Source organism: Nansenia antarctica (genome assembly GCF_963989245.1).
Source record: "Nansenia antarctica genome assembly, chromosome: 17".
Taxonomy (NCBI): domain Eukaryota; kingdom Metazoa; phylum Chordata; class Actinopteri; order Argentiniformes; family Microstomatidae; genus Nansenia; species Nansenia antarctica.
The window spans coordinates 21221496-21293096 of record NC_137687.1 but is presented as its reverse complement, the minus strand read 5'-3'; the positions used below and the strand labels follow the sequence as shown (position 1 = coordinate 21293096).

General features: G+C 44.6%; 5 protein-coding genes across 6 annotated transcripts; 2 read left to right on the top strand and 3 right to left on the bottom strand.

The window, feature by feature from the left end:
- Positions 1-23126: 23126 nt before the first annotated feature.
- Positions 23127-38130, bottom strand: LOC308172492 (equilibrative nucleoside transporter 1-like; the record flags this gene model as incomplete). The annotated part of the gene is made up of 14 exons (XM_080547392.1): positions 23127-23238; positions 26744-26943; positions 27179-27264; positions 28029-28137; positions 28296-28354; positions 28549-28609; positions 29076-29173; positions 29801-29935; positions 30136-30275; positions 30637-30815; positions 31137-31218; positions 35804-35902; positions 36061-36202; positions 38118-38130. The coding sequence occupies 14 exons, from the start codon at positions 38128-38130 to the stop codon at positions 23127-23129; spliced, it is 1515 nt and encodes a 504-aa protein (XP_080403518.1).
- Positions 38131-38984: 854 nt separating this feature from the next.
- On the top strand, positions 38985-40513 carry LOC308172491 (E3 ubiquitin-protein ligase CCNB1IP1-like; the record flags this gene model as incomplete). Its single annotated transcript, XM_080547391.1, has 4 exons — positions 38985-39281; positions 39416-39562; positions 39856-40021; positions 40344-40513. The coding sequence occupies 4 exons, from the start codon at positions 38985-38987 to the stop codon at positions 40511-40513; spliced, it is 780 nt and encodes a 259-aa protein (XP_080403517.1).
- A 504-nt stretch (positions 40514-41017) lies between these two features.
- On the bottom strand, positions 41018-47463 carry ttc5 (tetratricopeptide repeat domain 5; the record flags this gene model as incomplete). Its single annotated transcript, XM_080547585.1, has 10 exons — positions 41018-41137; positions 41376-41520; positions 41851-42065; positions 42555-42701; positions 42827-42883; positions 43074-43165; positions 43266-43416; positions 43619-43830; positions 44036-44168; positions 47401-47463. 10 exons carry the CDS (start codon positions 47461-47463, stop codon positions 41018-41020), a joined length of 1335 nt encoding a protein of 444 aa, XP_080403711.1.
- A 366-nt stretch (positions 47464-47829) lies between these two features.
- On the top strand, positions 47830-53260 carry mettl3 (methyltransferase like 3). Its single transcript, XM_080547497.1, has 11 exons — positions 47830-48042; positions 48401-48594; positions 48762-49217; positions 49439-49614; positions 50804-51017; positions 51213-51400; positions 51699-51737; positions 51845-51953; positions 52434-52499; positions 52903-53015; positions 53115-53260. The coding sequence occupies exons 1-11, from the start codon at positions 47940-47942 to the stop codon at positions 53224-53226; spliced, it is 1770 nt and encodes a 589-aa protein (XP_080403623.1). The 5' UTR covers positions 47830-47939; the 3' UTR covers positions 53227-53260.
- Positions 53261-53506: 246 nt separating this feature from the next.
- On the bottom strand, positions 53507-69858 carry LOC308172321 (uncharacterized protein C17orf114). Of its 2 annotated transcripts, none has more exons than XM_080547227.1 (3): positions 69616-69858; positions 56185-56286; positions 53507-55774 (listed from the first exon to the last, which is right to left on the bottom strand). In XM_080547227.1, the coding sequence occupies exons 2-3, from the start codon at positions 56270-56272 to the stop codon at positions 55605-55607; spliced, it is 258 nt and encodes an 85-aa protein (XP_080403353.1). In that variant the 5' UTR covers positions 56273-56286; positions 69616-69858; the 3' UTR covers positions 53507-55604. The 2 variants fall into 2 exon arrangements, with proteins under 2 accessions (XP_080403353.1, XP_080403354.1); XM_080547228.1 differs by having other exon boundaries at positions 53507-55771.
- Positions 69859-71601: the final 1743 nt, after the last annotated feature.

Sequence of the window (71601 nt, the reverse complement as noted above, 5' to 3'; positions counted from 1 at the left end):
GTGATACATAAGATATGTATATGTACAGACAGTTATGAAAATGATAAACTGTACAGTATGACTTTTACAATCCCTTCAGATTTGTTGGAGCTGAGGTTTTTTTTTCACCCAAGTTCCATGCAATAGTGATAAGATATTATGATATGTGTAGCCTATGTACAGTTATGAATGATACACTGCACAGTATGTACCTATCAAGCTGTGTGGTATTACATAGGTACCACAGCAAAGTAGTTCATCAACAAATATTATATAACAAACGGATATTTATAATATTGTATATAATGTCTTTTTTGATGATTATGCCTGTACAGCGCTGTCAATTTTCAAATAATGCTATAGGCTATATATATATATATCTACCCTCCCTCCACCCCCACCCAGAGAGCTTTGGACTGTCTGGATATGAACACTTGATCTCTGCACTTTATATTTATATTAATTATGACTCTTGCACTTTGATGTTGGTTTGCACTGTCTTGTCCTGTCTTGCACCTATCCTGCTGTAAACCGTGCTCCATTGTTCCAAACCAAATTCCTAACATGTTTACATGTCATGGCAATAAAAGTCTTCTGATTCTGATTCTGATTCTGATATGAATGTTCAGTTGTGATATGAAGTAGCCAACAATTCTCATGTCGACCATGATAATAATAGGCTACAACAGGGTTGTACATAGATATACGCAGATTCATATTTGGATAGTTGATTTTGGCACCATTGTATAGTAGCCAATTGCAGAGAGTATACATTATTTTGTTTGTTTACTGCACATTATAAATGAAATGAAAATAGCTGTTGTGAAAAGTGAAAATGAAGTGTGTTCATGTTGCAGTGAAATCTATTTACATAGATATATCAGATGTGATATTTCTACTACAAACGAACACAGAGAGACAGATAATTCAAGTAACATTTTTATTTACTTGCAATGTTCACTTCAATTCTTCCAAGTAAAAAGTATGGTAATTAATATGAACACCAATATATATTTAAAAAAAGTAGAAAGTGAATAGGAGGTCGCCGGAGCGCTCAGCGTGGGCGCTGTCAGGTAGACAGGGCAGGAGAGGCATCAGGCCTGGCCATGGGACAGATGTGAATGATGGGAATGATGTGCTGGGCGTGCGAGGGAGCGTGCTTATTCTGGCAGATTGTGAAATATTAAAACCAATAACATTCTGAATGATTTATCATTCTGTACTCTTTCTCTCCTTTCTTTCATGTATTTTCTTTTCTTTTTCTCAATTAGTAGTCTCCTAATCTCGCTACAGTTTGAGCGAGACTGTAACTGTCATTGTTTGAATGAATGAATGAATGGTCTTTATTTGTCATTGATATAGTACAGGTACCAAACAACGAAATTTGGGAGGGGGGGCTCCCCTGGTGCTAGGAAACTAGGTGCTAGGAACTGGTGCTATAACTGTGTTCATGTTATAATGTTTAGTGAACGAACAATTGTTAGGTGTTTGCCACAAATCGGAATTATCTTGCCGTGAAATGTGTACATCAAATAACATGATGTCGGCGATCTACTAGAACTGCGGGACGACTGCAATGTAGGCTACCATATATATCTGCCATATCATACCGTTTTATATTGAAAAATATGATGGTAAATAAATACATGTGGGACCGATGTATGATATGGCAGAGGTGTGGTGTGTATCAGTCTGTCTCGTTCCAGCGAGTCAACTCGTGTTGACTCAATAAGACATGCGCTTGATGGGGGGAGTGTTGATGGCTGTCGATCGTTTCCGATCAATGAACAAAGACATCGGGTTCCCCCCGCTCCACCACGTTTCAACGGTGTGTTTCTGTAACCATTTTCTCCTCCTTGTTGCATAAAACAAATTTAGACCACTATATAAATATAGACCACTATGTATAAATAATAATCCACAGATCTCTTTTGACATCACAACAATGTCAACACAATCACAACAGAATCTTATTTTATCCAACCAGGTTTTATATTTTGATTATGACATCATGTCTTTCAACATTGTCACACTTTTCATTACACACATTAGCGGCATCAAAAATGATGTGCTGGGCGTGCGAGGGAGCGTGCTTATTCTGGCAGATTGTGAAATATTAAAACCAATAACATTCTGAATGATTTATCATTCTGTACTCTTTCTCTCCTTTCTTTCATGTATTTTCTTTTCTTTTTCTCAATTAGTAGTCTCCTAATCTCGCTACAGTTTGAGCGAGACTGTAACTGTCATTGTTTGAATGAATGAATGAATGGTCTTTATTTGTCATTGATATAGTACAGGTACCAAACAACGAAATTTGGGAGGGGGGGCTCCCCTGGTGCTAGGAAACTAGGTGCTAGGAACTGGTGCTATAACTGTGTTCATGTTATAATGTTTAGTGAACGAACAATTGTTAGGTGTTTGCCACAAATCGGAATTATCTTGCCGTGAAATGTGTACATCAAATAACATGATGTCGGCGATCTACTAGAACTGCGGGACGACTGCAATGTAGGCTACCATATATATCTGCCATATCATACCGTTTTATATTGAAAAATATGATGGTAAATAAATACATGTGGGACCGATGTATGATATGGCAGAGGTGTGGTGTGTATCAGTCTGTCTCGTTCCAGCGAGTCAACTCGTGTTGACTCAATAAGACATGCGCTTGATGGGGGGAGTGTTGATGGCTGTCGATCGTTTCCGATCAATGAACAAAGACATCGGGTTCCCCCCGCTCCACCACGTTTCAACGGTGTGTTTCTGTAACCATTTTCTCCTCCTTGTTGCATAAAACAAATTTAGACCACTATATAAATATAGACCACTATGTATAAATAATAATCCACAGATCTCTTTTGACATCACAACAATGTCAACACAATCACAACAGAATCTTATTTTATCCAACCAGGTTTTATATTTTGATTATGACATCATGTCTTTCAACATTGTCACACTTTTCATTACACACATTAGCGGCATCAAAAATGATGTGCTGGGCGTGCGAGGGAGCGTGCTTATTCTGGCAGATTGTGAAATATTAAAACCAATAACATTCTGAATGATTTATCATTCTGTACTCTTTCTCTCCTTTCTTTCATGTATTTTCTTTTCTTTTTCTCAATTAGTAGTCTCCTAATCTCGCTACAGTTTGAGCGAGACTGTAACTGTCATTGTTTGAATGAATGAATGAATGGTCTTTATTTGTCATTGATATAGTACAGGTACCAAACAACGAAATTTGGGAGGGGGGGCTCCCCTGGTGCTAGGAAACTAGGTGCTAGGAACTGGTGCTATAACTGTGTTCATGTTATAATGTTTAGTGAACGAACAATTGTTAGGTGTTTGCCACAAATCGGAATTATCTTGCCGTGAAATGTGTACATCAAATAACATGATGTCGGCGATCTACTAGAACTGCGGGACGACTGCAATGTAGGCTACCATATATATCTGCCATATCATACCGTTTTATATTGAAAAATATGATGGTAAATAAATACATGTGGGACCGATGTATGATATGGCAGAGGTGTGGTGTGTATCAGTCTGTCTCGTTCCAGCGAGTCGTGTTGACTCAATAAGACATGCGCTTGATGGGGGGAGTGTTGATGGCTGTCGATCGTTTCCGATCAATGAACAAAGACATCGGGTTCCCCCGCAGTCACAGTGCTACATGAAAATATCTAGCCACACACCACATAGCATACCTCCGCCCTATATGTATTTATCATCATATTTCTCAATATAAAACGGAGGTACGATATATGGCAGATATATGTATGGTATATTATGGCAGTTTCTGGCGCCTGTCCCGTTCTGTTGTTCAAAGAATATAATATAAAACGCATCACTGCACTGCTGTCTGTCCTGTGTTGTTTTGTTTGCATTGCATTTTAGCACAGTGCGCCGATTAGATAGAAGATGTTCTACAGAGGGTGATGTAACCCCTCCCTCCCCTCCCTTCCCCCACCCCTCCCCTGCTGTTGTGTCTCGATACCTGGTCAACACAGCTTGTACGAATATTATATAACGAACGGATATTTATAATAGACCTACAGTATATAATGTATTATTGTTTTTTCTGAGCAGTCCCACTCAGAATTTTTCATTTTATTCGACAGATCTAGTGAAGTCGCGTTGTGCATTGAATGACACTATTTATAGCGCTGTAAATTTTCAAATAATGCAATAGGATATATATATGAATTTACAGAAACATATCATCATGAATGGAAACACGCAAGAGCGTGTATTTGACAAATAAAGTGTGCGTGTGTTGTGGTCCATCCAGGCAGGAGAGAGAGTTGGGGGCAGCCAAGCGGGTTTCAAAGACGGCTCTCCCGCTTACTAAGCTTACAGCAGTCGCAGGCTTGTGCATCTATGTGAAGCTCATAATTATAATAACACAATATTGCAATATGTATTACTATTATTTGTTGCAACCATCATTCATTAGTAGCCTAATGAAAACTCCTGCAGTCCGGATCAATCTCCTCTCCACTTTACCGTGCATGCACGCGCTCCTGTGAGATCATTCAAGTTTAAAGTATTTGTCATTATACCAAATACAATTATATAATGTAATCAAAATAAAAAGAATGAACATATTCAGCCATTCCATATAATAACATATATTATAGCAGTTGCAGGGGCAGACAGGCTGACGTTACCGGCGAATTTCACGACAAATAAACAGACTTTATCACTGTGAAGCTCATAATTATGATAACACAATATTGCAATATTTATTACTATTCTTTTTTAATAATGATAATCAATCATCATTCATTAGTAGCCTAATGAAAACTCCTGCAGTCCGGATCAATCTCCTCTCCACTTTACCGTGCATGCACGCGCTCCTGTGAGATCATTCAAGTTTCAAGTATTTGTCATTATACCAAATACAATTATATAATGTAATCAAAATAAAAAGAATGAACATATTCAGCCATTCCATATAATAACATATATTATAGCAGTTGCAGGGGCAGACAGGCTGACGTTACCGGCGAATTTCACGACAAATAAACAGACTTTATCACTGTGAAGCTCATAATTATGATAACACAATATTGCAATATTTATTACTATTCTTTTTTAATAATGATAATCAATCATCATTCATTAGTAGCCTAATGAAAACTCCTGCAGTCCGGATCAATCTCCTCTCCACTTTACCGTGCATGCACGCGCTCCTGTGAGATCATTCAAGTTTCAAGTATTTGTCATTATACCAAATACAATTATATAATGTAATCAAAATAAAAAGAATGAACATATTCAGCCATTCCATATAATAACATATAATATAGCAGTTGCAGGGGCAGACAGGCTGACGTTACCAGCGAATTTCACAACAAATAAACAGACTATCACTGTGAAGCTCATAATTATGATAACACAATATTGCAATATTTATTACTTTTCTTTTTTAATAATGATAATCAACTTTCATTCATTAGTAAAGCTCCCGCAGTCACAATCAATCTCCTCTCCATATATATAATTTCCCCACTTCTCTGCTTCTCTGCGCATAGGAACTTTATATGCATTTTTAGAGGTAGCCTAGTGATCTTGTCATTTTCTCTTCTTGTGTGACATCGCCATCCAGCGATCTTTGTGCGTCAGTTCACACTCTCCCATTGTGAAGAGTGGTCGTGTGATTCGACACCTCGTCGCGCTAAAAGTAGGTAAAAAAACGTCGCTGTCCTAGTGTTAAGCTCCTGCTTACTTTGATTAACTGTTCCCTGAAGGTATGGTCACCAACTTCATCTACCATGGCGGGGGGTGTTGGTATCCCACAGATCTGCTGGAACAGCCTCTCGGAGAAGAAATGTGGGCCAACTCCTCCATGGACGACACACAGCTATAATTTTCCCAACCCATGTGTATAGTTTGGTCTGCAAAGCTAAAATGAAAGACAAAGTGGTAAACTGTTGCTGTAATCACCTTTTCAAAACACATACAAGGTGTTTCAGTCAATTTAAAAAACAAGAAGCAATGAAGAATCAAGGTAAAAACCTAACCAAGAGTAAACTGTTCTGCCAGTTAAATGAAGACAGTCATAAGAATGTGGGCTTACTTACCTTGAGTATCAAGAGACAACTGCCGGTCTTTCTCATGGCCCTCAAAGATGTTTGACTGATGAATGGCCCTCATCAACAGCCTTAGGTACTCTCTTGTCGGGCCGCCTTCATCAACTGCCCCTTCGCCCTCGTCATCCACATCCACAAACACAACGTCCAATTTTGCATGAGGGTCGAAGGACCTACGTTTGAACGCACGCAGGCTACACAGTAAAACATCATCCCTGCATACATTTATTTGGTTGCTTCGACAAAAGCTTCCATCAACTGTGCTGACCAGTTTTGTCAGTATGGTCTGTAGATCAATCCTGCAACCAAAGAAATTAATGTGTTTTATTCATATGCCAAATGTACCATGTTTTATATGTTTTAATTTATGGCTCACCTGAATAAATACAACAGGACATAAAGCATCACACTGACTGCATATACTAACTTTGGGTTAGTATGAGTCCTTTATGTGGTAGATAAAGAACAATCTACACAGTCATACAGAAATAATATAACGGCAAGTTTAATGAGGAAACATACTCATCCACAGGTCCTCCAAGGTGATGTAGTGATTGACTGTGTGAAACTAGCTCCTCTTGTTCATCAAGAATCATGATGGGCTGATGGGCAGACAAAGGAGTGAGTGGTGGTTCATCATCAGAAATCTGGATTTCTGGTGGGTCTGAGAAACAGTGTGAGCAGTGGCTGGGTAGACGGCACAGACAGTGGTGGCTGGATGGACAGTGGTGGCTGGGTAGACGGCACAGACAGTGGTGGCTGGATGGACAGTGGTGGCTGGGTAGACGGCACAGACAGTGGTGGCTGGATGGACAGTGGTGGCTGGGTAGACGGCACAGACAGTGGTGGCTGGATGGACAGTGGTGGCTGGGTAGACGGCACAGACAGTGGTGGCTGGATGGACAGTGGTGGCTGGGTAGACGGCACAGACAGTGGTGGCTGGATGGACAGTGGTGGCTGGGTAAAATCCACAGACAGTGGTGGCTGGATGGACGGTGCAGACAGTGGTGGCTGAGTGGAGGCCACAGACAGCGGTGGCTGACCAGGAGATGCATGATGTAGGGCATAAGCTCCATCATTTTGCTGACCTGAGAGAATTTCCTTATTTGAAGATAAACATGCACAATAGATGAGCTTGCATGAACCAAACACTAATTCTGTTTTCATTTGAGAGGAAATAAAACATGCCACACACATGTACATTTACCTGTACATCCTGATTTGAAAACCAAAGTACAAACAGAGTTGAGGATGCTATTATGCCATGATCTATTATTGACCTGGAGGAACTGCTGTCAATTGATCTTGATGATATGGCTTCTTGCACCACAAAGAATTCACTGGCCATTTCATCTTGTCCAACAAAGTCAAACAAAACCTAAAAGCATGAGACATAACGTATTTTATCAGTCAAGTTTTACAACCCACTGAACCACTGAAAGACCCTTGATATTTTGTCAAGCTGAACACCTCACCTGAATTGGCTCGGACAAGTTGAATTTCCTGATGTTGACATTTCCGTTTGGATATTTACATGTTAACAACACCCCATCTGAGGGTTCTTCATATGCAGCCATTCGCTGACGTCTTGCCTCAATAGCCTGAAATGTGAATTAGCTCATTTTGAACAAAAGAATACTTTTGTACATCTGCACATCTGTTTGAAAAGGCAGGTGCATAGGAAAGGGATATAGCTCCAAGTAGCAAAGAGAAGGGATCCCGCACACTGTCAAACTTGCATACGATTTATTGTAACGTTTCGGTGCTAGACCTTCAAGTTTGACAGTGTGCGGGATCCCTTCTGCTTATAGTTCAACAAACTACCGTATTTTCCGCACTATAAGGCGCACCGGATTATAAGGCGCACCTTCAACGAATGGCCTATTTTAGAAATGTTTTCGTATACAAGGCGCACCGGATTATAAGGCGCACCGGATTATAAGGCGCACTGTCGTTTTTTTTTTTTGACTGGGGTTGCGTTATGCATCCACTAGATGGAGCTGTGCTAAAGGGAATGTCAACACAACAGTCAAATAAAGTCACACTTTATTAAGCGTTCTTAAACGTTGTTCAACGTTCAAACGTTGTTCAAACGTTAATGTGCATATTAACAATATTAACAATATTAACAATAACATATTAACAATATTAACAATATCTCCCAAACAATATAACAAGTTCACTCTTCTCCCAAACGTGGAGGGGAACGTTTCTTTGTCTTTGTAGACCTCAAGCTTCACATTCCAAAGGCATGGGTGTTCTACAATGACATGGAGACATAACAATATTAACAATAACATATTAACAATATTAACAATATCTCCCAAACAATATAACAAGTTCACTCTTCTCCCAAACGTGGAGGGGAACGTTTCTTTGTCTTTGTAGACCTCAAGCTTCACATTCCAAAGGCATGGGTGTTCTACAATGACATGGAGACAGAGGGATGAGATGTTCATTAATTCAATTCAGTCAAACATTCAAACTTTATTTCAGTAAACACGTAGTAAAAGAAACAGTCTGATACCACTAAATCAAACGTTAGTGCATAACTCAACATTGTTCAGTTATGTATAACACGTAAAGCTCACTTTTTCAGTTCATTCGTCTTCCACGAATCCCTTGAATTCTTCTTCTTCAGTGTCCGAATTGAACAGTTGGGCGAGTACGGGATCCAATATGCCCTGCTCCCTCTCGTCATTATCTGAGTCAGTGTCGCTGCTGTTGAATGAATGAATGAATGAATGAATGGTCAACGAAATTTGGGAGGCGGGGCTCCCCTGGTGCTAGGAAAGAAAAAAAAACAAGAAGGGAAAGGAGCTGGTTTACATAAATAAAGGCTATGTACACTATCCACTATACTATACTATACCTGTTGCCTGGCAGTTCAGTGATTATTCCTGCCTTCGTGAAAGCTCGGACCACAGTTGAGACTGATATATCAGCCCAGGCATCCACGATCCATTGGCAGATAGTGGCATAAGTCGCCCGGCGCTGTCTCCCCGTCTTGGTGAACGTGTGTTCGCCTTTTTTGATTGATTGAAAACTTTATTAGAAGATTTGCAGAAGTAGGTACATGAAAATACATATTACATATACTGATTCTCAATTCATCGTTACCTTCTGTCATCCACTGCTCCCACGCAGCTCGCAGTCTAGCTTTGAACGCCCTGTTTACACCAATATCTAGCGGCTGGAGTTCTTTAGTTAATCCACCCGGAATGACGGCAAGCTCCGAATTAGTTTGCTTCACTTGTTTTTTGACAGCATCGGTGATATGGGCGCGCATGGAGTCGTAGATCAATAGAGACGGAGCTGTGTGGAAAAAGCCACCCGGTCTCTTGACGTAAATTTCTCTCAGCCACTCGCTCATCTTTTCCTCATCCATCCATCCCTTCGGGTTAACTTTGATGACGACGCCGGCTGGAAAGTTTTCTTTTGGCAAGGTCTTCCTCTTGAAAATAACCATGGGTGGAAGTTTCTGGCCATTAGCCTGGCAGGCGAGAACTACAGTAAAGGATGACTTCTCATTCCCTGTGGTGCGTATAGACACCGTACTGGTTCCCGTTTTCTCCACAGTGCGGTTCACAGGAATATCAAAGGTGAGTGGAACCTGATGAGAGATGAGATGAGATGAGATAACGTTTATTGCCATTTATGCATACACATTAAGCATACACATATAGGAATTTGATTTGGCGTTACAGTAATAGCATTTCTAAATGCAATGCAAACAAAACAACACAGGTCCATATCAACCTCGTCCATGTTGGTGATGTGCTCTGGCAGGATCTTCTTTTCAGTGATCTTCTTTTCGCAGTATGCGCGGAAAGTGACCAGCTTTTCTTTATAATCGTTTGGCAGTTGCTGCGAGACGCTAGTTCTTGCGCGGATGGAGAGTTTACGTCTTTTCATAAATCGAAAGCACCAAGAAGGACCCCCTAGAAAATCCTCGATGTTCATGTCCCGTGCTAGCGCTGTTGCCTTCATTCGAACTGTGACTGTAGAGACGCTTCTACTTGCTGCTCTCTGTTCAATAACCCACTGTTCGAGTTGGTCCTCTAACTGTGGCCATCTCGCTTTGTTCCCTCGGAAACTTTGCTTAGTCTTCTTTACTTGGCGCAGGTCATCTTCTTGCTTCCTCCACCTCCGTACCATTGATTCATTAATGTTGAATTCCCTCGCTACTGCTCTATTCCCATTTTCTACTGCGTGACTGACAGCCTTGAGCTTGAACTCTGCGTCGTAAGCGTGTCTCTTGACAGGAGCCATTTTGTCGTCTTCTTTATTGGTGTGGGACTGTGAGTAAGCACCGGTGTTTACTGATTACCGTAATGCTGCAAGCGGTGCGGCTTTGCAGTTTACCAGTCGTACTGAAACATTTTATTATTATAAAAAAAAAAATATTGGTCATGTAATTTTTACATTTTGATCCATATATAAGGCGCACCGGATTATAAGGCGCACTGTCGTTTTTTTTGGGGGGGGGGACTTTTAAGTGCGCCTTATAGTGCGGAAAATACGGTAATATATTACAAACACAAACCTTTTGACGTCTCTCCTCACAGGCCTGATAGAACAGTTTCTTCATCTCCTGTTAAAAGACATGCATACACAATAAAAACTTGGGGAATACTGTATTACCATTTCCTGATCCTCCAACAATACTTTATTATATGCCTCGTCTTGCTCGGCACGTAGTGCTCGCCATTCTTGAAGATCCTAAAATAAATAGCGACGGTTCAGTAATCTTTATCCAATTCTCCAAGATGGTAAACAGGAACAGGGGCACATGCAAAACAACACCAAACAATGAACTGACAAAGAAGACAGGGCAGGGGCAGAATATAAAGGGGTGGACAGACTTATGAACTAATAAGGTACAGTTGGTGTTATGATGTGTTTTCGGAAACTGTGGACTGACCAGAACCCTACTGTCATTTGAGATGTGGCGCCAAGCCAGAATTAGACCACTGGCTAGAGAGGCCAGGGGCTGCCCACCATAGCAACTTGGGAAGACTAGGTTTCTTGAGTTCTCTATGTTAAGGAGCAAGTCAACATGTTTGTCAGGAGAATAATGATTTGCAATGTATAGCTGATACCTGTGTCAGCAGGAAGCCACAATATAAGGAGCTATGTGCTGGAGTGGAACACTCACAATTGTCAAATGAGTAACTGCGGGTCGCTGATCAGCTGGATATTCATATTCATTCTGGGGGAAACATTATCATCTATAACAGTTGGTCAATCACAAGAGAGGACAGGTGCAAACAATCACACAGACACAAAGACAAATCACAGGAGGGTCACACCATGAAGGGTTAGCAGAACACAGGCAACATGAGGCATAAACAGAAGACACAGATGTACATAATCATACAAAGGGGCAGGAAGTGAACACACAAGGGACCGGGGCAGAGTCACTGGGGCACAGAATCCTTGGAGAACCGGGGAGTGCGACACTAATAAAGTCTTTCAAAATAATCTCTCTTGCCCTGCCAATAAGGATTTGTAATACCGATACTCTAATCTCGGTGGTAAAGTATTGTCTGCTCTTTCCCAACAGCCTAAACTTAATTTTCCACTTATCACTACTAAGTGCACAATGGACATAACTAAAATGCTTAGATATGCAACCATTTAATATGTTTTACCTGAACCTGGGACATGGCAGAGGGTGGAGCTGTGGAGAGTGGCGGGACACTCTGGGACATTGCAGAGGCTGGTGATGTCACCTGAGGGTAGACAGGGAGCATTTTTTATTTAACTTATTAGACATTACAGAGAACACTTACTTATATGACTATAGGTATTATATAAATCCCTGTGATCCCTGTGTATATAATTCCATACCTGCAATACAGTGGCTCGTGGCACGATGTAAAGTCTGCTTTTGCCAACTACTGCTTTTAGCTCTCTCACAGAACTAGCTTGTAATTTCTGGATCTTGCGTCCTTTGCCTGTCCGTGCCAATTGAAAGCCTACCAAATTTAAACTTCTGTCAGGGTAGCTTTGATAAACTAAGTTGTTTAATTCTGACAACGTCCAATTCAAGCAAATCTTGGACTTCGTGTGTCCGGCCTCCGTGGACTCATGCACAGGTTTTCCTAAAAATGGAAATGTTAACATCAGTATCATAATATAGAAGGTTTAAAACTTCTTGGATGAGATGAGATGTAGACCCCCCCCCCAAATATTTTTTTTGCAGATCTGTATGATTCACGTAGGTCACCTATTTTGAGGTAAAAACAGCGAATTTCACCTAAAGGTGACAAGTTTGCACCACTGATCAGGGGTGCTCATTGTTCAATCTTTTTTTAACCAAGATCTTTTCAAGTAGCCAGCCTGCTGAAATCTACAAGTCCAGTTTCAACATCGCAAATGCACACACGTACAACACAGACACACACCGTTTCCATCCTCCATAGTAAACTCACAACACACTTTCTTTTCACACTTTGTCACATAGGCACTTGACATCACATCACAAACCCTCCCTCTCTATCTCTCTCAAACACTTTTGGTCCAGAACCAATGGCACGGACAGCGACATTAGGCCTATCTCAGCGATTGATTAAGCAGCTCTCTCTCCAAACACAACGGCACAGGCCATTCAAAGGTATAAGCAGAGGAAGTCTTAAATAAGAAGCCATAACCAGCAGCACAGCAGTACTCAAACCATATAAACAAGCACAGATCGCCACCAGCCTCGCGAATCATATAAATCATATAAACCGCTCACACCAGGCTTGCTGGAACCCCCTTTCTGGGTGTGAAGATCGGTGAGCGGTGGCTTCGGGCGGCATTTAGCCAGTAGTTCTGTTTTTGTTATTGTCATTGTTTTGTTATGTATATAGCCAATAACATCTCTAATTCACAATAAAGAATGGAGGCAGAGGCGGCGAAACACTTTGATATATATCCGTAGCTTTACTGACCTCCGCAGGTATACAGGCATAGTATCACTTCCGCATTCCTGCCCGGGCAACACTCGTTACCTATATCGCTTTTCATCACTCCAACTACGGTGGTTCACATAGCTCAAAAATAACACTTCAATACATAACATATTTCCTCCCCCCTTAAATGATAATGTCCACATTAGCATCATAAACATTAAATGTCAACTAGGGAGAGATGGTAGACAGGGTTAGCACCAGGCGCTCAAGAGGTTTCCTGTCTCTTGGGGGATAGCACCTCAGCACAGGAGAAGGGCTGGGTTCCAGCTCGATCACAGGGCATTCGATCACCGAGGGGTCTGGAGGTGCTGGCTCTACTGCAGGCGGCGAAGGAGTGGCCGCTGCAGGTACCGGCATGCTCAGGTGTGGTGTCCGCTCGTCCGTGAACGCGAATCCTGATGCCCCGGATGTGGGGCTGGTCACTCCTAGCTCTCTAGGCAACAACTGGTCCACGTGCCTACGCCATGTCTGATTGTCTTTGGTGTGAACATGATAGGAAACAGGTCCAGTCTTCCGGAGGACCGTGGCAGGGGTCCATTTCTCCTTAGTAGTGTAGTTGCGTGCGAGGACAGAGTCTCCAACATCAAACTGTCTGTCTTTAGACCGCTTAGCTCGCTGATTTACTTGTTCCTGCTGTTTCTCGTGGACTGATGTTTCCGTTGAGGTAGGTCGCAGCAGATCAAGACGTGTCCGAAGCTGCCTCTTCATTAGAAGGTAAGCTGGCGAGGTCCCAGTCGTTGCATGAGGGGTATTACGATACTTGAGTAGAAAAGTATCAAGGCGTTGCTTCAAGGGAGCCTCACTCTTGGATGCTTTGAGGGCATGTTTTACAGTTTGCACCATTCTCTCAGCCAATCCGTTGCTGGATGGATGGTATGGACTTGAAAGAATTAATTCCATTGTTCTGTAGGAAGTCCTCCATCTCTGTTGATACAAACGATGGCCCATTATCAGTGACGATCTGCTCAGGGAGTCCAAATCGACCAAACATCTCCCTCAATATCTGAATGGTCTTCCCCGAGGTGATGGTGGACATGACAGCCACCTCAGGCCACTTTGAGTGTGCGTCCACGGCCACCAGCAGCATAGCTCCATCAACTGGTCCTGCAAAATCCAGATGGGCATGATCTGGCTTTAGATTCAATGTCATAGTCTAGCCCAGGCCACCAGAAGTAACTGCGTGCAAGCTCTTTCATCCTGACGATGCCACAATGGCCTGAGTGTAGCTCTCTCAGGACTGGTTCTCTCAGCTTTGTTGGGATTATGACCCGCATGCCCCAGAGCAAGCATCCAGCCGTCACCGTCAACTCCTTCCCCCGCGAAAGGTAAGGCTGAAGATCCGGTGGTGCGTCAGGAACCTGTGACAGATCCCCTCTCATAACGCGGTCAAACACCCTGGAGAGGATGGGGTCCCCCTTTGTTTCCTTCCTGACCCGGTGAGCAGTCACCGGGGCACTCTCCACCATGTCAAAGTAGAAAATGGTTTGCTCCTTGCTCTTAGGGTGATCAGGAAGTGGAAGGCGTGACAAAGCATCCGCGTTGGCGTGTGCCCCTGACCTCCGGTACTTAATTTCATAGTTGTGAGCACTGAGGAGCAGTGCCCAGCGCTGCATGCGGCTTGCTGCCAGGGTCGGTATCCCTGCATACGGACCCAAGATGGATGTCAAAGGACGATGGTCGGTCAGCAGGGTGAACCTCCTTCCGAACAGGTAAGTGTGGAACTTTTTAATTCCAAAGATAATGCTTAATGCTTCTTTCTCTATCTGTGGATAGTTCCTTTCTGCTGTGCTCAGCGTACGTGACGCAAACGCGATGGGTTTGTCTTCTCCAGTCGGTGTGATATGGGACACCACGGCGCACACTCCATATGGCGACGCGTCACATGCGAGTTGGAGAGGCAAGGACGGGTCGAAGTGTGTTAACACCCTCTTGTCAGTCAATGCTGCTTTGGCTATGTTAAACGCTGCGTCACATTCTTTTGACCATGACCATGTTTTGCCCTCCCTCAGTAGTTCGTGCAACGGCTTTAGCCGCGTAGCCAGCTGTGGAATAAACTTGCCATAATAGTTTAGAAGCCCAAGGAAAGATCTCAACTGGCTCACATTCTCGGGAGCAGGAGCCTCTGAAATGGCGGTCACTTTAGAGGGCGCTGTGTGGAGCCCGTCTGCATCGATGACATGGCCTAGGTATTCCACTGCTGCCTTGAAGAAGTCGCATTTTTCCTGGCGAACACGTAAGCCATATTCTTCAAGTCTTCCCAGAGTTTTATCCAGGTTCAGCAGATGTTCTTCATCATCCTTTCCAGTCACCAAGATATCATCCAGATAGCATTGCACACCAGAGAGACCACTCAGGACCTGATCCATGGCCCTCTGGAACACTGCCGGGGCGGAGGTGATGCCAAACGGCAGACGGTGATATCTATAGAGACCCTTGTGGGTGGTGATGGTGAGGAGCTCCTGTGACTCTTTTTCAACATGCATCTGTAGGTAGGCCTGGTTCAGATCGATTTTACTGAATTTCTTACCACCAGCCAACCCAGCAAACAGGTCCTCTATCACTGGAAGAGGGTATTGTTCAACAGTCAGCACCGGGTTAACAGTTACCTTGAAGTCACCACACAGGCGAACTGATCCATCTCTCTTGATTACCGGGACCACGGGGGTGGCCCAGTCGCTGTATGGTACTGGCTCAATGACCCCAATCTTCACCAGCCTCTGTATATCAGCGTCGACCTTTGGCCTGAGTGCATAGGGAACAGTCCTGGCTTTCATAAAGCGTGGTTTGGAATCAGGTTTGACCTGCAGCTTGTATGTGATGCCTTTCATGCTCCCCAGCTCGTCTTTAAACACAGCTGCATGTCGCTTTAACACTGCTGATAGGCCGGTGGTATCTTCTGATACTGCATTCACCTTTCTCCAGTTCAGACGCATCACCTCCAGCCATGGTCTGCCCATCAGCGCTGGATAGTCCCCTCTGACCACATAGATCGGAAGCCTGACTTTTTGTCCATTTAATTCGACTAGGACCTCAGCCTTCCCAACCATGGGGACGGTTTCACCTGTGTATGTTTTTAGAATGAGCTTTGCCTGAGTCAATGGCATATGGTTCAGTTTTTTCTTGAACAGTGTCTCTGACATTAGTGATACAGCGGCTCCAGTATCGACTTCCATCGTAATGGGATGTCCTTCCAATAACGGGGTGACACTATAGGCTGCCGAGCCTCCTTTTACAGTTAACACCTTTATTGGTAACTCCTCTTCTGAGTCTGTTCCACTGCTGCTTGTCTGTCGTCGTTGTCTGACTTTTTCCTATCTTTAAAGGTGTCCTTTGTTGACTTCTCTCTCTTAGCTCTACAAACCCGCTCAATGTGTCCCCTCTTGTCACAGTGACGGCATAGGAGCTCCCTCGCCCAGCATTCTGATGACAGGTGATCACGTTTCCCACAACGATAACATTCCAGGGTACCCCCTCTCTGTCTATCATATGTGGCTGCTACACCATGCACTCTTGAGGCAGCCCCTAGCTGCAGTGCTTCCCTGGCAGCTAGCTCCATTGATATTGCAATATCCACAGCTGTCTTAAATGTGAGGTGCTCCTCTGTGAGCAGGCGCTTCTGTATTGCCTCACTCACAATCCACACACAAGTCTGTCACGCAGAGTGTCACACAGTGATGTGCCAAACTGACAATGTTCAGTCAATTTCCTCAGTACTGCTACATATTGAGTAATGGATTCACCTTCCTCTTGATTCCTCTTGTGGAACCTGAACCGCTCTGCAATCACCAAAGGCTTTGGGCAAAAATGTCCATTTAACGTTGTCACAATGTCCTTGTAAGAATAGGCACCTGGCTTGTTTGGTTGGAGTAAGTCCCTTAGCAAGCCAAACGTTTTAGCTCCTATTATGCTAAGGAAGGTTGCCACCACCTTGTTATCTTTAATGTCATTAGCAATAACAAAAAACTCAAACCGTTCAGTCTAAGCATTCCAAGTCTCTAAAGTGTCATCAAACTGTCCAAATGCTCCAGTCATCGGCATTTTCCCACTTTAAGCAAGTCCGTTTCACTTACTTGTTTACTCTCCTCCAATATGCGCAGTGTGAGTTTCTCTTTTCCCGAACTTCACAGCACGCACACTGCCCTGATCATGACTCCCGCCGGTGATAATTTGTAATCCAGGGGGAAACAAAACCGCCGCACAAGTTCGTCGATCCTCGTCGCCAATTGTTTTGTTATGTATATAGCCAATAACATCTCTAATTCACAATAAAGAATGGAGGCAGAGGCGGCGAAACACTTTGATATATATCCGTAGCTTTACTGACCTCCGCAGGTATACAGGCATAGCATCACTTCCGCATTCCTGCCCGGGCAACACTCGTTACCTATATCGCTTTTCATCACTCCAACTACGGTGGTTCACATAGCTCAAAAATAACACTTCAATACATAACAGTTACACTCACAGGAACAGGGTTGTCCTTCGCCGTGGCCTCCCAGTTGTCCTGCTCCAGCTTGCCCTGAGTCTGCCTCTGGTTGTAGCTCCAGGGGGCGATCGTGTCCCTGGGGGCAGCCGGGATGGGGGCGGCCGTGCCCACAGAGGAGACCTGCAGGACAGAACAGAGGAGGTGTGGCGTGATTCATGGCTGCATGGTGACACAACACTGGTATAACTGCAGGGACGTGTGTGCTAATAGTGAGGGTTACACTTACAGTAACAGGGCTGTCCTCCTTCAGCTGCTTAGCAGCCTGTAACAGGTCAGATGTCTGCATAAGGTCGGCCATCCCCCTATGCCTACTTCTCGTCGATTTTCCACTGATATTGTATATATTATCATCCATGTCTACAATATGAAAAACAAGGAAGAGAATGTGAAATTACGTATCATATATTTATATATTATTATTATATAATTACTATGAGTTCACGGATGACTGTGAGGCTGTTTCAGCCGCACAAGTGACTGGTGTTGACATCACATTGTGATTGAAGCATCAGTTATCATGACGACAGGTGCAACGTGCCAAAAAGTGTATCCTATTAATACAGGCGGGCCGTCAAGCCCATAGACTTTCACAGGGGTCAAGCCCATAGACGTTCACAGGGGTCAAGCCCATAGACTTTCACAGGGGTCAAGCCCAGACTTTCACAGGGGTCAAGCCCATAGACTTTCATGGGTCAAGGCAAATTTCTAATGCACAAATCTCTAACTCAAGAGTCTCCGGTAATTTACACACAAGACCCACATTGATCTCTACTCAGTGTACACACACACACACACACACACACACACACACATGCTGTATACAATACATAAATACAAACACACACACGCTGTATACAATACACACACACACACACACTATATAAAATACATAAATACACACACACACACACACACACTGTATACAATACATAAATGGGTCAATGACGGATAAGGTTTTCAGAAGTGCAAAAAGTTAAATGATGCATAACACATTTTCCATTAATATTATATTTTGCACCCAAAGATGTGTAAATAGGACTAGCATAGATTGTTATAATTCGGTACAACCAAATCTTTTTTTTAAGATGTCACGCCTAGGCCATCAGGATAAACCGTCGACTTGGTACTTGGGACATGCTAGCAGCCGGGAAATGGCGACATACATAAACCTTTTTCCCCACATGTAGGCTTACCATAACATATATATAATATATTAATTGTTAATTTTAGAAAATATTACATTCGGACACACAATTTACCTCACCTCACGTCATTGACCCAAATACACACAAACACACACATGCTACATGCTACATCTCCAACGGTAACGAGCTTCAGTTCGGCCACGAGCGCTTACCTCGTCGTAGCTCTGAAGTCATACTAGTGGCCAGACTGAAGCCACGCGCTGCTTTTAGAGCTGCGCTGTGTGACGTCAAGTGTCATCTCGACGGTTAAAGATGAAGACGTCATCCGTCTGCTTGACTGCCTCTTGTCCAATCAAATTACTTGGTTCCATTATGACGTTGAACCCAGTGTGCGCTTAGGCGAATTTACGAACGCACGGAGTAACCTACTGTTTCATATTTCCTGGATAACTTTATTATGTCTCTTATTATGTCAATACACCAGATCAACCCCTCTGTCATTACGCTTAGTCCAAAAACATTCATGATGAAGTTGATTTCAAGTAGGCCTACATACCTGTCAACGCTCCCGTTTATAGTATCCGACAGATATAGAAACACATTGGCCACTGATGTATGTATAACGAGATGATGCATCTCCAGGGGTTATCCTAATAAAGACATTTACAACACGTCTGACTGTCTATCGCAGGGGTCGGCAGTTTAAAGCACACAGAACGACACAGAAGCAATTAAAAAGGTTTATTTTGAAAGTCACTATTTCACTATTCTCGTTTGCCGTAGGCTACTGCTTTAGGGAGACATTACTTGTAAACATACCTTCGTTTTGGGACGTGTTCAAAAGCAAAGGACCGTTTGATCATCTACTTATGTGTAGTTATGTTGTAATCGAACGGTTTCCATGTATTAACCCTACAAGAAAACTATAGTTTTTTTTTGCAGCATCAATATTCTTGCAGCATCCTTAGTTATCGTTTAGTTTCTAACCCTTTGAGTGGCAATATCTGTAAGTTAAATTATTATCCATCATTGTTATAATGTTTATCTTTTGTGTTTCGGCATATTTACTACAGTTCGCACAGTTTGGTGGCATGTACGATAGCACATTGTAATGATATTATAGCATTCACGCTATTCTTTTTGATACAGGATGCACTGATTAGCATTCGGGCTCTAAATGTTTAATACGCACTGATTAGCATAAATGCGATGTTCTATGTAATACCTATCTGATTAGTTGATTGATTGATTGATTGATTGAAAACTTTATTAGAAGATTTGCAGAAGTAGGTACATGAAAGTACATATTACATACAAGGTCAACTAACAGGATAAAAACCCAAGAAAGCCACTGGCTTATTTCAATTGGGGTCCTTGATTCTCAATTCATCGTTTATGTTACGGCCCGGGGTTACTGTGATACATGTTGGTGCTGGAGGCGGGCTGTATACATTTACAATATAAAATCCTCATGTTTAAGCAGTTTACGTTTGAGTCACTAGAGGGCGCTAGTACACCAGATTATCAGTCTTCCCTGTATGGAAGAGAGCGGGCCGTTGTTGGCCCCTAGCCGTGGAAAATGCGCAGATCCTAATTCAAATAAAGTCTTTATGGTTGGGCTGATATTGGTAGTGTTATCCCCAATCTATCTAACAGCCCACTCTTCTGGTTTTGTAATGAGATCACTAAAAGACATTGATTGAGTTCAATATGAATGGAGAATAGTCAAATCAAATCAAATCAAGTTTTATTTGTATTCGGTTGTTAAGTCGTGATGTGTTTCCGGGTCCAAAGTTGGCTGAGGCGCTGTCTTCGAAATGCCTCAGTAATAATAATAATAAATTATATTTATATAGCGCTTTTCCGAGGCTCAAAGACGCTGACAAATATGGGAAAAAACGGGAAAGTGCTGCTGTGTCCCTTGTTGTATGAATAGATCCCAGTCTAAAAAACGATTGTACTGTCATTCTATCGCTGTAGTACACTGGTACTCTGGTGCTTTAGTACACTGGTACTCTGGTGCTTTAGTACACTGGTACTCTGGTGCTTTAGTACACTGGTACTCTGGTGCAGGGAATTTCTGGTTTGGACCCGGAAATGGCAAAACGTCACGTTTGACGTCAGACTTAACAACCGAATAGAGCGAAAACTGCCATTTTGGCAGAATAGAAAGTGGGAGAGCTGGTAACAACACAGCTAACGTTACGACCATGCCAGATTTTTTGCTGTGCGCCGGGATGCCATAAATAATATCAGAGGAAAGGAGGAAGCTAATTAAGCAATATCACACGAGAGGGAGTGTGTTATACTGAATATCAGCACGACCTCGAGTGTGATATTGCTTTTATACAACAGTTCTACAGCGCGATGTATTAGTTAACAGTAATAATTGACAACAGATTATGATTTGTTTGTTTATTTAATCATAAAAATAAACAAAAAATAGTTCCAGCAACTGAACTTCAAATGGACTGTTGCCTAGTAACCTGAACACAAACATGTAGTCTAATTAACGGTTGTTTAGTAGAACATCTGTGCGGCGGAGTGATACATATAGTTAAAGGTCCCAGTGCTGTTATACTGTATATCAGCACTCATGGAATGCCTCTTGTCCAATCAAATTACTTGGTCGGAACTAACTGTTGTATAAAGCATTTTATAGAATCCCCAAAGACCCTGAAAGACGGAGTAAACGGATAACGGACATAAAACGGCACAAAGCAAAAAGAAGAACAACAAGAGATGATGGGACTCCACAACGGATGGATTCCGCCTGTGCAGTGACCATTTTATATCAGGTTAGCAAACATTACACAATGCTTTTTGTGTAGCTTAACGTTAAATGTTTTTGACAACTGTAATTTAAGTCATTACTAGTAACAAGTGGCTAACCTTGACGAGCTTAACCTTTCCAGTATGATGTGCATGTTGTGTGGCTAATGCATGAGTCGTTAAACTGTGAGAAGCCCTGTGTTCATCTAAATGATGTGGGACATTTGTTGTCTTTAGGGGGAAAGAGTGGAAACCCTCTGTCACCAGACTACATCCCATCCATCTTCCACCACGTACCCTCCCCAGAGAAGAGAAGATTGAAGATGAGATTAGAAATGTTCAAGAGGAGACAGAAGAGCAAGCTCCAAAGACTGGACAGGGTATCCGCGGTGTCTTGAAAAGTTTTAAAAGTTGCTAAATCAATTTTGGGAAAATCAAGACCCTTAATAAGTATTAAAAAGTCTTATCACGATGTTATGAGGTCTTGAATTGTGTAGGTATTTTTCTGAATTAGACTCTGTCCAAAGAGTTTGAGTCCTAAAAACTTTTAGTAAAAGTTTGTGAATTTATTCGTTTTATTAAAAAAACAAAGATGAACCGGAAATGGTGTTGTATGATAGTGGTCTAGTCTATTGCAAACTAAAACTGGTAAGTTAAAGGTGTCACTGATGTAAACGGTTACAGCTCGAAGTGGCGGTGAGGTCTAGAAAAATATTGACAAGGTCTTTAAAAAGTCTTAGAAAGGTATTGAAATTAACCTCAAGATTCCTGTATATACCCTGTATATACCCTGTTATAATACGACCAGCACTCTCAAATAGAAAAATAAATTATGACTTCAAAGCATAAATCTGCATAGTCCTAATATCCTATGCCTTCTTCAGTTATTACCTAGTCGACAAACAAACTAAAAACAATCCAACTAAAAACTACTTCTGAAATCCCCCTAAACGGATCATTTATGATTAAAGGGGTTATGATGAGGAGACAGCAGGAAAAGCCAAGGGTATTATGATTCCATTCTATCTCCTTTTACATTTACATTTCACATTTTTGGCATTTATCAGACGCCTTATTCCAAAGCGACTTACAATCAACACATTTGACTAAGCAAGTGAATCATCAATCCACCAGTCGTAGCAGGAAGAGTAATCCAGCTCAGGCCAGGGGCCATTGGCAGTCTCAGTGATAGAAGGAAAACGTTTATTTTGTATTTTTAATATACTGTATATATATAGACACATTCATGTTTATTCATGAGTTCTCCACAATGACTTTGGTAGTTATATTGTGTGTGTGTGTGTGTGTGTGTGTGTGTGTCTACAGTATCTCTCCTACTGTCTCCTTGGTGTTTTAACATGTTGACATCGGTGAAACATAAACAGTTATTGTGGTGTGTGTGTGTGTGTGTATGTGTGAGAGAACCTCTGTGTGTGTGTGTGTGTGTGTGTGTGTGTGTGTGTGTGTGTGTGTGTGTGTGTGTGTGTGCATTTTGGTATTAGTGTGTGTGTGTGTGTGTGTGTGTGACAACATGTAGTCATACTCAATATGAGATAATGTTTTCAGATTGAATACAGATGGGGGTACACACACACACACAAAGTGCTAACATTGTTTAATACATTTAACAGCATATGTTCAGTCTAGACATGCAGACTGATGGAATGGGGGGGTGGGTTTAGACCACGGCCCGGAACAGGAAGGAGAGGGCGGCTCCAAACGCCATACCCAGACCCAGGAAGAACGTCATCATGGCGCCGGCCGTCTCTGCTTCATGCGGAGCTACCTTCCTGTAGAGACAGAAGAAGAAGAGGGTTAGCTACCTTCCTGTAGAGACAGAAGAAGAAGAAGAAGAAGAAGAAGAGGGTTGGCTAGGCTACGCTCAGCTGGGATGGAGGTTGGAGGGTGTAGTGTAGTGAGGTGGTTGTGGGTAGTGTAGTGAGGTGGTTATGGGTAGTGTAGTGTGTAGTGAGGTGGTTATGGGTAGTGTAGTGTGTAGTGAGGTGGTTATGGGTAGTGTAGTGTGTAGTGAGGTGGTTATGGGTAGTGTAGTGTGTAGTGAGGTGGTTATGGGTAGTGTAGTGAGGTGGTTATGGGTAGTGTAGTGAGGTAGTTATGGGTAGTGTAGTGTGCAGTGAGGTGGTTATGGGTAGTGTGCAGTGAGGTGGTTATGGGTAGTGTAGTGTGTAGTGAGGTGGTTGTGGGTAGTGTAGTGTGTAGTGAGGTGGTTGTGTAGTGTGTAGTGAGGTGGTTATGGGTAGTGTAGTGAGGTGGTTATGGGTAGTGTAGTGAGGTGGTTATGGGTAGTGTAGTGAGGTGGTTATGGGTAGTGTAGTGTGTAGTGAGGTGGTTATGGGTAGTGTAGTGTGTAGTGAGGTGGCTATGGGTCGTGTAGTGAGGTGGCTATGGGTAGTGTAGTGAGGTGGTTATGGGTAGTGTAGTGTGCAGTGAGGTGGTTATGGGTAGTGTAGTGTGTAGTGAGGTGGTTGTGGGTAGTGTAGTGTGTAGTGAGGTGGTTGTGGGTAGTGTAGTGTGTAGTGAGGTGGTTGTGGGTAGTGTAGTGTGTAGTGAGGTGGTTGTGGGTAGTGTAGTGTGTAGTGAGGTGGTTGTGGGTAGTGTAGTGTGTAGTGAGGTGGTTGTGGGTAGTGTAGTGTGTAGTGAGGTGGTTGTGGGTAGTGTAGTGTAGTGTGTAGTGAGGTGGTTATGGGTAGTGTAGTGAGGTGGTTGTGGGTAGTGTAGTGTGCAGTGAGGTGGTTGTGGGTAGTGTAGTGTGCAGTGAGGTGGTTGTGGGTAGTGTAGTGTGTAGCGAGGTGGTTATGGGTAGTGTAGTGTGCAGTGAGGTGGTTGTGGGTAGTGTAGTGTGCAGTGAGGTGGTTATAGGTAGTGTAGTGTGTAGCGAGGTGGTTATGGGTAGTGTAGTGTAGTGTGTAGTGAGGTGGTTATGGGTAGTGTAGTGTAGTGTGTAGTGAGGTGGTTATGGGTAGTGTAGTGTGTAGGTTATGGGTAGTGTAGTGTGGTGGTTATGGGTAGTGTAGTGTGTAGTGAGGTGGTTATGGGTACTGTAGTGTGTAGTGAGGTGGTTATGGGTAGTGTAGTGTGGTGGTTATGGGTAGTGTAGTGTGTAGTGAGGTGGTTATGGGTAGTGTAGTGTGTAGTGGGGTGGTTATGGGTAGTGTAGTGTGTAGTGAGGTGGTTATAGGTAGTGTAGTGTAGTGAGGTGGTTATGTGTAGTGTAGTGAGGTGAGGTGGTTATGGGTAGTGTAGTGTAGTGTGTAGTGAGGTGGCTGTGGGTAGTGTAGTGTGTAGTGTGGTGGTTATGGGTAGTGTAGTGAGGTGGTTATGGGTAGTGTAGTGTGTAGTGAGGTGGTTGTGGGTAGTGTAGTGAGGTGGTTGTGGGTAGTGTAGTGTGGTGGTTATGGGTAGTGTAGTGTGTAGTGAGGTGGTTATGTGTAGTGTAGTGTGTAGTGAGGTGGTTATGGGTAGTGTAGTGTGAAGTGGGGTGGTTGTGGGTAGTGTAGTGTGCAGTGAGGTGGTTATAGGTAGTGTAGTGTGTAGCGAGGTGGTTATGGGTAGTGTAGTGTAGTGTGTAGTGAGGTGGTTATGGGTAGTGTAGTGTGTAGTGAGGTGGTTATGGGTAGTGTAGTGTGTAGTGGGGTGGTTATGGGTAGTGTAGTGTGTAGTGAGGTGGTTATGGGTAGTGTAGTGTAGTGAGGTGGTTATGGGTAGTGTAGTGTAGTGAGGTGAGGTGGTTATGGGTAGTGTAGTGTGTAGTGAGGTGGCTGGGTAGTGTAGTGTGTAGTGAGGTGGTTGTGGGTAGTGTAGTGTGTAGTGTGGTGGTTATGGGTAGTGTAGTGAGGTGGTTATGGGTAGTGTAGTGTGTAGTGAGGTGGTTGTGGGTAGTGTAGTGTGTAGTGAGGTGGTTATGGGTAGTGTAGTGTGTAGTGAGGTGGTTATGGGTAGTGTAGTGTGTAGTGAAGTGGTTATGGGTAGTGTAGTGAGGTGGTTATGGGTAGTGTAGTGTGCAGTGAGGTGGTTATGGGTAGTGTAGTGTGTAGTGAGGTGGTTGTGGGTAGTGTAGTGTGTAGTGAGGTGGTTATGGATAGTGTAGTGTGTAGTGAGGTGGTTATGGGTAGTGTAGTGTGTAGTGGGGTGGTTAGTGTAGTGAGGTGGTTGTGGGTAGTGTAGTGTAGGGTGTAGTGAGGTGGTTATGGGTAGTGTAGTGTGTAGCGAGGTGGTTATGGGTAGTGTAGTGTGTAGCGAGGTGGTTATGGGTAGTGTAGTGTGTAGTGAGGTGGTTATGGGTAGTGTAGTGAGGTGGTTGTGGGTAGTGTAGTGTGTAGTGAGGTGGTTATGGGTAGTGTAGTGTGTAGTGAGGTGGTTATGGGTAGTGTAGTGTGTAGTGAGGTGGTTATGGGTAGTGTAGTGTGTAGTGAGGTGGTTATGGGTAGTGTAGTGTGTAGTGAGGTGGTTATGGGTAGTGTAGTGTGTAGTGAGGTGGTTATGGGTAGTGTAGTGAGGTGGTTATGGGTAGTGTAGTGTGTAGTGAGGTGGTTATGGGTAGTGTAGTGCGTAGCGAGGTGGTTATGGGTAGTGTAGTGAGGTGGTTATGGGTATTGTAGTGTGTAGTGAGGTGGTTATGGGTAGTGTAGTGTGTAGTGAGGTGGTTATGGGTAGTGTAGTGTGCAGTGAGGCGGTTATGGGTAGTGTAGTGAGGTGGTTGTGGGTAGTGTAGTGTGTAGTGAGGTGGTTGTGGGTAGTGTAGTGTGTAGTGAGGTGGTTATGGGTAGTGTAGTGTGTAGTGAGGTGGTTATGGGTAGTGTAGGGTGAAGTGAGGTGGTTATGGGTAGTGTAGTGTGTAGTGAGGTGGTTATGGGTAGTGTAGTGTGTAGTGAGGTGGTTATGGGTAGTGTAGTGTGGTGGTTATGGGTAGTGTAGTGTGTAGTGAGGTGGTTATGGGTAGTGTAGTGTGTAGTGAGGTGGTTATGGGTAGTGTAGTGTGTAGTGAGGTGGTTATGGGTACTGTAGTGTGTAGTGAGGTGGTTATGGGTAGTGTAGTGTGGTGGTTATGGGTAGTGTGTAGTGAGGTGGTTATGGGTAGTGTAGTGTGTAGTGAGGTGGTTGTGGGTAGTGCAGTGAGGTGGTTGTGGGTAGTGTAGTGTGTAGTGAGGTGGTTATGGGTAGTGTAGTGTGCAGTGAGGTGGTTGTGGGTAGTGTAGTGAGGTGGTTGTGGGTAGTGTAGTGTGCAGTGAGGTGGTTGTGGGTAGTGTAGTGAGGTGGTTTTGGGTAGTGTAGTACTTGGGGCCGTAGCACATGCACAGGGAGGCCAGGTAGCCGTTGCTGAGGGCGAAGGGGACCATGAAGCTGATGAACCAGCCGTCGTGCAGGAAGTAGACCGGCAGGAAGCGACGCGGCTGGGCGTTGCACAGCATGAAGAGAGGGATGAAGATCACCCTGGCAACCAGCAGCCCTGGCAACAGCATGCTGTCCTGCCCTGGCTGGGAGACACACACACACACACACACACATCAGCCTGGTTATTGATTAACGATCGATGACATCACACACTCTCAGGTCAACACTCCATACAATCTTGCTAAATGGGCACTGTGGTGTGTGTGTGTGCGCGCGTGAGTGTGTTGTGTGCGTGTGTGTGTTGTGTGCACGTGTGTGTTGTGTGTGTGCGTGTGTGCGTGCATGTGTGTGTTGTGTGTGTGTGTGTGTGTGACCTACCCACATACACACAGCGGTGAAGCTCCTGCCCGCCCAGTCACACAGGTTGAACAGCAGGAAACACGAGACAGGGATGAAGTATTCCTCTGAGACACACACACACACACAATTAATTAATTAATTATTTCCTGTAGAGAGGTGGAGGTCTTAGGCAAGGCAAGTTTATTTGTACAGCACATTTCATACAAATGGGGCAATTCAGAGCTGCACTTTTTTAACCACCTGCCAGCTGTACAAAGACATCAGTGACACGTACTTCCACTGACCACCAACACACAACAAGACTTGAAACACTCGACCAATGTCATAAAACTGCCACATCTGCTGGGTGAAGTACAACAATATGCCACCATAAGACTGTAAATAAGTTTAATCATTTATTTATTCTAGCATAATTGTATGTACATTACATGAGATAGATAACACATTTAATAAGATAATAGTTCATGGATAAAAAGACATTGATAGAAGTGTTAGTGTTTAATCATAACTGTTGCAGAACATGAAGGTTTTTAGTTTAGATTTAAGTATTTTTAGGGTTTTGGGCCTGTTTGATTTCTTCAGGGAGTTTGTTCCAGGAGCATGCGGCAGCGTGACTGAAAGCTGCTGCACCGTGTTTTGTTTTCACTCTTGGAATGATTAGCTGATTAGTCTCAGCTGACCTTAGGGGCCTTGCTGGAATATAGGGTGGGAGGAGATCTGATATGTATTTAGGTGGAAGACCATTTTGTGATTTGTATGTAATTAGGAGTACTTTGAATTCAATTCTCTGAGAGAATGGTAGCCGGTGTAGGGATCTCAGGATTTGTGTAATACACACACACACACACACACACACACATGGCCATACCCCAGGTTCCTCCGTTTGCGATGGTGGACTTGACGTCAACAGTCACGGAAGGGAAGACTGCTATGGTTACGGTGAAGGCGAAGCACACACACGCTGCCATCAGCCAGATCTACACACACAGACACACACACACACACACACAGAAGAGGAGGGGGGGACATGTCAAGTATGTCTATCATCGGGTAGATGGTGAGTGCAAGTTAGTTGGTGCAGTGTAGTGGGTGTGTCTGAGCGTGTGTGTGTGTGTGTGTGTGTGTGGTCTCCTACCTTCTTGAAGATGGTTGTAATGGAGATGTGAGGTTTGTTGTCGTCTGCGGCCTCCACTGCTGGGTACACACACACACAGACACACACACACACACACATACACAGACACACACACATACACACACAATCAGATTGTTCTTTCCAACAGGCTTATTAGACAGTCCGTGTGTGTGTGTGTGTGTGTGTGTGTGTGTGTGTGTGTGTCTGTGTCCCTGTGTGTGTGTGTGTGTGGGTGTGGGTGTGTGAGTCTGACCTTGCTGGGTTCCCTGGTCTCCGACTTTGTTGCCTTTGCTGCTGTAATACTGGTAGAACTCCTGCAGGGGGAGACAGAGTCACACAGTAGCAGTAGTGTTGTAGTCATAGAGTAGTAGCAGTTGTAGTAGTAGTAGTATAACATTGTTGTAGTAGTAGTATTATAGTAGTAGTAGTAGTAGTAGTAGTTAAGTAGTAGTAGTAGCGTGGTATTATAGTAGTTTAGTAGTGTAGTAGTGTAGTATAGTAGTAGTATAGTAGAGGGGCGTGTCTAAAGGACAGAGGGCGTGGCTAAGGGACAGAGGGCGTGGCTAAGGGACAGAGGGCGTGGCTAAGGGACAGAGGGCGTGGCGGCGTGGCTAAGGGACAGAGGGCGTGGCTAAGGGACAGAGGGCGTGGCTAACGGACAGAGGACGTGGCTAAGGGACAGAGGGCGTGGCTAAGGGACAGAGGGCGTGGCTAAGGGACAGAGGGCGTGGCTAAGGGACAGAGGGTGTGTCTAAGGGACAGAGGGCGTGGCCTTGGTACCAGTTTAGGGAGGATCACGTAGGTCCCAATGGCGAATAGGATGACGACACAGGCAGTGATGAAGTACCCAAACGCTGCGTCCTCCATGGCCGAACCACCTGGGGGAGGAGGGGAGGGAGGGGAGGGGGAGGGGAGAGGGACGGGAGAGGGAGGGGAGGGGGAGGGGAGAGGGAGGGGAGGGGGAGGGGAGGGGTAGGGGAGAGGGAGGGGAGGGGAGGGAGGGGGAGAGGGAGGGGACCAGAGGAGGGCAGGAGAGGGAGGGGAGGAGAGGAGAGGGAGGGATTAATCACAGTTTCAAATCCTGCTTTATTAGGGCAGATTCATATCTTATCTTTTAAGACTTTGGGTGCGTTCGTGGGTTCGTTTTACATGGGATGAATTAACGTTCATTTCATGGCAACATTAGTTAACGAGTATCTACTGTCAACAACACTACAGTTAGTAACAGAAAGCTAGCTAAGGTCAACGATAATGATGGTAATGTTATCGTTGGTGTCCGCCATGTTTACAGTTAGTTCGTAAAGACTTGACTGTTCGTAAACTCTATGAACTCAGAGCATTCTCAGAGTGAATTTACGAACGCACCCTTAGTTTTGGCTTCAGCATGTCACTATAACAGTATAACAGACGCTACCCCCCCCCCCCCCACACACACACACACACACACCCCTCCCTCCACCCCCTCCCCATACACCCCTCCCTCCACCCCAACCCCCAGGACTTACTAGCGATGGCGCAGATCAATGAGAAGGCAGCGAAGGTGCCAGCGAGGCCCTGGCCGCTCATGATGGGCGTGGTGTAGGACCCAGGAAGCAACGCCGCCATGCCAAACAGACTGCCCTGCAGCAGCGCCCCGAACGCTGGGTCAACAACATCAACAACAACAACAACAACATCAACATCAACAACAACAACAACAACAACAACATCAACAACATGGGGAGAGGGGGAGGGAGTGAGACAGAGTGAGAGGGAGAGAGGGAGTGAGAGAGAGAGTGAGGGAGAGAGGGAGAGGGGGAGAGGGAGAAGGGGAGGGAGAGAGAGAGAGAGCAGGTCTTACAGTTGATGATGATGATCTTAACCATGGTGATGATGAAGAAGGGGAGGGGCTTCATGGGGACCTTCACCAGGACGGCCGTGACGAGGAACACCCCCATGATCACCACCAGGCTGCCCGCCACACGCACCTTCTGAGGAACGCTGCCGGACACACACACACACACACACGCACACACACACACACGCACGCACGCACACACGCACGCACACACACGCACGCACGCACACACACGCACACACACACACACACAGATCATAAATTGGACCCTAAACTAGCATAGATGTCTTAGTCAGGCCTTAGCTAACCTAGCTTACGGTCTGTGGTTGTGTTGGGGTCAGGGTGTGGTTGTGTTAGGGTCAGGGTGTGGTTGTGTTAGGGTCAGGGGTCAGGGTGTGGTTGTGTTAGGGTCAGGGTCAAGGTGTGGTTGTGTTAGGGTCAGGGTGTGGTTGTGTTAGGGTGTGGTTGTGTTAGGGTCAGGGTGTGGTTGTGTTGTGGTCTTACAGGTGGTGTATGAAGGAGTTGAGGCAGGTGAACAGCAGAAGGGAGGTCATGGCGCAGAGCGTCATCACGTTGTTGAACTTGGCCTCCAGCATGCTGCGCTGGTCCGCCTCTCCCTCCGTCTGATTGGCTCTCGGTTGGACCACGCCCACCGAGGGCTCCTTCAGACGGCCAGTGAAGTACTGCAGCAGAGACAGGATGTGACCTCAGACAGGATGTGACCTCAGACAGGATGTGACTTCACATAGTGTATATGATACAAACTACCTAACCTAAACCCTAACCCCCATGATAGTAGTATAGTAGTGTGTGTATATATAGTTAGTTAGTTACCATGGTGATATAGTAGTGTATATATAGTTAATTCGTTACCATGGTGATATAGTAGTGTGTATATATAGTTAGTTAGTTAGTTAGTTACCATGGTGATATAGTAGTGTATATATATAGTTAATTCGTTACCATGGTGATAAAGTAGTGTATATATATAGTTAATTCGTTACCACGGTGGCGGTCATAAAGAAATTCCATGGCAGGAGGGTTCCAAGGCCCAGCGTGAAGAAGATCAGCCACACAGCATTATACCTGACACACACACACACACACACACACACACACACAAGATTAAGATTATAGACCACATTGGTTGACATTTAGTCACTAATTGGGATGATCCTGGACACAGAAAACTCAGTCGGTAAAAAACACATAAATGACACGTTAATAACACATCAATAACAGCTAATAACACTAACTTGTCTTTAGGTGCGTGGACTAGTCTTTTCATGCTCCTTAGTGATGATGAGCTCAACACCAAACCTACAATACACAACATGACAGACAGACAGACAGACAGACAGACAGACAGACAGACAGACAGACAGACAGACAGACAGACAGACAGACAGACAGAGAGAGACAGACAGACAGACAGACACAGAGAGACAGACAGACAGAGAGAGACAGAGATGGAGACAGAGAGAGAGACAGAGATGGAGACAGACAGAGACAGAGAGAGACAGAGAGAGAGACAGAGATGGAGACAGACAGAGACAGAGAGACAGAGAGAGACAGACAGACAGACAGACAGACACACAGACAGTCAGAGAGAGACAGAGAGAGACAGAGAGAGAGACAGAGAGACAGAGAGAGACAGACAGACAGAGAGAGACAGACAGACAGACAGACAGTCAGAGAGAGACAGACAGAGAGACAGACAGACAGACAGTCAGAGAGAGACAGACAGAGAGACAGACAGACAGACAGTCAGAGAGAGACAGACAGAGAGACAGACAGACAGACAGACAGTCAGAGACAGACAGACAGAGAGACAGACAGAGAGACAGACAGACAGACAGTCAGAGACAGACAGACAGAGAGACAGACAGAGAGACAGACAGACAGACAGACAGTCAGAGAGAGACATAGGCAGAAAGCATCCGGAGGAGTCAATGTTGCAGACTTCAGCCAGTTATTGCATGAAAAGTATTGTTGAACGAATGCTAAACAAGAGTAGCCTACTTCATGTGGACATTATATGTTTTTTCCAATACTTTTACTCTATAGCCCTGAAATAGGGGGAGTATGTAAAAAACATTGCACTTTCTAAATGGTGAACCCAAGAAAAAGAAAACATTGAATTAAAGCTGAGAATCTCTACTTTAACCTCACAGTAATTGTTTGATTTCAAATCCAAACTGTTGGAGAATAGAGCTAAAATAATAATAATAATAATAATAACTTTATTTGTATAGCTTTTAATAATAATAATAATAATAATAATAATAATAATAATAATAATAATAATAATAATAATAATACATTAGACGTATATAGCGCTTTTCTAGACACTCAAAGACGCTTTACAAACTGAAAAGATCGAGTAGTAAAATAAAAAGAAACACAAACCATTATAAAAGAAAGTATAGGGGTCTAATTCATTTTTGTATTACTAAATCTAAATGTCTTTGTAGGACAATCTACTCTGCTGCAAACCAAGAGTTCAGGCGGAGAAGCAACGGCAGCGCGTGCTCTCTCGACCGGCATTTTTTTGAAAAGTGATCATATAATATCAATCATATCTATACATCATATCTATCATATAATATCTATCATATCATATCTATCATATCATATATATACATCATATCTATCATATCATATATATCATATCATATCTATCATATCACATCATATCATATCTATCATATCATATCTATACATCATATCATATCATATCTATCATATCATATCTATACATCATATCTATCATATCATATCTATCATATCATATCTATACATCATATCTATCATATCTATCATATCTATCATATCTATACAATATCATATTGTCATTCTTAGATTAGCTACTAAATCTCGACCGGCATTTTTTGAAAAGTGAAAAACGTTTTCATGCAAACGTTGCAGCTCAAAGTGCTCCAATCATTATATAATCATAATTTAATTATTTTGTCATTTAAAGGCAATGAATAATAAATACTTATGGAGGAAGCGGTACATAGATGATAGAATTAGCAAAACTCCAAATATGAACTACATCAAATGGGAAAGTCATCTGCCAAAAACAATTTCTGGATATTAAATAAATAAATCAGCAGCAAGATGCTCTCGTAAAAGCCTCTCATACAGTAAATGTCTTAAACACGCATTTCCACACGTCAGTCACAGTAACTATATTGATAGTAAATAGTTAGGGTTAATAGTTAATATAAATGGGGCAACTTTTATCAAGTTACCAATAATATAGCAAGCTAGCTAGAATTTATGGAAGGGGAGTAACTTTAGAAATTGGCGTTACATTAGTTAGTTAGCGAGCTAGCTAGCTAAGCTATGTTATCAAGTTGTTGATGAGCTAGCAAGCTAACCAATGCTAACGTTAGCTAGCAAACTACACGTGGGGGCGCTATAGGGTTAATAGTTTGGGTTACATTTAGCTATTAAATTGTGTCTAAACGTGTCCGGTATAGATCCGTTAGTCAATTTGAGATGACAAGAGAAATGAAAAGAGAAATGGAGGAAGAGCAGAGGAATAACTCACCTGTTGACCCGAGAGAATGAGAATAATCACCGTTATCTGTTTGAAAATAAACATTCGACTGATGCTCACGAGACTCATCTGATACACTGCAATACTCATTTATAAACACGTGGGGGCGCCATTGCCACGGCCATATTGCCTCTGTTCAATATGAATGAATGGTCTTTATTGTCATTGCTATAGTACAGGTACCAAACAACGAAATTTAGGACAATATTCGACTAAATTAAAAAAATGAAAAGTGTTGACATGCACTCCTCAATATGTACATCATTTGTAAATCCCACACAGTTGGTTTTCTAGCTAGCCAGCTAGATGTCTCAGTGCACTTTGGATAAAGCGATGTTTAGCTTGAATTACATACAAATCACAAAATGGTCTTGGACCAAAATTCATATCAGATCTCCTCCCACCCTATATTCCCGCAAGGTCCCTAAGGTCAGCTGAGACTAATCAGCTAATAATTCCAAGAGTAAAAACAGTCACACTGCTGCATGCTCCTGGAACAAACTCCCTGAAGAAATCAAACAGGCCCAAACCCTTAAAATATTTAAATCTAAGCTAAAAAACCTTCATGTTTTGCACCAGTTATGATTATACACAAACACTTCTATCAATGTATTTTTTCCATTAACTGTTGTCTTTTTAAATGTGTTATCTATTTTCTTCTTATATTTGCTTTTATTCATTGTAATTTTTATTTTATTATGCTGCTCTTGCTGTATTTTTAAATAATGTATGTAAAGCACTTTGAATTGCCCCTGCTGTATGAAATGTGCTATACAAATAAACTTGCCTTGCCTTGAATTTAGGTCAGCCATTGATGCCTGCCATTGGTCAGTTCCTGGGGGGTATTCCATCCTTGTCCGCTAAAGGAAAATCCAAATAAATCTGTGGCTGTGTTCGGAATGGCATACTAGAATACTATTCATACATATGACGTATACGCATGACGTAGTTTTTGAGTACGCAGTGCGTTCACACTTAATAGTATGTGGAATTTGAGTATGCGAGAAATCTATTATGGATACGAGATTATCCCGAATCTCAGAGTATGCGATGAGACCAGACTATTGGACTACTCAATGCATTGCATTTTCAGTCTCGTCAAACTGCGTCATACAAACTCATCATGCACCTGTTGTTTACATGGTCCGAGAGCCTGGAGACCGAAAGCTTGCAATAAATATAGTTTTTTGCACAGATTTGAGTGTGCAGATGCTGCTTTTTTGCCATCTATTTGATACTCTTCAGCTGCAGCACCCCGGCTAAGTCTGATCACGGATGAGCAGTGGTATCTTCACTTATTTGGGAAATGTACATGGTGAAATGCATTCCTAGACTTGAGATGCATAAAATCCTTTAAGTTTATTTGTGTCTTACACACACATCATCCTTGGACAACTGTTTAGAGGAACCCATGGTTTTTAACACCAGACACATATAGTTCAACCCAGGAATTATATTCACCTGACTCATTGAAGCCCTAATGAGTAAATCACCTTGGTCTGGGTCTCAAAAGGTAACAAAGAATAATACTAAAGGGTTCCCAAGCTTTTGCCCTTTTCCTTTTTTAATAATTTTAAAACTCTGAAAAATTAAAAGAAAGAGAAACCGTTGCTTTAAAGTTTTCAGAAAGGTGTCATGTTTAACTTTGTAGCATTTAGTGTTCAGGTTTGCTTTCAATCACTTGGAGATTAATTGTAACACATTCAAACCAGGGGTGACCAAATGTTTTCACCCCACTGTACATACAAGGCCAAGACAGACAATATGTACAATTCAACATAATTTGATAACAATTTATTTTAGAAAATAAAATGTACAATCTCTAAGAAAATAAATATGTATTAGACATTTTTACAAATTAAAATACCTACACTCTCACAGCACCCAACTCAAACACATTCATACAACACACACACACACACACACACACACACACACACACACACAGGAAGTCTCCTAAAGAGAAATGTTTGACACTACTTCAGTCTTGGTTCCCATGGTGATCGTAACTAGGGCTTGTTGTCCATGACAACGTTGCCGTCTCTGTCCTTGACCCTGACCCGTCCGGTGGGGTAGCGGGTTTCCTGGCGCCCGTCGGCTTACACCGTCTTCACGGTCCCGTCGGGGTACTCCCGTCTCTTGTACCGGGCCGTGTGGACCTCCTTCTGACCAGTGTTGAACTGGATCTCCTTATTGCCGTCCCTGGAGGAGAGGGAGGGGGGACGGGACATCAATATACCACACATTCCTTAAGAGCTATTACCTGAGCATGTTACAGTCTACAGCTGAGATCAGTAGGTAAAGACACAGTGACACCCCCCCCCCAGCAGCAGCCCTGACCCCCAGCAAGCAGCCCTGACCCCTGACCCCCGGGGACGTACGTGTTCATGAGGATGATGGTGCCGTCCGTCAGCACGCTCTCCTCCCTCCCGTCGGGGTACAGGGTCTTGACCGTCTGGTCAGGGAAGGTGATCTCCTTACGGCCGTCAGGGAAGTGCTTCTCTGCAGAGGAAACCACAGCCAGACAGCCGGGACTCGTTACACAACACAGAGGAAACCACAGCCAGGACTCGTTACACAACACAGAGGAAACCACAGCCAGGACTCGTTACACAACACAGAGGAAACCACAGCCAGGACTCGTCACACAACACAGAGGAAACCACAGCCAGGACTCGTCACACAACACAGAGGAAACCACAGCCAGGACTCGTCACACAACACAGAGGAAACCACAGCCAGGACTCGTCACACAACACAGAGGAAACCACAGCCAGGACTCGTCACACAACACAGAGGAAACCACAGCCAGGACTCGTCACACAACACAGAGGAAACCACAGCCGGGACTCGTTACACAACACAGAGGAAACCACAGCCAGGACTCGTCACACAACACAGAGGAAACCACAGCCAGGACTCGTTACACAACACAGAGGAAACCACAGCCGGGACTCGTTACACAACACAGAGGAAACCACAGCCAGGACTCGTTACACAACACAGAGGAAACCACAGCCAGGACTCGTCACACAACACAGAGGAAACCACAGCCAGACAGCCAGGACTCGTCACACAACACAGAGGGAACCACAGCCAGGACTCGTCACACAACACAGAGGAAACCACAGCCAGGAGGAGAAGGCAGGGTGGGTGTAGGATGGAGAGAGAGAGAAGGCAGGGTGGGTGTAGGATGGAGAGAGAGAAGGCAGGGTGGGTGTAGGATGGAGAGAGGAGAAGGCAGGGTGGGTGTAGGATGGAGAGAGGAGAAGGCAGGGTAGGTGTAGGATGGAGAGAGGAGAAGGCAGGGTGGGTGTAGGATGGAGAGAGGAGAAGGCAGGGTGGGTGTAGGATGGAGAGAGGAGAAGGCAGGGTAGGTGTAGGATGGAGAGAGGAGAAGGCAGGGTGGGTGTAGGATGGAGAGAGGAGAAGGCAGGGTAGGTGTAGGATGGAGAGAGAGAGAGAGAGTAGGCAGGGTGGGTGTAGGATGGAGAGAGAGAGAGAGAAGGCAGGGTGGGTGTAGGATGGAGAGAGAGAGGAGAAGCCTCTCTATGTGTTACCTATGTCCAGTGTACTAGAACCACTCTAACAGGAGTGTTTGTCTGTGAATAACACCGGCTATGCCCGGGGTAGAAACACAAGACTATAGCTGGATAAGGTCTACAGGTCTACAGGGTCATTTTAAGCCGTCGACCAGCCCTCTACGACCACGGGAAGTCATGTTAAAAGTGAAGATACTTCTGTTAAACTAAGCTAAGCTAAACATCGCTAATCGCTAACTCCCTCCTGGGACTTAAAGTGACAAGTAATAATGTTGTGAAAAAACCCGTCAGATCAGATAGATATAAGGGTTATTTTGATAAACCGGATACATTTTGTGAATATATATGGTTACTTTCTCGCCTGAAAACATATTAAAACTTCATAAAATGACATATTAACACTTGTAGAGCCAAATTAAAGCTTTTCGCTAATGGCGGCCAAAACGGAGGTTTCAAAAACACTAGACTGACGTGTCACAGTCGCCAGCTGGTCGTGACGTGTGCCAGCTGGTCGTGACGCGTGCCAGCTGGTCGTGACGCGCTGATGGCCCGGTAGGATTTGGCAGTGCACACGATTTGGCATGACAGAGCCCCCAAGCCCAAGTGTCGACGAACTCCCACCTTCACTCCTCGCAGGTATGGATATTTAAAGTTCTATAGCTCGCTAGCTTAGCCCCACTGCGGCCTCTGCCGACGGGAGCTGGTAAGTAAGTAAGTCGCTGATTGTTTCTGTGCTTTTTATTGTGTCGTCGTCGTGTAACTGATGGACATGTCCTGAGATGACGACAACCTGACGTTAGCTTACTAGACAGGGCAAGTAAGGACAACTCGGCAGGGTGATCAGACTTGCTAAGTAGCTCCAAACTGAGACAAACCCAAGGCTGACATGTCTTGACTGAACTGTGCAGAACATGGATGTGATTAATCAAGGAAATAAGGCTTTGCGCCTCTGCTGTCAGTGATATCAAGCGTATCACGGCCATGTATTGATATAGCTAATAATTTACTATTTAATTGGTAGAAACAGACAACAGGCATGCTCGGGAGTTCCTACTTCGAGGCGGACTAGCAAGAACGCAGGTCCGGACGTGAGCGTACTCGGTATTGAGAAAGCGCCATAGTATAACTATGATAGATAGATAGATAGATAGATAGTATAACTATGTATTCTATAGTATAACTATGTATTCTCGCATACTCAAATCTACGTCATATCTAGTATGAGTATGCTAGTATGCTAGTATGCTATTCCGCACACAGCCCATGATTAATTGCATCCGTGTTTAATTGATGCAGAAATTACATTTAGACATTGCTTTACTCTACAATTAATGTGGAATAATTGTAAGGAGTTGACCCTGGCCTAAAACTGTCAGCTAATTTGTGTTCCGTGTCAAATTAAGCCCAATTTATACTTCTGCGTCGAAATCCGCTTGTAGGACGCTTGTAGTGACGTTTAGCCATTTCCGAGTCCAAACCAGAAATTCCCCGCACCAGAGTACCAGTGTACTACAGCGGTAGAATGACAGTTTAATCGTTTTTTAGACTCGGATCTATTCATACAACAAGGGACACAGCAGCACTTTCCCGTTTTCTCCATATTGTCAGGGTATTTGAGCCTCGGAAAAGCGCTATATAAATATAATTAATTATTATTATTTCGGCATTTCGAAGACAGCGCCTCAGCCAACGTTGGACCTGGAAACACGATTTACGGTTGCATTTGTCTTGTCTCCTCAGCCATGTCTCTGTGCAACGACACACTGCTCTGCAACTTCCCCAAGTGTCGGTCCAAACTGTGTGGATTTGCCTGGGTCACAGCTTGCTCCCACGCCTTCTGTGACCAGCATGGCACCGGAGAGTTCAGCAGATCCCCGGCGATCTGCCCTGCCTGCTCCTCTGCGCTCTCGGGAAACATGGACATCCTGCGCAGAGAGTTGGAGCCGTCTGAAGAGTACAAAGCCATGCTGCTGGCTGGACTCAGGCCTGACACAGTGCTGGACATAGGTGCCCGCGCAGTAGCCTTCTGGAACTATCAGGTCTGTGTTGATAGAAAAGAACCATCCAGGATTGGATGGATCTTCATATCAGATCTGATATCATATCATAAGCCAAAACGTTTTCAAACAGTCATCACCATTTTCCTGTGTGTGTGTGTGTGTGTGTGTTACAGGTGCACCAGGAGCGGATGTATCAGGAGTACAGTCTGTCCCGGGCCACGGGAAAAGTCAAGCAGATGGAGAAGGTGTTGACCCAGCAGAACCAGAGCAGAGAGCTAGAACTCAACGCCATGAGGGGGGAGGTAGCCTCTCTGAAGAAGGTTAAACGCAATGTCGCATGATAGCAAAGCCAATGTTCTTCAATCCTGATTGTGGTTACACATGGTGTGCAGACCTCCCTATTTATTGCAGCATGCTTGATAATTAGTTAAATCAGGGGTGTACTGGGCTGGAACCAAAGCCTGCATACCCTCAGTCCCTACCATAGACTTATTGGCTCCAACCAATATATTGTTCTTGTTCTTCTAATGAACCTAAGTTCCCTCACTTCTTGGTCCCCCTCTCTTTGACCTTCTCTTTTCTAACCGGCCCCTCCCTCCCTCCTGAACCTCAGGTGATGGAAGAGTACAAGAGGAAGTACAGCGAGGTGTCTGAGCGTCTGATGGATAAGAGCAGGCAGTACCAGAAGCTGCAGGGGCTCTATGACTCACAGAGACTGCGCCACCTGGCGGTGGGAGAGAGAGAGGCAATGCGCCAGGGACCGTCAGATTTCAGCACAGGTTAGAGAAAGGGAGACATGTAGACAGTACCGTATCGGGGCTTATCATCTTGAGATCTTTGGGAGTTGATGTCGCTGTTGGTTGATGGTCAATGGGAGATCAGTGTTAAATATTGGAGTAATGCATGGTCAGACAGACCTTGTGTTAGCATCAGTCTGCTGAGATTGTTTGGAGAGGAAGTAAAGATTTATAGTGTATGGGGAAATGGGGTACTATCGACACCAGACAGATTCAACACCCCATGTGATGGGTTGATTGTCTAGGTAAGGAAAATAATGTTCCATCAACAACAATAAGATTCGACCTTCCACCTGTTCCGCAGGAATGGGACTAGCCAGGCAGCCTTCTCCCAGGGGGAGCCCCCCGTTTCTGGCCATGGGGTGTGAGGGAGAGAGCAGGCTCTTCTCCTCACTGGAAGATGGAGCCAAGACATTCTTCCAGTTCAGCCCCCCTGCTAGAGACAGGGGCCGCTCCCGCACTGAGAAGCACTGAGTAGATAGGCAATGTTGTGTTAGCACATCAAGGTTTATTGTAGACACTTATGTGATTCTTTATTCGTCAAAACTCTTTGTGAGTTTGTTGTGTTACTTGATGTTAACTGGATGAAATGCTCTTGAGTATGTTTGACGTCTTAACTTTTTTATTTTTACAATAAAATGCAAATGTCAACATTTGTGCGTGTAACATATTCAGAAGGAGACGAAGAGCACACTACGGTATTTGTTTTAGTGTATTGAACTCATAAGTCTGACATCATTGCTAGAGCAAATTTCACAGTCATTCATTTACAAAATCCCCAGCCTCTGGCACACTGTAACATAATACAAAATAAATATATACAAAACAGTGTTTTCCTAAAAAGACTATCACATAACAAGTATCTACTATTTACAAAAAACAACAACACAGGCACACAGTCTCATCATGCTCCTTCTTGGTCTCAATCCCAAGTCCCCTCTCCCTTCCCATGACTCCCCCTCCCACCCATACCCCCCCTCATTCACTCTGAGGCTTGTAGCTGACTGAAGCGGCAGTCTGACTCTGCACATTCTGTCTCTTCCCGTTGACGATGAGCAGCAGAGGGGACTCCACTCGTATACTGCGGAAATCAAAGGACTGTAGATGGCCGGGGGTTTGGGAAGGGAGGGGGGGGGAGAAAAGATCAGAAAAGTCAGGAACACAAGAGGGTGTCAATATTTGTAATAAATAATGTTCTTTTTTCATAACTATGTTTAAGGGAGTGTTGTCTTTGAATATACTGTATGTGTACAACATCACGATGGGCATAGACATTTTGTCATGCAGGTATACATATGTGTTTTGTTTGGGGTTTGTGTGTGTTCTAGACATTGACCTTGTCGTTGTGGGTCACACTGTGACGCTTGACCTGGGGCTCAGGGATGACCACGGAGTCTCCGATCAGCACCCCCCAACTGTCTGCTGTGTTGTACACCATGACCACACAGCACGTCTCCTCACTGTCCACCATGCCAAACGTACTGGGAGAGAGATGCACAGGATCACTCACTGTCCAGTCCACCATGGACAAACATAGACCAAAATGGGTGAGTTTCCCCAACAACAGCTTTATCACAAAGATCATCTTAGGTCCATATCTACTTAAAGAAGATGAAGGAAAGATGATCTTAGAGTTAAGAAGGTTGCAGGAAACTCAACCCCCCATTTCATCCATTCCAAACATAATGGAAAAGCACTGTTAACTTATGAGCATCTCCTTATCTGAAACATCAACTGTCCATCGACTCGTAATACTGTAACAACAAATACGTTATACACAAATGAATAAGGAGACTAAAGAGGAAACTCACAAGGCCATGCGCCCCTCTGAGGCCAGGCTGAACACCACCTTTCCCAGGCCGGCTACCCCGGCGTTGTGGCCGTGAGTGAGGGCAGACAGAGTCCGGGGCTCCAGGCTTCCAACGCGGCCTGTAGGGGAGCGGAACTGTGGAGAGGAGCACGGCCCCAGGGCTGAGGTGCTGAGGTTGGAGAGCATCGTCCGTAAGCGCCGTGCTTTCACCTTCCCCTGAGGGGGGAGAGCCAGGGGGAAATGATTGAGAAGAGGAAAAGAACAATGCCCTACTGCCATCTGCTGGTCATCTCAAACATTTCCAGAACACACTTTCCACAGTGTATTTAGTGGATGTAGTTGGGTCAAGGTAGACTCTGGGATAGGACGTCATGCCAGGAATTCACAGTGACTTTTATCAAAGATGTTTGGAGTAAGTAAAGAGGTGAACACTCGTCTTCTCTCTTTTCTTGACTGTCTGTTTTGAAATTCTCTCTTTCTTTTCCTGTTGTCATATTCCAGAATGTAGCTTTAACCTAATAAACTTCCTCCACTTAAAAAGGCACAGACTTTATTTTTAGCTATTTTATTCTATTTATATCCTGCACAGATCAAACACACTTCAATTCGACGTACATTGTTGTGCTCAGTCAAGTTATTTCTATGGTCTGTTAGGTATTAAATGTTGTGTTGTGTTGTGTGTGTGTGTGTGTGTGTCTGGAGCACCTTGTTCTCAGTAAGAGCTGTGAGTTTCTCTAGGTAGTCCAGCAGCTGCTTCTCCCTCTCTGGAGGCTCCCCCCACCCAGGGTCGAGGGCCCCGGCACGACTGTACCCACCCAGCGCCGACCCAAACATCTCCTCATACTGGAACAGCTGTGGTGATGGAGACACAGACATGGAGGGACAACCCATCGTGAGTTTTAGTTTAGTGTATTTAAATGTATGTGCTTTCATAAGTTAATTGTTGCAGTAATAATAATATGGAAACAATGTGTTACCGTCGCTCTGTTGAAGTGCAGGTCGGGGTTGGAGGAGGCTGTTCTGTCTATTTTCTCCTGAGGTAGAGGAGAAGAAGAGAATTATAGAATAAAGCGATATCTAACTGTGCGCATCTGTGTGTGTGTGTTTCAGGGGAGGCTGGTGGAGACAGAAATAGTAGGATTTACATGTTTTATACCAGCCCCCATTCCATGCAACCTGTGTGTGTGTGTGTGTGTGTGCTTGCACGTCTGTATGTGTACTCACAGCCTGTGAATAGGCACTCAGAGCCTGTTGAGACATCTGTGGATTCTGCCCACAGGTGAAAAACAGGGAGATGTAGGCGTTCCCCAGGATATCTGCCAAAATGTTCGAAAAGTTCAAAATGTTTAAATCGTCTCTGACTCTCAAACTCTCGACTAATCTCTTTCTATCTCATATCCATGTCCTCATACTCACACCAGGAGGTGCCGTCTGTGACGTCCAGCTGCACAGCCTGCCGGGCCATGTCCACACTCTCCATCACCCTCTTGCCTTGCTCGTCGCTGCCCCCTCCTGGAAGCTGCCTCAGGATCATGGAGAGGCTGCGCAGGGACACCTTATTCTTACTCTGGGAGAGGGAGAACAGAGAAAACAGGATTGCCAGGCCGTTGGAGAGAGGGAGATGAAAGTAGTGAGGAGACAAGAAAAGGACAGCTTGCAATGAGAGTGTGTGTGTGTGTGTGTGTCCAATTTCTGCAGGATGTGCATGCAGTCTTTCATCTCAGCAAAGTATCTCCCAAAGTAAAACCAGACATCTCTCTGTGTCTGACCTGCTGCAGAGCCCCAGTGAAACAGGATTTAGCAGCAGTCAGGTCTCCTTTCTTCCAGTACTGCTCCCCCAGCGTGTTCCAGCCCTCCACCAGGCCCGGCTCCAGCTTCACAGCGCGGGACAGGCACTCCTCGGCACTGGCGCTGAACGTCGAAGCCACACTTAGGCAGCGGCCCCGTAGGAGTAGGAACTCAACACTGTGCTTGTAAGACTCTTGAGACGGGCGGGGAGAGACACAATAAGACTTTGTTGTTGTTTTTTTGTGATCAATTTTTTATTTTTATTTTATGTAAAGACTTTGTTATGAATGTTGTTATTTGTACGGAACTCGATAGGTTCCTGAGTAAGAAATGGTCAGATGATACGTGAATTAATCATCAGATCAGTTTTCCTTTTCTACAGTAGCCTCATATCTCACCTTCTTTCTCCTTCAGCATCTTTAATGTTTTTTCCATCTCCGCCGCGACATCATTCTGTTTCTTCCCTGCATCTTCCACACTGTGGTTCTCAAAATAATTATCCCTAAAATTGTATAGCTCGTCCACATGTTCCTAAACCCGAGAGAGAAAAAAGAATCGAGATTAACGACACGTGAGATTCAGGTGTCCTAAGGTACAACAAAGACATACTTCTGAAGTGTTGAGCTGATTAGAAATGCATAGCAAATACACTAACAGTGGGTTTACATGTGCACACGTGCTCATTGGCAGAATGACACAGCAAGTAGGATGCATGGCTAACGATCTCGCTAGGAGGCTAGCAAGCCTGCAGGAAAGAAAGATGGAGAGCTTGTCAGATGGTGACTTTCCATGCCTGACTCGTAGGAAACTGACGAGCCGTATAACGTGAAGACCATTCGCATGGATGGGGCTCAGCAGACAGAATCATGACATTATCAAACACGTCTGAACGTCGATCACAATTCACCCAATTTCGCAACACATTTTGGACAATGAATCGGCCAGTTGGTGCCCATTGTTATAGTAACGACTCTGCACATTACAGTTGTTATAGTAACGACTCTGCACATTACAGTTGTTATAGTAACGACTCTGCACATTACAGTTGTTATAGTAACGACTCTGCACGTTACAGTTGTTATAGTAACGACTGCACGTTACAGTTGTTATAGTAACGACTCTGCACGTTACAGTTGTTATAGTAACGACTCTGCACGTTACAGTTGTTATAGTAACGACTCTGCACATTACAGTTGTTATAGTAACGACTCTGCACATTACAGTTGTTATAGTAACGCCTCTGCACATTACAGTTGTTATAGTAACAGTTGTTATAGTAACGCCTCTGCACGTTACAGTTGTTATAGTAACGACTCTGCAAGTTACAGTTGTTATAGTAACGACTCTGCACATTACAGTTGTTATAGTAACGACTCTGCACGTTACAGTTGTTATAGTAACGACTCTGCACGTTACAGTTGTTATAGTAACAGTTGTTATAGTAACAGTTGTTATAGTCACAGTTGTTATAGTAACGCCTCTGCACGTTACAGTTGTTATAGTAACGACTCTGCACGTTACAGTTGTTATAGTAATGACTCTGCACATTACAGTTGTTATAGTAACGCCTCTGCACGTTACAGTTGTTATAGTAACGCCTCTGCACATTACAGTTGTTATAGTAACAGTTGTTATAGTAACGACTCTGCACATTACAGTTGTTATAGTAACGCCTCTGCACATTACAGTTGTTATAGTAACGACTCTGCACATTACAGTTGTTATAGTAACGACTCTGCACGTTACAGTTGTTATAGTAACGACTCTGCACATTACAGTTGTTATAGTAACGCCTCTGCACATTACAGTTGTTATAGTAACGACTCTGCACGTTACAGTTGTTATAGTAACGACTCTGCACGTTACAGTTGTTATAGTAACGACTCTGCACATTACAGTTGTTATAGTAACGCCTCTGCACATTGCAGTTGTTATAGTAACGCCTCTGCACATTACAGTTGTTATAGTAACGACTTTGCACGTTACAGTTGTTATAGTAACGACTCTGCACATTACAGTTGTTATAGTAACGACTCTGCACATTACAGTTGTTATAGTAACGACTCTGCACATTACAGTTGTTATAGTAACGACTCTGCACATTACAGTTGTTATAACAGTTGTTATAGTAACGCCTCTGCACGTTACAGTTGTTATAGTAACGACTCTGCACATTACAGTTGTTATAGTAACGCCTCTGCACATTACAGTTGTTATAGTAACAGTTGTTATAGTAACGCCTCTGCACGTTACAGTTGTTATAGTAACGACTCTGCACTAGGGATGCACCGAACATTCGGCCACCGAATGTATTCGGCCGAATATCGCAAAATAAAGCACATTCGGTATTCGGCCGAATGTGTGAAAACACCGAATGTTTACCACCGAATAGTGGGCGTGTTTTGATGATACTTGCCAGGTCATTCTTAGGGAAGAACTGACGATGAGTGAAGGGAAGTCCAGGGTAGATGTAGACAGAGGGTTGATTGGGAGTGGAGACAGAGGGTTGATTGGGAGTGGAGACAGGTGTGCAGGTTTGGCTGAAGATCTAATTAGCGGGGACAAGCCTCAGCTGCGGCGAGTTGTGGGGGCGGGGGAGGGTGTGTGAAGGCCCAGCCCAGTCATTGAACCATACGGACATCAATACTTAAGCCACAACATACAGAATTATCAAAATCCTGTAGCATCTCTTTAAAGAGAGTTCACCCAATTAGTTAACTTGCAATCTTCCAAAGTATTTTGTAATAATATTATCATGGCACATCATTCTTGTTAACACAAGTCATGAATAAAGCTTCGGCCTACATTGATGAAAGATTTTCTTTCAGCAGCTATTCAGGGAAAACAAAAACATTTAATTTGACTGATTTATTTTATTTATTGTGCTTTGTTGGTATAGACTGATGTCTGCTGGAATGTTCAATAAAAGTTATTTTTTTTCAATCTCAATTTCTTTCTTTGAGAAGCATGAATAAAAAGCAAAATGTATTTAGTTTATGCAATGATCAAATTAAAAACTGCCGATACACATTCGGTATTCGGTATTCGGCCAAGTGTTTCCTTAAATTCGGCGTGCATCCCTACTCTGCACATTACAGTTGTTATAGTAACGCCTCTGCACATTACAGTTGTTATAGTAACGACTCTGCACATTACAGTTGTTATAGTAACGACTCTGCACATTACAGTTGTTATAGTAACGACTCTGCACGTTACAGTTGTTATAGTAACGACTCTGCACGTTACAGTTGTTATAGTAACGACTCTGCACATTACAGTTGTTATAGTAACGACTCTGCACGTTACAGCTGTTATAGTAACGCCTCTGCACGTTACAGTTGTTATAGTAACGACTCTGCACATTACAGTTGCTATAGTAACGACTCTGCACGTTACAGTTGTTATAGTAACGACTCTGCACATTACAGTTGTTATAGTAACGACTCTGCACGTTACAGTTGTTATAGTAACGCCTCTGCACATTACAGTTGTTATAGTAACAGTTGTTATAGTAACGACTCTGCATATTACAGTTGTTATAGTAACGACTCTGCACATTACAGTTGTTATAGTAACAGTTGTTATAGTAACAGTTGTTAAAGTAACGACTCTGCACGTTACTGAGCAGCTGGCTAACGAGGATGTAACGTGCTATGTAACCAGCCAATGGTTCGTTCATTAACACGGTGGGATGAACACACCACACATCCATATGAGACACGCAGTGACTGAACAGTTTTAATATAATAATATTATATATCACCTTTAACATCTGTAAATCATCTCTGTCAGCCGCAGCCTCGCCATCCTTCTCCACTTCCGCCATCTTTTCTATTGGATTTTAGAACATCGCGAGAAGAAGAAGAGGAAGACTCGTGACCTGAGCGACACCTGCTGGCTGGGAGAGGAACTGACATCCGGAAGTGTTCTCGTTTTTTACGGGTTTTTACTTATTATAATAACTTTAATTGAATACTATTTATATTTCATTTAATGTAACTGCTTGTCGTTTTTTATATATATAAAATAATTTATTACGGCTGTAAAAAAATTTTTTGATTAAGGCTGTAAAACATCTGAATAAAGATTTAGAATGAACAAGGCTTTTCACGGAAGCTGTTTGGAACCGGAAATGTGTCCTCGTCCAAAACACATCCGACCTGCTTCGCGCTTTCTTCTGCAGAGAGTGGCTGTTTCTTTTTGATGTCTATAAGATACATGTGTCTGTTTTAGTGCATCCGGCGTTATTGCTGGTAGATCCTGCACAGGTTTGCTTTTGTATTCGCGCCTGCTGCTCCAGCCATGTCGGACACGTGGAGCAACATCCAGAACAACAAGAAGCAGCTGGACTCGCTGAGAGAGAGACTGCAGAGGCGCCGCAAGGACCCCGGGCAGCTGGCCGCAGGTGATGGGAGGGAGGGTGGAGTGGTGGGAGGGTGGTGGGGTGGTGAGGTGGTGGGAGGGTGAGGTGGTGGGAGGGTGGGGTGGTGGGAGGGTGGGGTGGTGGGAGGGTGGGAGGGTGGTGGGGTGGGGGGATGAACCAGCAGACCAGCAAGGACAAGGCGTTTACAAAACGTCTTTATTGCTGGTATCTCATAGACATGAGATGATACAGTCTCATTCACAACGTGAGACTGATGGTGAATCATTAAGTTGTAGAAGACATGATCGTTATAAGCCACAAGACGAGCTTATTTTTGCTTCCCCTCACACTGCTGCTAATGCCTCTGTTTGACCTCCACCCTGGGTGTCCCTCTTCACAGAGGTGGGCGGTGGCAGCACTGATGGAGGCGCGGCGCGGAGTGACAGTCCTGGACCGGCCCTCCAGAGCCCCCCTCAGGAGGAGACGGAGCATCCCCCGGACCCTGAACTAGAGAAGAGACTGCTGGGCTATCTCTCTGACCTGAGTCTCTCTCTGCCCAAAGACTCTCTGAACATCACCAACGATCTTGACACCGTGAGTGCCTGTTGCAGTGTCTGGGGGGAAGTTTGTGTAATGTATGAATTTGCATGAGACAGAGAGTAAAAGAGAATTGCCATGTCACAGCCAGCCACATTCCTCTCCCTAACCTTCTTCAATCTCATTATCTCTCCTCTCTTCTGTTCTCTATGTGTCCTGCACAGTCTGACACGCCCGTCACTCATGGCTGTATCCAGAGTCTGCTGCTCAAGTTCTCTGCCCAGGAGCTGATAGAAGTCCGGCAGCCCTCCCTCGCCTCATCCCCCTCTTCTTCCACACTTGTCATCTCAGTGGACCACACAAAACTTTGGGCCATGATTGGGGGCGGAGCCCCGAGGCCCGGTGTCAAGAGGAAAGCAGAGGACCAAGCCCATCATAAAAGGCCGCCTGGCTCGTCCCCCTCTCTTCAGAGCCCTCCCTCCCCACCTCAAACGTCCTCCATTTCCTTGGCACCAGCTTCTTCCTCTCAGCTGGCGGGCCCCTCTGATTGGAAGGCTGGAGGAGGAGGGGGTGGGGCTGATAAAAAGGGCAGAACCAGTAAGGGTCAGACATCTCACTTGGACATGGAAATAGAGAGCCTCCTGAACCAGCAGTCCACCAAGGAACAGCAATGCAAGAAGGTACACAGAGGGGATGGGGATAGAGATTAGAAATGGACAGTTTATAGAAAATGCTATTATGGTGCATTGCCTCCCTACTCTCTCTTCTCCCATAGTGGGACAGACGAGGAGAGGACGGTGAGAAGTACCGTCAAAACCGTGTTGCCAATGTGATTCTTTCTGAGTGGTAATCAGGAAACCTACAGTATGTATATGTCTGTGTGTAATCCTGCCTGCCACAGGTGAGCAGAGAGATCCTGGAGCTGCTGAACACCAGCACAGCGAAAGAGCAGTCCATTGTTGAGAAGTTCCGTTCACGTGGTCGTGCTCAGGTCCAGGAGTTCTGTGACCATGGGACCAAGGAGGAGTGTATGCGTTCTGGAGACACGCCCAAGCCCTGCACCAAGCTGCACTTCCGGTCAGTGTTGCCTCACCGTACACGCCAAGATGTTTCCTCTCTCTAGTGCAATATGTTCCTGTCATCTAGGACCTAGGAATGTAGTTCTTAAACCACAGAGGTTTGTGAAGTGTTTACACAGTACACACAGCCATAGAAATTAGATGGATAGAAGAGACACAGCTCTAAATTCCACGTGACGTTTATCTCCACACACCCCACGCCCCATTTGTGACTAAACGTACTGCTTTTTGACGTATTTGGATGTCGTAGAAGTGCACTCAGTCTTAGCTTCAAAGGTAGCAGATGGCATTGAAGACATTCGTATGAGTAAAATCAGCGTGCAATAGCCTCTGCTTATTTAGTTTTTAGATATGGGTAAACTGGAAAGAATTACCGTATTTCCCAATTTCAGTCAGCCTTCCACAAGATGGCCACCGGAAAAACATGTGAAAGAATAGTGTGTTGATGGCAGTCATGAGCTGGTAGAATGTTCTACATTTGTGCTAGCTATTTAATGCCCGGTCACCTGTGACATTCTCTATACATTTGAACTGAGTGGAGGCACTTGTCTGGTCGTTAACTCATCGTTAGGTGGTATGGTGTTTGTCATCAGTAATTACAGAATGGCACCACTGTCTCTACGTGGATGCAGCAGTAGCACTACTCGGTCACGACTTTCAGGACTACAGAGTCACTACCTATCTTCCGCCGTAGACTGAAGACCCATCTCTTCAGGCTACACCTTAACTGTCCCTCCTAAGCCCTCTCCTCTACTCCACTGTACAGTTTCTCTACTTTAAATAAATAATGAAAGAAAAACTTTGGTGTGAATGCAAGTGTTTTTTCTTCGTATAGCCGTCTGCTACCTTTGAAGATAAGTTATCACCCCCGCCCCCCCATGCCTACCAATCTAGACTTCCACACCATCCAAATCTAAAAAGTCACAAGTAATCACAAATGGAGCTAGGTCCTTCCTCTATGTGCCTGTGCAATGTGTGTATGTATGTGTGTGTATGTATGTGTGTGTGTGTGTGTGTGTGTGTGTATATATGTATATACAGTATGTATATATATATATATATAGCCTATATAGCCTATATAGCCTAATTTGTTTCTGTGGAATCACAGTGAATAGTTTCTTTTGAGAATGGCTGTCTGCTTATATTATAAGCATGTTGCTTGAACCCAGTGTTCTTCTGTCTCTCAGGCGCATCATCAACAAGCACACAGACGAGAGTCTGGGCGACTGCTCCTTCCTCAACACCTGCTTCCACATGGACACCTGCAAGTACGTCCACTACGAGATCGACAGCCCCCCGGAGACAGAGGGAGGCCTGCTCGGGCCACTCGCAGGGGCCGCAGAAATGGGTCTTCACCAGGGAGACGCAGACAACAACGAAGGCAAGCTGTTCCCGTCACAGGTGAGAGAGGGGAGGAGGACGGAGAGAAGGAGTGAAGTGAGAGGGTTAACGAGATGGCATCAGTGACTTTTTTCCGTTATGTCAACTCCTCCTTGTGTTGGTTACCTCAGAAGGGGGTCTGAGGCTGGTCTGATCTGGTCTGATCTGGTCTAATCTGGTCTGATCTGGTCTGATCTGGTTCTGTCCCCCTCCCAGTGGATCAACTGTGACATCCGCTTCCTGGACGTGTCCATCCTGGGGAAGTTTGCCGTGGTGATGGCCGACCCTCCCTGGGACATCCACATGGAGCTTCCGTATGGGACTCTGACGGACGACGAGATGAGGAAGCTCCACATACCCCTCCTCCAGGACGACGGCTTCCTCTTCCTCTGGGTAACTGGCAGGTAAACCACCTGCGGCCAGTCATGCAGAAGCCAGCTGTGTGTGTCGCTAAAGCTGGTGTAATATGTCCGTTCTAGCTATACTCCTCTCCTGAGTTGGTTCTGACAGACTGGATCCTTGTTATAGACCAGAAATCTACAGATGTCAACACAGGGGTTCTATTTCCATTTTGTCAAACATGTCAGTTGATGTTCAATCTCAGTATCTCTCTCTCTCTCTCTCTCTCTCTCTCTCTCTCTCTCTCTCTCTCTCTCTCTCTCTCTCTCTCTCTCTCTCTCTCTCTCTCTCTCTCTCTCTCAGGGCCATGGAGTTGGGTAGAGAATGTCTCAATCTTTGGGGGTAAATTTCTCTCTACATCAAATAGCAGTTGTGTATACTTTTTTCCACCTCTCAATCCGACATTGGTTATTTCTTCTCTGCCTTGCTCTCTCTTTTTTCTCCTTTAGCTATGAGCGTGTTGACGAAATCATTTGGGTGAAGACAAACCAGTTACAGAGGATCATTCGTACAGGGAGGACTGGACACTGGCTTAACCATGGAAAGGAGCATTGCTTGGTCTGTCTGCCTGTCTGCCTCACCCTGTATTGTGCATTGTGTGGCTTCATGCCTCTTATATTTTGCAATAGACCTATCGCTAAGCCACGCCCCCTTTGAAAACTCGGTCAAACAAACAACGCTCGCTCAAATTCTTCACTGACAGTGACTGACTGACCGTGACTGAATGACATTCAATGACTTACTATGGCGGGAGTTCAAATTTCTGATTTACAAGTAAGTACATCAGTATGTTTCTTTTTTTTTAAATGACAAGAATATAGTCTAGAAGCTTTTCACCATCAGATATTAGCGAGTTGTTTGTCCGAGTTTTCGGCCTATAGTGACTTTTGCTGTGATATGATTGGACAGTTTCTATTTTGGGGCGTGGCTTAGTGATAGGTCTATTGGCTGATGCATCTCATTTGACTGTGTTGATCTTGCATTCATTTATGTGTATAGCTTTTATGTAAACCGTTGTATTGATGTGTTTCTTCTCAGGTGGGTGTGAAGGGGAATCCCCAGGGATTCAACAGAGGGTTGGACTGTGACGTCATCGTGGCTGAGGTGAGGGTTCAAAGGGTTCTTCTTCTTCGGCGTATGGGTAGTTGTTCTCCTCTCCACTCCACCAGGCTCGGGGCCGAGGGGCTACCCTTTTACCACCCCGAGACCTGGTTGAGGGGCTCACCCGGGCTATATTTCTGGACACCCCTCCAGAAGCCACGTCATCGTCTCGTCATCTAATACCGACAGACCATGCATCCCGTTTGGTGGGTGGTACACTGGGCAATCCAGGATAACATGGTCTGCGGTTTGGTCCTCTGCGCCACACTCGCACGACGCATTTGGGGCCAAGCCCCATCTGTGCATTGATGAGCGGAAACGCCCGTTCAAAGCGTTCATTTCCAGATTTATAGACTTATTTGATCTGATTTCATCCGTCTTTACCTCTCATCTCCCTCTCTCTTAGGTCCGCTCAACCAGCCACAAGCCAGATGAGATCTATGGGATGATCGAGAGACTCTCCCCTGGCACCAGGAAGATCGAGCTCTTTGGTAGACCCCACAATGTCCAGCCCAACTGGTAAGTGTGTGGATGAGTTGTGTTGTGCTTCGCTCACTCACTGTCATCCACTTTTTCCGCATTGTAAGCCTTCTCCCTCCCTCTCTCCCTCTGTCACAGGGTAACTCTTGGTAATCAGTTGGATGGCATTCACCTCTTGGACCCTGATGTTGTCGCTCGTTTCAAGAAACACTACCCTGATGGGGTCATCTCCAAACCCAAGAACATGTAGACCCCAAGTCGCTCCTCTGTCCACGTTGCCTAATCCTAACCCCAAAATGGAGTTATCTCCTCTACATGCCATGAAGGCCGTTAGGGAGGCCAGGAGAATGGACAAACTCAAACACTGGTCAACAATGAACTGCCTTCTGTTTTCTTTTTGTCTTTTTTGTAACAAACACAATATTTTGTAATAAAATGGTTGAGCAAATACTTGTGTTTTATGTGGTATGTTGCAAACTTTAAAAAGAAGAAATAACGAAACCGTGGATTCAAGAAAGAATACACTCCTGTTTATTATTATTATTGCTCAATTCCTTGCGTTGTTCTGTCTTTCAGTGTAAACTCAATGTGTTGAGATGAGCTAGCTCTGATAAGAAACCGCACAATGAACCTACACAAAACATTAGGATGTTCATTTGTTGTGTTATTGTTGCATTGTTAGTACATTGTATCCATATCTTTGACAACAAGAATAGAAAGCACCCAAAGTGAGGAATGGGGTTTGGGGTTCTTTGATTTCAGTTAAAGAAGTTATTGTGGATCATCATACTTTACTCTTTATTATACACTTCCAACAAAAGCCCAAGATGTAGAACTTACGCTTTCTAACTCATACAATTCTATTTTCTTCCCTCACTTCCTAATGTTTACATCTAGTTCAGTTTGTACAAAAATATATCAAATGCAATTAGAAGAGATATTATGTATATATATAGTTGCATTGCTCCTTTACTAAAGGCAGAAACAGGATACAAGTGGAGTGGGATATGGATTCAGCTGAGCATCAAATCTACTGTAATGTCTGATACCTACATAATGTCTTCTCATACCTACACATCTCTACAGGCTTTATGTGCTCAACTCATTGATGTTCTTCCATCCGATACTAACAAAGAGAAGTTATGTTAAGTTAACAAAGATAAAAGCGGCTTGTTATCTTGATGCCTTGCAGAATAAGTTACCTCTGACATACGTAGAAAGATGCATTAAGATGATGAAGCTGCTGAGTGTCTGGATGTGATGAGTGGGTAGGTGCAGTACAGACAGGAGGGTAGGGATGTGATGAGTGGGTAGGTGCAGTACAGACAGGAGGGTAGGGATGTGATGAGTGGGTAGGTGCAGTACAGACAGGAGGGTAGGGATGTGATGAGTGGGTAGGTGCAGTACAGACAGGAGGGTAGGGATGTGATGAGTGGGTAGGTGCAGTACAGACAGGAGGGTAGGGATGTGATGAGTGGGTAGGTGCAGTACAGACAGGAGGGTAGGGATGTGATGAGTGGGTAGGTGCAGTACAGACAGGAGGGTAGGGATGTGATGAGTGGGTAGGTGCAGTACAGACAGGAGGGTAGGGATGTGATGAGTGGGTAGGTGCAGTACAGACAGGAGGGTAGGGATGTGATGAGTGGGTAGGTGCAGTACAGTCAGGAGGGTAGGGATGTGATGAGTGGGTAGGTGCAGTACAGACAGGAGGGTAGGGATGTGATGAGTGGGTAGGTGCAGTACAGACAGGAGGGTAGGGATGTGATGAGTGGGTAGGTGCAGTACAGACAGGAGGGTAGGGATGTGATGAGTGGGTAGGTGCAGTACAGACAGGAGGGTAGGGATGTGATGAGTGGGTAGGTGCAGTACAGACAGGAGGGTAGGGATGTGATGAGTGGGTAGGTGCAGTACAGACAGTACAGACATAGTCAGGAGGGTAGGGCATTAAAAGAAGACCAGTAACCAATTTCCTAAGACACAAAACACATTGCTGTCTTTATCAACAGCCAGTGGACAATTAAACTAGACCTAACCTTTTCACGCTGACTTTAAGCTGAAAAATAAAAACAGCACTGAGGTTACCGTCAGGGTAAAGAAGCATTTTTCCAACATTTTCCTCTTGCTGTCACCAGTATCTAAGGACTCGCAGTTTTACCAACCCAGTAACCTTCAGTTTTACTCTCATCAAACCGGTAAATATCAACCAGAAATGTTTTATTCAAAAAAGTTATTTTATCACCAAATAAAGGAAAGTAGAAAACATACAACTAAAAGAGGGGGGGGGGGAAAGCCCATCTCCAAAGAAAATACAAATAATGCACTTGTTGGTAATGATGCTGTAAACATTTCTCCATTAGTAGACTCTTGCCACAACTCCACTAGCCTCTATGTTAGCATTGAATCAGTCTGCCGGGATGGGCAGTTGGACCAGCCTTGGGAAGACACATTTACACTGAGTTAAAGGATGAAACCTCAGTCTTTTCCCTAGATTCAACCTCTCCTCCTTCCCAGTCTGGGGATCAGAACCCTTCTGGGCTGATGAGACGTGGAGGAGCAGGAGGGCTGGTTGTAGAATGGAGATGATGATGATGATGATGATGATGATGACGAGGAAGAGGTGCTAGAGCCTTAGTAGGTGGCGTCCACTGCGTTGATGTTGCTGTCCAGCTGGTGTCTGAAGGAGAGGCGGGCCTTGGTGGAGAAGTAGATCTGAGAACCGCTGAGGCTCGCGGCTCCGTCACCGTCACTGCCGTAGGACACCGTGGACGACAGACGCGGCTTCATCTCTTCTCTGGCTACTGAAGGAGCGGAGGGATGGAGGGATGGGAAGGAGAGGGGGAAGGGTGTTGGGGACAAATGAAGGTGGGAAAGGGATATAGGCCGGCAAGCAGAGAGAATGAGTCATTGAGCCAACAGACAAAGTTTCATAATGTACTTTTTTTGTTTTGTTTTGATGCTCTTGCACTTAATGATACATGCAAACGAGGTGGATAGAGTGAGTATGTGACAGAAAATGTATTATTGTGTTCGACAACCTGAGTGAAGCTCAAGGAAGACATTTGAGGTCATGTCCCTCCCTTGTTTAACGCATCTTGTCTTATTCAATATGTTTGATAATCTTGTGCAACATGTCAATGGTCATGACAACACACAGCCCTAGGCACAGTGAGTTTGACATAATGTAACTTGAAGCCTGCAGTGTTCTTACCTGTCACTGGGGGGCACTCTCTACCTTGCTTACACCGCTCTTTACAGCGCCTGTACCAGGGAAAGCACTGGAGTACCTTCACACCCATGGTTGGATGAAACCCTGAGGATAGAGAGAGAGAGAGAGAGAGAGAGAGAGAGAGAGAGAGAGAGAGAGAGAGAGAGAGAGAGAGAGAGAGAGAGAGAGAGAGAGAGAGAGAGAGAGAGAAGAGAGAGGGTGGGATGAATGGAGGAGTGAGGAAAGAGAGCAAAAGAAAAACGTACAAAAATATAATTTGTAAAACCTTGACCAAAACATCTTAGTCTAAAATGGATTGGTTTATTTTAGTCTCTATAACAACTGCCAAAACAATAACCCAACAAGGACAAACAATTTATTTTCCAAGGGTGTGAGTCTACCCCACCGCCTTATCAAGCCCGTATCAAGCAGACCAGACGTTTACTGACAGGCAAGGCCGATGACGGGTCCTTATCTCATCAAACGGTCAACGCATAATGGAATTAGCTAGTCCAGTCATTCAATGAGGGACAAAGACTTCAATAACAAGACAGAGATTAGCCTGTCTGCCAACAACACATGATAGCCAGCCACACGGTAGCAGCAAACCACCGCCCATTGACTAATCCATGAGTGGACGTCAATGAGCTCCACCAACACAGTGGGCTGACTGATTAAATCCTTGATAGGAATTACACAGAGGTCCCGTGTGCAAGACAGACGCACAGGCAGACTCATCGTGCTACACGAGCACTATACTTTAGGTATTAGCCACTCATGACCCAATGTTTGTTTTCAAAAACGAACGTGTGCCAGTGGGTGAATGCATTAACTCTGCATTACTATGCTCCTGGCAGGTTTTTATCCGCCTTACTTAACCTCATCACACACCATCGAAGCTGGTTTACAATTTGCATATCGCTTCCAAGTTGACAGACATGTACAGACAAGCTGGTGTGGCTGCTTGTTTGTGGGGGCAAGAGAGGCTACACTTTCACCTTTCTCCTGCTTATATCCTCATCACTGTCACTGATGGCCTAGTTTCCCAGGGCTGCATCTGGCTCCCAGGGTGCACCACTTGCTCTTTGATCTGGCACCTGCGACATGTTTGTCATGTCAGCCGTGGGTTCACCTATTAACTTCTACATCTCCGGTTTCAGGACCAGCACTGGCCTTCACAGTCGGCTGCTCTTCCATCTGCTGCGTCTGTGTAAAGATGACCTAAGGTGACCTCAGGTGGTGGTGATGACCTCAGGTGGTGTCCAGAGTCGGCCTAGAAGATTGATCACTATTGCTGGCACTGGTTTTAGAGAATAGCATGGAACGGTGGTGACCCTAGTGAGCTCTTATGTTTCGAAGCTTTATTTCAGTGTTGTGAGAGTCGTCGTCTAGAATCTATTCAGAGTAGCGTCATATTTATTTCTCGAGTGCTGCCGTTCTGTGTCCCGCTGACCCCTGTCACAGACTGTAGATAGCACAGTGGGTGTAATTACCCTCTTCACATGGTCTCATGAAGCCCTCTCACGAGGTTGTACATCACACACCCCTCAAATTAGCTCCACGTCTCTTTTAGGCTGGACGAAGACCACGGCGCTGACGAACTGAGCCATGACCAACGTACACGCGCCTGTCCCACGCCCTCCTCGACTTCCCTGATGTGAAATCTGTGTCTGACACTCCTCTGACTGAGGTGTCAGTCATTGTTTGCTACAGTACTGGTGTCTGTGTTCCTGCAGCTGTCTTCCACACTCAGGGGTGATGAGGTCATCTCACAGAGACGTGACGGCTCTCTCGTTTGCACACTTGAGCTCCACACTTTTGAGCTACTTTAACACCCAGGGATCAGGCCAACGGGGGACTCATCAATGTGGCAGCCATTCCACTCCATTAAGGGTCACGTTGGGTGACAGCCTCACATTCTCTCTTTCTCTCAATTTCAATTTCAATTTCAATTTTAGGGATTTATTGGCATGAGAAACATACGTTTACATTGCCAAAGCAAGTGTGAAGATAAAAAACAAACAAAAAAAGAATGTCATGTATGACTAGAATATAGAAATGATTAAACAGAGATATATATGTATATATTTAATATACAGGTAAATAAAGATACTTTAAAATAAAAAAAATTGCGTAGATATTGCAGTTTAAAAAAATATAAATACAAATAAATGAGAACTGTGTAAACAGGATCCTTTCTCTCTCTCTCTCTCTCTCTCTCTCTCTCTCTCTCTCTCTCTCTCTCTCTCTCTCTCTCTCTCTCTCTTTTACCTCCACCTCCCCTAACCCTAAATCCTGAATCCCCCCCCCCTCTCTCTCTCTTTTTCTCTCCCCCTCTCTCTCTCTCAGGTGATGGAAATCCTGTCCCATACTGAAGTTGGGACCATCCAGTTGAGATGAGAAGTATTGGCTACAGTGACCAAGCCCATCTACACACCTACAAAAATATTGGCTTTTGAGATAAAGACTGATCAATTGAGCCAATAGGCACTTTGACAATTCTCAGGGAAGTGAAGATTGTTTGTAATGGCTCTACATGGGTACACCATTAATGCTGAACAGCTTTTGACCACAGAAAAGACATGTCTGGTTTGTTATTGTACAAAGGAGATGGAGGAAAAGAGAGCGGTGGTGGAGAGGAAAGATAACAAACTGGCCGCTCATGTAGAGCACAAGACTGTTACTGTTCAGACTGTTACTGTTCAGACTGTTACTGTTCAGACTGTTACTGTTCAGACTGTTACTGTTCAGACTGTTACTGTTCAGACTGTTCAGGCTGTTACTGTTCAGACTGTTACTGTTCAGACTGTTACTGTTCAGACTGTTCAGGCTGTTACTGTTCAGACTGTTACTGTTCAGACTGTTACTGTTCAGACTGTTACTGTTCAGACTGTTCAGACTGTTACTGTTCACACTGTTACTGTTCAGACTGTTACTGTTCAGACTGTTCAGACTGTTACTGTTCAGACTGTTACTGTTCAGACTGTTACTGTTCAGGCTGTTACTGTTCAGACTGTTACTGTTCAGACTGTTACTGTTCAGACTGTTCAGGCTGTTACTGTTCAGACTGTTACTGTTCAGACTGTTACTGTTCAGACTGTTACTGTTCAGACTGTTACTGTTCAGACTGTTCAGACTGTTCAGACTGTTACTGTTCACACTGTTACTGTTCAGACTGTTACTGTTCAGACTGTTACTGTTCAGACTGTTACTGTTCAGACTGTTACTGTTCAGACTGTTACTGTTCAGACTGTTACTGTTCAGACTGTTACTGTTCAGACTGTTACTGTTCAGACTGTTCAGACTGTTCAGACTGTTCACACTGTTACTGTTCAGACTGTTACTGTTCAGACTGTTACTGTTCAGACTGTTACTGTTCAGACTGTTACTGTTCAGACTGTTACTGTTCAGACTGTTACTGTTCAGACTGTTACTGTTCAGGCTGTTCAGGTTTCTTTTCCAGAGCTTTCAATGCACTGGTTGCACAGCAATACTACATTCTTTGTGTATTAATAACCACACTGTGCAGTGTGCACACTCACACACTTTCTGTCTCACACATGCATGCATGCAAACACACACACACACACACACACACACACACACACACACACACACAGACAGACACACACACACACACACACACACACACACACACAGACACACACACGGCCAGGTCAGCGGTGAGGAATTTGGGGTCCTGGTCATTACTGCCTCTAGCACTAGGGGTCTGGCAGCAGACGGCAGAACAGAAACAGAAAAACAACTCAGCCGGTCCAGAGAGAAGAGAACAGAGTGCTGCCCACCTCCACCACAGAGAGGGGGAGAGCTGGACCCACCTCCACCACAGAGAGGGGGAGAGCTGGACCCACCTCCACCACAGAGAGGGGGAGAGCTGGACCCACCTCCACCACAGAGAGGGGGAGAGCTGGACCCACCTCCACCACAGAGAGGGGGAGAGCTGGACCCACCTCCACCACAGAGAGGGGGAGAGCTGGACCCACCTCCACCACAGAGAGGGGGGGGGGGAGCTGGACCACCTCCACCACAAGCTGGACCCGGGCCCTTTTTTCCTGTGCTTGTTTTTCTAAGTGCGTTAGCTCAGAGACTAAAGATTGCTCAATTTGACTCAACTACTTAGTTATGTACACATGTCTTATCCTCTTCAGATATGAAGGTATTACTCAAAACAGTCATTCGATGTCTTACCCTCCTCTTCATTGTTTTCGTGTTTGCAAGGGACATGTATGTGCGTGTTTGTGTTTTCAGGCAAATGCTGAAATGGAGCTGGTGGGTCATGTTAACACATACAAGAGTGTGTGTCTTTGTTTCTGCAATACTGTAATAAACCTTTCAGCAAATAGAAGGAGGAACAGCGAGGAAGACTATGATGTAATTCTACACCGTATGCTGTTTTCCATTGAAATAATAACCTATCCATTCCAAGTCTTCAACACCTTATGAAAGACAAAGTGTGCAATGGGAACATGTGGCACCGAGCCTGTAATGCCCCTTAACACTGGGCCCCAGACCCAGCAGAGAGACCTGGCCATGGGCTCTGAGGCTCTGACGCAGTTGTGCCCGCTGCCCACTCAAATTGGAGCCCTCGCCCACACCCACAACAGCAATGGAAAGAACTTTCTTTTGAGCCACTTCTCTACAAACAGTTCTTAACCTATCTAGATCCTTCTGCTCAGCACCGCCTCCATTTAAGCACATTTCTTTACTTCGATGTGCAGCAGAGAGACCTGGCCATGGGCTCTGAGGCTCTGACGCAGTTGTGCCCGCTGCCCACTCAAATTGGAGCCCTCGCCCACACCCACAACAGCAATGGAAAGAACTTTCTTTTGAGCCACTTCTCTACAAACAGTTCTTAACCTATCTAGATCCTTCTGCTCAGCACCGCCTCCATTTAAGCACATTTCTTTACTTCGATGTGTGAGTTGAGTTTAGTTGCACAGATGTGTTTATATCAAACCAAGTATTATCCATCCAGGCAAAATGTCCATTGTTTTACCAAGTTGTAAAAAGTGGCTTTATGAAGTACGTGCATGGGGGCAAGGGTTGAATTAAGTGCCAGACGGGCTAATCCAGCTGCCCCCCCACCCCTCTCTCTCCCTCTCTCTCATAATGACACCACTGCTGGACTGAGAAATGCCAGAAGTTTCTGCACAAACTGTTTTTGCGCATGTAAATGTAAATTGCGCATGTAAACAATAAATGGACTGTTTCCACCGTGCTCACAGGACGTTTATTCATCAAGCATTCTCCGGAAAATGTATGACTTAAAGTTGTGACTGGACATCACATGTAAAGTAGCAATCAGGGATTGGTACATCCATTTTTAGACTTTTTAAATGAATGATATTTAGTAATTGATTCTTAAAGAGTTCTTACGGATCATGAGCATGAACTGTCTGTACCTGGATGGTCAGTCCTTTCCAGGCACATGCCGTGAGCTTTTAGATTGGGTAAGCATAAGATATAGAAATACACATAATTACACATACACGCTATCAGTGAACGCAGTTTCAAGGAAATGCAATTTTGATGCCCTAGAACCCGCTAATAAACGGTAGTGTCACTTTGTGATCAGATTACCAAAAACAAAAAAACAGTTGCCAGTTTCGACTATATCAGGGGTGCTCATTGTTCAATCTTTTTTGAACCAAGATCTTTTCAAGTAGCCAGCCTGCTGAAATCTACAAGTCCAGTTTCAACATCGCAAACGCACAACACAGACACACACCGTTTCCATCCTCCATAGTAAACTCACAACACACTTTCTTTTCACACTTTGTCACACAGGCACTTAGCTCTCGGCATTTAGCCAGTAGTTCTGTTTTTCCAGTCCAATCTACGAAATCCCTTTAGGTCGCTGACAGCAATGTCCATATTCACAAAATCAAGCAAGTTATTGTAGTATATTTCTGTAGTATGTATGATCTATGTATGAATATGTGGTATGTTTTAGACACACACACATGCCAGGGCATGCAGGGACACAGATGACCAGCAGGGACCTTTGGGGGGTGGGCAGGGACACACATGCACGCTGGCCCCTCCCCTCTGGAGGGGAACGGGGAGAGAGACACGACAAGCGCTCTCTTGCAGCCCAGGATCCACGGGGAACAGATGTAATGTATAAACCTGCCTGTAACTAATTAAATTGTCTTAAACGAACTGTTCTTTGATTCATAATCAATAAGAATACACGACAGTAAATGGCGAGCAAGCGACGGAGATAAATGTAACTTAATTTACAGTATTTTGCGAACTTCAATCTAACAAAGAAGGTAGATTTTCTGCAGAAATCTCTCTCTAGTCGATTGGTGTGTTTAAAATAAACTGTAAATCTCAGATAAGTTATAGTCAAAAGAATCTGTGTAACGGTAATCTTGTTGGAATAGATGCAAACTTTTCATAAATCTTTGAGGCGCTGGGTGGTGAGAGCCGGACTTGGAAGCCCGTTTTTTGTAAAATATAGTGTTTAATGGTAAGGTTTGTTTGTACGGTATTGGAATATCGTGTGTGTGTTTGTGTAAAATTCGGTGAGGTTGTGTTTATGTGTTGGAGTGTGGGTGGACTCGGTAGTCTGTTTTATATTGTAGCAGTGGAGAACATGTGAGGCTCTTTTGTCTATTTGATAGACGCCATTTTTATGAGGGTGTTGCAGTGTACTGTCGGCGGAGTTTAGACGCCATTTGCATTTAGACGCCATTTGCAGTGTGTCGGAGAGTCTATTCTTGGACGCCATTTTTCTTTGTCCTTGAGAAAGGACACACACAGGGGCCATCTTTGTGAGGGAAGCGTGAACGTAGAATATTTGAATGAGATAAATAGTGGTTTAACTGGATTGAAAGATATTGCTGTGTCGTGAAAAGTAGTTGTGTTAAAGAGATATGGTGAATTGATCTCGGGGTATTTTAAATAGTTTAGAGTTACGGTTAAAACATTCATAGCCTTGGCTAAGAGTTGGCGCATGCGCAATCGATGCGCGTTAGCCGGAGCACAGCTCCATCTGCTGGTCGAAATACGACAATACATTTTAAAACACTAAATCCTCAGGGAGATACAGCTGAGGTCGATGAAACAGTCCGATACATTAATAAATAGATGGTTAAATGATTGTTCTATATTAAATTACTTTAATTAATTTAATTAATTACTTATCAGTTGAATTAATTATTCAGATCATTCATTTTCTGTTTCCCAAAACAATTGATTGATTCCATAAGTTTTAAATCAATGTATATGATGATATAGTGAATAATTCTAACTAATCATTTATTCCTTTCAAATAACAAGTCGATTTCCTTACAGATTGTAATGAATAATTAATCATTTTATTCCTTTCAAATAACAAGTCGATTTCCTTACAGATTGTAATGAATAATTAATCATTTTATTCCTTCCCAATGACAAGTCGATTTCTTTACAAGTTGTGATTAATATTTGTAATTTACATCTTTTATTTTAGTTAGGTCATTTCCACAGTTTTTGATTAAGAATAGCAGAATAGTTTGTATTGATAATTAAGCAGTAAAAGGGTTTTTGTGGGTCAGTGAATACTTAGGTGTGACCAGCTTTTGTGATTTAATAATTGTGTTGACCAGAACTGTAATTAGTATTGAATGAGTAATTAAGATACATTCATAAACAATTAGGAAACACATTTAAGTATAAAGTACTTACACAGAGATTAGATTTAAGTTAATACTGCACTGACATACACAAGAGGCAAGTCTGTTATTCTGGAGTTGCAGGGTTTTTGTGGGGATGGTTAATACAGTTATATTGGACTAGCATTTGTTTAGCAAACAAGACAAAATAAGGTGGGTTGTAAGAAGCGTACACCTTATCTAATATAGAATATTGTCAGCATATTGAGCCAAGTAGAATGGGGTCGAATTCCACGAAGCTGTTAAAAGATATTAGTGAACATCGTGGAATGTTGGCTACGTTATCCCCTATGGCTGTAGTGGAAAAAATGAATCCTCTTGTTAGGGAAATTAGCAAAATGTCAACGAAATGGAATAGCCGTTGGGCATACATTGAACAGCCGTGGCCGAAAGAGGGCAGCATTAATTTACAATTAATTGCAACATTGGAGATACTTATCAATGGGCACAAAGCACATCAAAGAGGAAAGATTAGATCAGAGAAACGCAAGTTAGAGTTAGCTATTTTAGATCTATTTAAGGTAGAGGGACAGAAAATAGCTCAGTGTCCTGCCTCCAGTCCCCCTCCATATGCTAAGGCACTGGAGGATCATTCCCAGAAGAAGAAGAAGGAGCCAAGGGGAAAAGGGGACGACAGGAGTGACGAGGAAGATGACAGCGAAGATGGCAGTGCAGACTCAAGTGATGACGACAATGCAGATGGAGGCTACAACGCGCAGGTCCGGAAGATGATAGCCACAGCCGAAAGGAAAGGTGGGAGAAGACGCCCGGAGAAAGAGGGAGATTGTCACCGAATGTCATCAAATACATTAAAGAACTGTCCAGTGCTGATTCGGGGTAACAAGATGGAATATCATCCGTGGCATCATACAGATTTGTCTGAAGTGATCGAGAAACTCCCAGTTCTTCAAGAGGGAGGACATTCGTGGACGCGAGGGGTTGACGTGATACTGATAGGAACGCAGGTCGCGATGGGGGACCTGAAAAGACTCTTAGCTTTTATTGCAGGATTGGATACAATGCAGGAAATATTGATGAAGGCAGGACTTCATAGATATATCAATACATCAGTTTATGATCCAGAGCTTTTCGCAGCAAACAGAGGCAAACTGTGGAAAGCAATCAGGGAGATCTACCCTACTCACATTCACCCAGACAATATCATTGTGAAGCCACTGGGGGGGGATGAGAATCCCAGGGGTTATATTGCCCGTATGCACTCTCAATGGAGAAGTGTGACAGGGAAAGACGCTGAAGATAACCCCTTAGAAAAATCCATAATCAGGGAAAAAATACAAGAAGGGCTTCCTACCCCAGTTAAGGATAAGCTAGCAGAAGTGGTGGGGCTACGACACATGAACAAAGCTGTTTATATAGACCACGTAGCCCATCAAGTTGAGTTATATCGAAAGAACATTGAGATACAGAAGGCACGAGACGAAGAATCCCTCAGAATATTGACTCATTTGCAATTGACTGAAAGCGAGAGGAACATAGAGGGAGTGCAGGCTTTAGCCCCACAGCAACAGCCACCTGGAGTGCAGACTGCTACTTACCAGTCCTACTCACAGGGGCCACAAGGGGGGTATCCTGCTACTTACCAGTCCTACCCACAGGGGCCACAAGGGGGGTATCCATACCCACAAGGGCCACCAGGGGTGCAAGCGGTTCCATACCAGATGTACACACAGCCTGGCCAAGGACCACCACCAGGGGGATGGACAGCAGCAGGGAAGGAGATGCTAGACCCATGCCAATGCGACCAGAATGGACATCTAGCCTGTGCCTGCTGCAACAGGCCCCAGGGGGCCGCAGGGGGGAGCCAAGGAGGAGGATATTGGCCCCCTACTACACCTGCTCCAGGAGTGATGAACCCTTACGGAGGCCCAGCAGCTGGCCTATAGGGGTGCCCGGAAGATCCGAGTGGGAGGTGCCAGCTGGTGGTGACACAGAAGCCTGAAGGCGCCACGCACCTCCCTATGTCTAGAGAATATGTGAAGACAATCGGATTTGAGGGAATTAAACAGCTGATTCCTACAACTGAGCTTGTAGACTTAGAGTACAAGGGACAGAGAGCAACTCTGTCAACACTTGTGTCAGAACACACGCCAACAGGGCTGCTAGGGAGAGATGCTCTATGCCAATTGAACTGTACAGTAAAATGCACACCTAACGGCTGTCAGGTGACGGTGCCATCCGGTGTTCAGATTCCATCGACAGCCAGAGTGATTAAGCATAGAACAGACCTACAAGCTTTGCCTTTAAAGGGAGCTGATATAGAATATTGGGTTGATGGGTCTTGTTACGGGGTAGGAGAAACGTTGTGCGCTGGGTATTCCTTAGTTAAAGCACAGAATTCAAAGTTTATTGTAGAACAGGCTGAGGCAGTTCCTCAGCCTTGCTCGGCTCAGTTGGCTGAATTGATTGCCCTCACAGAAGCATGCAACTTGGGAACCGGACGGAGAGTGACAGTGTACACCGACTCTGCCTATGCACATAATGTTTGTCATTTTAATGGAGCTGTATGGAGGGGGCGGGGTTTTAAGAGAACTGATGGTACGCCTATACAGCATCACGCACAGATCATGAAGCTGTTACAAGCCATGATGAAGCCAAAGGAATTAGCTATAGTGAAGTGTGCCACACACAGGTCTGACTCATCACATGTCACACAAGGTAACAGGGCTGCAGAGGATGCAGCCAAAGCCATTACAGGAGCAGACAAGGCAGGTAAAGGTCTTCTGGTCACACATGAAAAGCAATTACAGGGCATGGTCACACTTGAGGATTTATTGATGTTACAGAGTAGAGTAACTACGTTAGACAAGAGCGTTTGGCTAGCAAGGGGGGCAAGTCAGGATGACACAGGTCTATGGAGGAATCATGAGGGGTTGGTTGTAGCACCCTCAGATTTATTAGGCATGTTAATACAGGAAGCTCATGGATTAGCACATGTGGCTAGGGGGGAGGTAAGACGCAAGATCACCAAGAAATATGGGTTTTGGAGTCCATATTTGATGGGACAGATTGACCATGCTTTAGGTCAATGTGGGGTCTGTTGGAGAAACAACATCAGAGTGGGTACACCAGTGGTGTCTGGGCATATCCCTACCCCAATAGGGCCACGGGTGGTGGACAGGGGGGTGGATGTACAGAGTAGGCAGGATGTTGTGCCAACAGGTGCCGAGGTCCCCAGAGAACCTGAGAAGGAGGAGCTACGAGGAGATGCTGTGGTGTTGCCAGAGCCAGTGGCAATGCCAGTGTTACAGCCAGTGTTACAGCCAGTGACATTACCGGCAGTGCCTGAAACCGAGGGGACAGCGGAAAGCTGTCCAGATGCCAATGAACCAGAAACCAACGAAGCAGAGAGTGTTGACAGTCTGGAGGTCCAGCCTGGGGGTGTCCAAAGCCTGGACATCTGTGCTACTGGGGATGCTGGCGAGTGCCTGCACCATGCTTCAGATGATGCTGAGGGCGACTCCCCAGACCTTGATCAGCGTGGGAGGGGACCAGGCGGCTGCCTTAACCTCAATGACACTGACGGACGACGACCAGTTAGGAAAAGATTAAAGACTATGAATAGGGTAGTGAAGCAGCAGATCAAAGGGAACGACGGGAATGGACAGCAGATGATAGCATGGCTGGAAACGGTCTTAGGGGCATGGGAAACTTACTTTGCTAAGATAGGCGCACCTATTATAGCAGACATGATTTTTGACTTTCTTAGGAGGCAGGGCCTCATTGACTGTTTTTGGAAAATCAGTCACTCAGTCCACGTTAATGAACTTTTCAGAAGACTAGTCCTCACCTGAGGTGAAGATCTATGCATTAATGCATTCCCTTTGTCCTATGCTTACTGTTGGTGAATTATGTGTTATGATAACTGAATGTCATTATTTGTGTAGTGTTTGTTTGTTTCTATATCGTGTGATTGAGGTCAGTTGAGAAGTGATGTGGTGGTTATACAAAGCTAGGAGAGAGGTTCTGTTCCTAGCGCAACGAAAATGGAAAGCTCCTGACTATGGAAGTGTTATCAATCTGAGACAGCGGTAAAGGCTGTTCTCCAACTGGGTACAAGTGCTAGTAACCTCTGACCCCGACGCTTCAAGGACAAAGAAAACATCGGTCGTTGGAAGTTTCTGTATTGATTTGTGCATGATAAACTGTGTTTAGTTTAATTGTGATTGTTATTTTCAAAATTCTTTTTATTATTGGTTGTTTTCTATTTTTGTTTATGATATCTTTGGTTCCTAATACTGGTCCTGGGTTGGTCTGTGTTATTGTGCTTCTTGTGTTGTGTGTTGGTGTAGTTTTTCTGTCTGTTGTTGTTTATTTTTTAATTTTTAATTTTATTTTTAAAAAAGAAAAAAAAAAAAAAAAAAATTTTTTGGGGATGTTTTGTGGGGTTTTGTGTTTTTGTTTTTGTTTTATGGTAGTTTAGTTTCGGAACACCCTCTGGGTGGTCCGAGGGGGGATGTGTAGTATATTTCTGTAGTATGTATGATCTATGTATGAATATGTGGTATGTTTTAGACACACACACATGCCAGGGCATGCAGGGACACAGATGACCAGCAGGGACCTTTGGGGGGTGGGCAGGGACACACATGCACGCTGGCCCCTCCCCTCTGGAGGGGAACGGGGAGAGAGACACGACAAGCGCTCTCTTGCAGCCCAGGATCCACGGGGAACAGATGTAATGTATAAACCTGCCTGTAACTAATTAAATTGTCTTAAACGAACTGTTCTTTGATTCATAATCAATAAGAATACACGACATTATCCTTATTGATTATTATTATTTAGATCGTTTGAGCTAGCTGGCATAAGCTATTCTGCCGGGCGAGAGGTGAAATGTTAAGTGAACTTGAAAGTGATAAGAGCCAATCAGTAGCTCTTATCGGAATGAAAGAACTACTGATTGGCTATAAGCATGCTTACCCTGGCCACATTAAACAGCGGGCTGAGGCATCGAAAAAAAAAAAAAAAAAGACATTTTCACGCATTCGAATGTACGCGAGGGAAAGCAGAGAGAGAAGTGCTTATAATGTAACGCAATGCAGGCAGAGTAGGAAGTGCTTACTCCTGCAGGTGGCGCTAAAAATGCAACGTCAAAATGAATGACTCCTGCTGCCCTGGGACCTAAAATACGACTCTTTTAATGAAAACAAACAAACTGTTACATGCACTTTTATTTTAATATTTTCACGGTCCTTTTTATTTTTTCGTTGGGTAAGCACTGCTTACTCTGCTTATATGGACGGCACGTCCCTTTCCTATCATATATATTCATACATATAGCTCCGTCTATGAATTTGAGTCACATCTCCGGCCCCATCCCTCCAGCTGTTCATCCCCCCAAAAGTGTCGGGGAGACCCCTCTGTTGTTGTTGTTATGCTGTTGTTAATTATGCTGTTGTTAAGTATGCAGCCTAACAGACAGTCGCACCAGTATAATCGATCCGTTCTAAACGTCACCCCACCCTCCAGCAGCTCTCCTGCGCCTCTCAGGGATCCTCTCACTCCGACACGCAGCCCTCAGCCCTCAGCCCTCCCCGAGGCAAGCTGCACTTTTAAGAATATGATTTTGATTTTATATGCTAATATTTTCATGCCATTCATGTATTTCTTGGAAGTCATCACAGTTTTGATATATCAACTTAACATAATAACGATGTTGACATTGCTTAAATGTAAATGTAACCTAGAGAAAGAAACAGTTCAACGTCTTTAAACTCAACTCATTGCCTACCTGAGACAGCGACCTGGCAAATGGATCAGGATGAAGAATGCGCAAAAGTTCTGTTCGTCTGGAGACTATTTGGTCCAATTTCAATAGTGTGATTTCACCATTTGCAGCTTTGCCTCGTCGACTTTCAAACATCAAATGAGTTCACTGTTGTTAACTATCACGAAAAGCGCTAAATATATCTATTATATAGGATTTGACAGGAGTCCGTGCGAGTCTTCCGTGTGTTTACATGAACATGGAAAGGCTGCTAGGGCGCATGGAGGGACTGAACTTTAAATAGCTAATCCCTGGAGTGTGACAGCCAGCAGTCACCCCTCCCACTCTCTATCTCCCTCCTTCTCTCTCTATCTCCCTCCTTCTCTCTTCCTCTCCCTCCTTCTCTCTTCCTCTCCCTCCCACTCTCTTCCTCTCCCTCCTTCTCTCTCCTCTCCCTCCTTCTCTCTTCCTCTCCCTCCTTCTCTCTTCCTCTCTCTCCTTCTCTCTTCCTCTCTCTCCTTCTCTCTCCTCTCCCTCCTTCTCTCTTCCTCTCCCTCCTTCTCTCTTCCTCTCTCTCCTTCTCTCTTCCTCTCTCTCCTTCTCTCTCTATCTCCCTCCTTCTCTCTTCCTCTCCCTCCTTCTCTCTTCCTCTCCCTCCTTCTCTCTCCTCTCCCTCCTTCTCTCTTCCTCTCCCTCCTTCTCTCTTCCTCTCTCTCCTTCTCTCTTCCTCTCTCTCCTTCTCTCTTCCTCTCCCTCCTTCTCTCTCCTCTCCCTCCTTCTCTCTCCTCTCCCTCCTTCTCTCTCCTCTCCCTCCTTCTCTCTTCCTCTCCCTCCTTCTCTCTTCCTCTCCCTCCTTCTCTCTTCCTCTCCCTCCTTCTCTCTTCCTCTCCCTCCTTCTCTTCCTCTCTCTCCTTCTCTCTTCCTCTCTCTCCTTCTCTCTCCTCTCCCTCCTTCTCTCTCCTCTCCTTCCTTCTCTCTTCCTCTCCCTCCTTCTCTCTTCCTCTCCCTCCTTCTCTCTCCTCTCCCTCCTTCTCTCTTCCTCTCCCTCCTTCTCTCTTCCTCTCTCTCCTTCTCTCTTCCTCTCTCTCCTTCTCTCTCCTCTCCCTCCTTCTCTCTTCTCTCCTTCCTTCTCTCTCCTCTCTCTCCTTCTCTCTCCTCTCCCTCCTTCTCTCTTCTCTCCCTCCTTCTCTCTTCTCTCCTTCCTTCTCTCTTCCTCTCTCTCCTTCTCTCTCCTCTCCCTCCTTCTCTCTTCTCTCCTTCCTTCTCTCTTCCTCTCCCTCCTTCTCTCTTCCTCTCCCTCCTTCTCTCTTCCTCTCTCTCCTTCTCTCTTCCTCTCTCTCCTTCTCTCTCCTCTCCCTCCTTCTCTCTTCTCTCCTTCCTTCTCTCTTCCTCTCCCTCCTTCTCTCTTCCTCTCCCTCCTTCTCTCTTCCTCTCTCTCCTTCTCTCTTCCTCTCTCTCCTTCTCTCTCCTCTCCCTCCTTCTCTCTTCTCTCCTTCCTTCTCTCTTCCTCTCCCTCCTTCTCTCTTCCTCTCCCTCCTTCTCTCTTCCTCTCTCTCCTTCTCTCTTCCTCTCTCTCCTTCTCTCTCCTCTCCCTCCTTCTCTCTTCCTCTCCCTCCTTCTCTCTTCTCTCCTTCCTTCTCTCTTCCTCTCTCTCCTTCTCTCTCCTCTCCCTCCTTCTCTCTTCTCTCCCTCCTTCTCTCTTCCTCTCCCTCCTTCTCTCTTCCTCTCTCTCCTTCTCTCTCCTCTCCCTCCTTCTCTCTTCTCTCCTTCCTTCTCTCTTCCTCTCCCTCCTTCTCTCTTCTCTCCTTCCTTCTCTCTTCCTCTCCCTCCTTCTCTCTTCTCTCCTTCCTTCTCTCTCCTCTCCCTCCTTCTCTCTTCCTCTCCCTCCTTCTCTCTTCCTCTCCCTCCTTCTCTCTCCTCTCCCTCCTTCTCTCTTCCTCTCCCTCCTTCTCTCTCTTCCTCTCCCTCCTTCTCTCTCCTCTCCCTCCTTCTCTCTTCCTCTCTCTCCTT

Bases quoted from the DNA above. Each gene is read 5' to 3' on its own strand.
- mettl3 (XM_080547497.1), top strand. From the start codon at position 47,940: ATGTCGGACACGTGGAGCAACATCCAGAACAACAAGAAGCAGCTGGAC. The intron at 48,043-48,400 runs GTGATGGGAGGG...CCCTCTTCACAG, and splicing joins CCCCGGGCAGCTGGCCGCAG to AGGTGGGCGGTGGCAGCACT. The intron at 51,401-51,698 runs GTAAACCACCTG...TCTCTCTCTCAG, and splicing joins TTCCTCTGGGTAACTGGCAG to GGCCATGGAGTTGGGTAGAG.
- LOC308172321 (XM_080547227.1), bottom strand. From the start codon at position 56,272: ATGGGTGTGAAGGTACTCCAGTGCTTTCCCTGGTACAGGCGCTGTAAA. The intron at 55,775-56,184 runs GTAAGAACACTG...CCGCTCCTTCAG, and splicing joins AGAGTGCCCCCCAGTGACAG to TAGCCAGAGAAGAGATGAAG.